The 72,089-nt window shown below is 42.4% G+C and overlaps 1 long non-coding RNA gene across 1 annotated transcript; it reads left to right on the top strand.

Moving 5' to 3' along the window:
• The first annotated feature begins 24,661 nt into the window (after positions 1-24,661).
• Positions 24,662-62,896, top strand: LOC143836865 (uncharacterized). Its single transcript, XR_013230800.1, has 4 exons — positions 24,662-24,783; positions 31,463-31,663; positions 33,951-34,029; positions 61,772-62,896. It is a non-coding gene; the product is annotated as an uncharacterized LOC143836865 (long non-coding RNA).
• The last annotated feature ends 9,193 nt before the right edge of the window (positions 62,897-72,089 follow it).

The raw sequence follows: 72,089 nt of genomic DNA, 5'->3' as shown, positions 1-72,089 counted from the left end.
TCTGAGTCCTGTTCCCTGAAGGAACAGAAAATTACAAGCCCATAAAGGTATAAATGTAAAAGGTTTCCTAACCTGCTTCTCCCTCCTTTTCCTGCAATGAAAGATGGAAACATTAATATGCCAAACTCATCATTATGCAAAGAACATTACCAGGGACAAAAGTTTACAGGACAGTTTTCTTAACTATTTATCCATCCATTGTAGTGGATACGTACAGATGTTAGGTGGTTACAGTCCTTATTAGGCCTGTGCACAGAACTTTTATTTAGTTTCCACTTGTTCCTTTTGTTAAAAAGTTTGTTCAGGTTTTTTATCAAAGACATTTTTATCCCGGCCTTTTTTCCAAGGTGCTCAGACTAGCACTTGTGACATTCTGTGTCAATACAGACTGGTATCCCCATACCAATGTGAGCCTGTGGCCAGTATTATACTATTAATATATATAAGGACTTGTCACTGATGAAAGAACTGAAAACGGAGATTACCTGGATTCCGTTTTGACAGAAGTCCTAAAGAATAAAGGAAAAAGGAAAACTACAAAAATAGGACATTTTTCTTTCTTTTACGGATATATTTATCATATTGCCAGTGGATAGGTCTGTTTCTCTTTGTTTGGTTTAATTATTAGACCGTCCTTCTTATACTCTTGTATGATACAAACAGTTGCTGGCCAAAGCCCATAGTCCAGGTGGGGCACACCTGCACCACTCCACCCCAATCTCAGCCTGCAAGCCTCCATCATCATCTCCACTATCACGGCTCATCTCTAGATTGTAATTATCAACTCTGCAGGCAAAAATGGCCATTTTGGAGGATGGACTCTGAGGCATTGTACCATTATAAGGACCTCCAAACCTCCAGGAATATCTCCAGTCCATGGGTAGCCAACCTCCAAGACGGGCCTGGAGAGCTCCTGGAATTACAGCTCATCTCCAGATTATAAAGATCAGGTTCCCAGGCAAAAATGGCTGCTTTGGAAAGTGGACAGGATTGTTGTGCAGAAGAAACTTTTAATGCCTCCAATGCAGGTTGTTGTGGAGATGTAACATTTGAGGCCTACTGCACATGGTTGTTGTGCAGATGAAACAGGAGGCAAATGAACCTCTGCATTAGCATCCAGTTTTGTCTGCACATCCTTGCATGGCAGACCTCAAATGTTTAGGGAGTTGTGGAGAAGAAACATGCATGGCTTGGCTGCATCTGTCCTCAAGCAGCGAGGCCGGCCACAGCAGTATTTTAAGTGAGAAGGGGCTTTTCTGTGGCCTCCCTGTCAGCCAGCGATTAGGCAGAAAGGGAAAGCTTTCCTCCCTCAAAAGGAACCCATGCCCACAGACTCCTCTGCTTTGCTCCTGGAAACATTTCCCTCCCCTCAGTCAGGGGCTGTTAGAGGCTTCCTTCACAGCAGGCCTGAAGGGAGGAGGAGGAGGGGGGATTGTGGAATCCTGAGCAAGAGCAGCAATTGGCCCTGGGAGAGGAGAGATTCCACCAGGCTAACATTGCAACCCCATTGGGATTTTCAAGGCTAGAGACATTCAGAGGGAGTTTGCCATTGCCTGCCTCTGTATTATAACCCTGGTATTCCTTGGAGGTCTCCTGTCTAAATACTAGCCATGATCTACTCTGCATACCTTCTGAGATCTAATATTAGGCTAACCTAAGCTATCCAAGTCAGGGCAAAGACACTATAGGGAAATGGGAACTGAAAACAAACATCAGTTCACCACCGAAAAAAGGACCAGAAATGGCCTCATCATTTCACTGTAAAATGTATTTGCATAGACTAAGTTCTCAAGTGAATTTCTCAGAAAGGTATTGTTTTAGGTAAATAAAAATGCTTCGTTAAGCACAGAAGTATTTCTTGTGTTCCTCACAACTGAAAGCTGAAACATACTTTAGTTCTCCCCTCCCCCTTATATTTGGACAAGTGAGAATTCACCTGAAAAATGTAAATCCTTTTAGGAAGGAATTTTCCTTTATAGTGTCAGACATACTGTGCATTTATAGTGTGTTCCCTTCAAATATGAAGATGCTCTTAGGGGTAGACTTTATCGTGTTTTATATTTCAATGGCTTTTGATCTCAGTAGGTTTATTGAAAGTTTTTGAACTGCCATTATTCCTGCTGAAAATTTGAGATGAGGCAGCATTGTACCCTACCAAGTAATTTGAAAGAATTACTATATAGGCTTTAAAAATATTTTACAGTGAAGTTCATAAACCCTAATGCTTATATGGAGGGCATGGACAGAGATGACTGAATCCCTTTTGTTCTGTTCCATCAATTTGTTGGGGGGGGGGGTTGTATAGGTGTTTTGTTATACTGGCTTTCACTTTTCTCTTTTCCCATTATTTTTGTATCTCACCTAAAAATACATTTGTTTCTTGGCTATTCAGCATGACATTTCATGCCTGTCTGGCTAAATGAATGCCACATATACTATTCTCAAAAATACTATTTATGTATTCGAATACATATTTTACTTCATCATTCTGTAGGGAAGTGAAAATGTAAAAGGGGAGGGCCCGTGGTGTTATGCTTCAGTAAGAAAGCTAGTGTTAGACTTCAGTAAGAAAGAAAGACCTTTATCAGTGCTGAAAAGGAGAAAGCTTATCTCTCTTTGGTGAAGACCTAAATCTTTCTCAAAACTTGCTAGTTCAAAGCAGTCTTTCATGCAGTTCATCCAGTAAGATCACAGCTAAACTGTCCCTCCCAGGGTTCCTGGGCTGGGCTCACACTCTTTTTCCTATACACCCAAAACATACATCTTCCATACATCGCATGTGCATTAAAATGAGCTCTAGGTCCACCCAGGGCTGTTGATTTTATTATGTTAATAAGCCTAACTATACTTGTGCACAAGCGTCACAATATGTATCCTTCACCTTTACTCCAAAAAACTGGGGCCTTTTCGCACGGGGATCTTTGTTGCAAATTGTTTGCGGAATGAAAAATCGCCATTTAAAATAGTGGAATTCGTCGTTATGCATACCTGCCTTTGTAGTGGAATCAGTTGCGTTTTTTAGCGTTTCCCACAGGCTTCCGGTCTCGGCAGAAATCGCTAGAAAGGAAGCGCTATTGCCAAGCTCGTCCCGCCCCTGGCCATCAAGCAGCCAATGGGCAGCCATTAGCATGCTCCCAAACAGCCCCTTTCCCTTTAAGAAAGGTTTTTTTAAAAAAAACACAGACCCATAGCAACGAATCTAGGTAGATTCGTTGCTACGGAGAGACCCATCCAGCTGCCTAATGTGAGCTGTCGTTTGATTGTATGATCGTTTGCACGCTGCCTCGAGTGATAAAAAAAAAATCCCCCCCCCCTCTCACGGGCCCGATTTTCGGCTGAATTTATGTGTAAAAAATAAAGGGACGTTATTTCAGCAAACGGGCTATTATATGGTTTGTGATTAGTGACTAAAGGTGAAGGACTGAAGCCAGGGAAGCCTCTAAACAGAAAGAGGCTCGCTGGTGCGTTTATCCCCGCTCGCTCGGAGAAAAAAAAATGGCGATCGCTTCGCCGGAAGTTTGGAGGAGAGAGCCAGGGGGAGGGACTTTGAAGAACCAGCAAAAATGGTAACGCACAGGTCTTTAGCGCTACTGTTGCAGATTGGTTGCAGGAGTGTATCGCTATCCGGAGGGTGAATCCACTTTTCTGGATTCCCCTGAAAGCGCTACAACGAAGCGCTTTTTGCGGGTCGGTTTCAGGATTGTTGCAGATTGTCTACGACGTCGTGGGTTATGGCAAATTAGTAGCGTTTCCAATTAGCAACCATTGTGCTATTTTGAAGCCGTGCGAAATGGCCCCTGGTTTTTACAACAAGGGTCTTATTTGTCAAATAGGGTGCCAGGATTCTTAGATTTTATCTAACCTGTTGTTTCTTGAACCCATTTTATTATTGGGGTGAAATGCTTACACTACTAAACAAGAAATTCAGCTCTGACCCTTCAATAGCTCAGTGGTATGTAGAAGGTCCCAAGTTTACACCTGGTTAAAGGATCTGGTCGCAGGTGATACATTGTGAAAGACCCCTGCCTGAGACCCTGGAGAACCACTGCAAGCCTGAATAGACAATAGTGACCGTGGTAGTCTAAGGGCTTGATTCTGTATAAGGTGTGTGCATATGTTAATATGCCAATGGAAGCATAATAGGTCCACTCAACTCTTTCTGATATTTTGTGCTGATTAATAGAGAAATAAAACTTTAGAGAACTTCAAGAGCATCCATACTTAAAGAGTCTATTTGGGTAAGGCTGGCATAGAACTGTCTATACTTTTGATCCCTCGCAGATGAAATGAAATTCTATTTGTACAAAAATGGGGGGGAGAGGAATTACCAGAATATCAGATTTTGAGTGTAATGCTGAGAATTTGAAAGTTTACTTGTAAAAGTTAGCTTTAAAATAACTTAAGCATTTAACAGTGCTATTTCAGGTTAATATTAATGTAACATAAACTGGTATTCCCATTTGCCAAATTTAATTATTTTACAGTTGTTTTTTTTTGCATGCAGATTATCTCAAAAAGTATCCTTAATGGAAAAGATGAGGAAAATAATTCAGAACAATCTAAATTAAAATTACACAGGAAATACGTGATCAGTATATCTGGAACATTTTTATTTTGCCTTTCCTCCAAGCAGCTCATGGCAGGATATGTACTGGTTCTCCATTCCCAATTTTAACATCCAAACAACCCTATGATTGGTCCAAGGAAGTTGGCAGCTCTACATCCACAGGGTATATGGCAAAGGAAACTTGAGTGGAATTTGCATGAAAAGGTTTTCTGAATGCAGAGCACAGCTATTTATTAGAAGATTATTGTGCTTTCACTTAGGATCCAATAAAACTTTATAGTGTGTTTAATCTCCTGTGTCACAGTGCAAGGAGAAAACAAGGTAAAACCAACAGAAATAAATGTAAGCACCCAATAAAAGGAGGGAGGGGGTTGCAACTTTTTGCTTTCTAATGTTTTGGGTTTTGTATATCAAAAGGAAACTGGCCTCCCTTCTTTTCTCTCCTTGGATTCTGTGGAGATATATCTCACAGAGAAGACTGTTTGTTATGGGATCTGACACCCGTGCCAGAATGCCCTAAGAGAAAACAAGTGATTAGAAGAGTGTGAAAATGGTTGTTTATAGCCAAAGAGATGAGGAGCAAGGACTGCTGTTTTTGCTCTCTGGCTCACCAGCGGCAGGACTGACTGTGGCCACTGAAGCCCCTGCAGCTGTGCTTTGTTGAATCACAGTGCTCTTTTGGTAGGTCTTATATACAGGGCAATTCAAGTAGTAATTACATTAAAGTTCTGCAAATACCTTAATTAATATCACTCAAATAAGGGACTTTGGCTGAAATTCAGAATTCCTTTTGCAATCTTGCCACCTCCCAACAATAGGTAAATACAAAGTTCTGAGCAGTCCACACATCCTAGTCAACCCCAGCCAATGCTCAAAGCCTTCTTCTGTACCTCAATCATTTCCCAGTTATAGATGGGGAGAAGGCAAGGAGCATGGAGAGTGCTGTAGCATGGCAAGAGGCTTTCCCACTTATTTTGCCTCTAACTGAGGCAGCTGTGTGTGTGTGTGTGTGTGTGTGAGAGAGAGAGAGAGAGGAAGGCAGTATTTGTGGGTGAGTGGGTGGTTTTGTAGCCTGCTAGAGGGTGCATTGTTGAGTTAAGTATTTTAAGAGCTATTGTTTGTGCCTGATTGAGCAAGGGTGTGCTAGAGGTGGTGAATAACAGAGGGATTACAAACCCCACCCTGTACTGGGCTGTGACCCTGTAAATTAACGGCTCCTCTTTGGTAGAGGCCTGTGGCTCTTTGCTTGTGGATTTGTCTGGGGATGACCCTAACTACTTTATCCTGAAGAGAAAGATTCTAAAGTCAACATGGGTATTCAAGGTCCACATCCAGTCACCTGCAAGGAGCATGCCATGTTCATTTTCCTCCATGAAGACAAGATGGACTACACTTGTCATAAGCGTAAATTGGTAGGAGGAGATTAGAGGAGAAGATTAGGGGCCTGGAAGAGAGGATTAAAACACTGTATACAATCAAGCAAGGAGAGAATTTCATTGATAGGAGCAGTGTAAACCTGCATATGAAGGAGAACAGTCCAAAGGAGAATGGGAGTATTGACCTTCCTATGGAGCCTGTCTTCACTGCTGTTGTTATGGGTAAACTGGAGGATTGTAGATTGGATTTTTGGTTAGTTAGGTAAATAGGGACCTGGTTAGAAAACGACACCCAAAGAGTGATTGTTAATGGTATTTGATCAGAATGGAGGGGGGGTGAGTAGCAAAGGGCCACAGGGCTTGGTACTGGGTCTGGTACTTTTTCAATATATATATCATTGATCTGGATAAGGGGGCAGAGGGATTCCTCATTAAATTTGTGGTAGATACCAAATTGGGAGGAGTTGGAAGCACTCCAGAAGCACAACTGTGTTTCACCCGTGGGACCCATTTGCTGCAGTGGTGTTACCCTGTGCCATATGAGGACCTGGCCAGAATGGGAGTCCAAAGAATCCCAGCCCTGGCATCCCCTGGGTGGCGGGTGGCAGGAGGCATGAAGGGGTGGTGGGTGGGGACAAGAGAGGGGGCCAGGTCAGGCAGATTTTATAAATCCTGCCTAGCTGCATGTGGCCTCTTTCTCTCTCTTACCAACAAGGCATCCCATCCTACCCTCCCTGGTATTATGGTTGTTTGTGGGTTTTTAAAAAGGTTTAGAATGTTGCAACATATCACAGTTTTTGGTTTTGAAGCATAGGGCAGATCTGTTTGTGGGGACAGTCAAGCCTGTGCCAGGGGGTCTTCATAAGAGGCTAGCCCCACTCCTGAAGGTGGGTGGTTTGATGCTGACTCACATTTCTGGGTGGTAGGGGGAGGCTGATGCCCAATGGGTTCCCAGCCACCAGCCACCTCCCATGGGCTCAGCAGGCTATGGGGTCCTGGGGATCCAGCAATGGATCCCGTGGCATTGGTCTGCTAACATAATGTGGCTGCCTTGTTGTCAGCTTCCTGAAAGAGGGCAGGATCCTTTACTCCATGTTACACAGTTCTCTGTTATCAATAAAAGCTGTGGCCAAATTTACGCCAAAAGAAAGTCTTTGCCAGTGTCCTTATTTAGGCGTGGTTAATGCCCCACCCCCTGCAAAGCAAGGTAGAGATTGAGTTCAATGAGATCTGAACATGCTGAAAAAGTGGGCAAATGAGAACTAGATGCAATTTAATAAGGAGAAGTGTAGAGTTCTCCATCTGGGTCACATTATCCTGCTCTCCTCCCATGATGTAGGTTAGGATGACTGATCCATAATCACCAGTGAGCTTTTACAGCAAGATGGTGATTCAAGCCTGGGTCTCCCAGACAATGCTCTGAAGCCCTAATCACTACACCACACTGGCTTTTATATGGTAGCTGCTGTTAAAAAGTGGTAAGCATCAATGTTTATCTGAGTTATGCAAGTTGGGTGATATCATATCATTCAAAGGTTTCATACAGGCCTAGGGTTGCCAATGTCCAAGTAGGACCCAGAGAGCGCTTAGATTTGCAAATGACAGACATCTGCTCCACTGGAGAAAGTGGCTGCTTTGGAGGGTGGATTCTATGCTATTATATCCAGTTGAAGCCTCTCCCTATCCCAAATCTCGCCCTCCTCAGACTATAACACAAGAATTCCAACCAGGGCCCAGTCTGCACACATAGGATAATGCACTTTCAATGTGCTTTGGCAGCTGGATTTTCCTGTGCACAACAGGAAAATCTACTTCTAAAGTGCATTGAAAGTGCATTATCTATTGTGTGCAGAATAGGCCTAGGTCTAGCTCCAATGAACTTGTTCTCAAGGGTCAAAATAGGTCTGGAAACGGCCCTGCAAAATGAGGCAGAATGAAAGAGTAGCTAATTTCTATTTGTGCAATTTAAAAGGGCCTGCTAATGTAAAGGTAAAGGTAAAGGTATCCCCTGTGCAAGCACCGAGTCATGTCTGACCCTTGGGGTGACGCCCTCTAGCGTTTTCATGGCAGACTCAATACGGGGTGGTTTGCCAGTGCCTTCCCCAGTCGTTACCGTTTACCCCCCAGCAAGCTGGGTACTCATTTTACCCACCTCGGAAGGATGGAAGGCTGAGTCAACCTTGAGCCGGCTGCTGGGATTGAACTCCCAGCCTTATGAGCAAAGCTTTCAGACAGCTGCCTTACCACTCTGCGCCACAAGAGGCTCAATGATACCTGCTAATGATACCTGCTAATGATACCTCCCCAAATACTCCCCACCCCACACTGAAACTGTGGCTGAGCTAAATTGCTGCTGTTCAGCAAGTCCTAGACAGTTACTGTGCAATCCTGAACAGACTGTGCCCTTCTAAACCCACTGAAGTCAATTGAGTTAGTAGGCCATAACTCTTCTATGGTTTGCACTGTTAATAGCTGATACAGCAGGCTGAAAAATCGCTTTAAGATAAGAAAGACTGAAGGTTTTTTTTTTTCATAGGAATGAATTGTGCATAGATACTTCGGTGGTGAGATGAGGTATCAGTGATTAGATTAGACTGTCGGACAGTCAGATCTGAAGAACAAAGAGATTCTAGTGCAGAGCAACTTTCCCTTAATTCATATTATGTAATTGAATAGAAATTGGTCCTGTGTAAGCCACAGATGAAAGATCAAAGAGTCTCGGCTAATTAATAGCCTAGATTTGATATGGTCCAACATTTCGCAGATTAAAATAAGGGCATTGCAACACCCCGTTTCTCACACTAAGAATCACTGTTCAAAATTCCAATCCACGTGCTAATGTATAAGGACAACTTGTTTCTCCATTTGCTGCAAATTGTATTCATTTATTCTGCAACGGCCAGGAACTATTCATTATTTTTTGCTAAAGACATTCTTGATAGATGTCCTACAATCTGTTGTCTTAAACTGAAAACATCTCTTGACACCTGCAGTGTCTAAAATGCCAGGCTATGTACCCTATGGTGCCTTAAAAATGACATGTGTGTATTTATATGGTGGAGATGAGATGCAGCCATCCATTCCGCATTTAAAGATTCATCCTCTAGAAACTCTGAAGAGGGAACTAACCCTGAAGAATGACAACTCTAGCAACTCACACTAATGATTTCTTTTAAAGCAAGTCTAAAATATTCCCTAAAGACCAAACAGTGACAGTAATTTATCAGGGAAATAGGGGATGTGCCCAATAAAATAGCATTTGGAAACAGGAAATAAGAAAGATTTTCTAGGCAGATTTTAGTGGTGAAAGATTGCAGGAATCCTCTGCTGGCCATTGCTGATCTTCACTGTGATGTGACTAAAAAGTGCGTATAACATAAAGTAGATGAATAGGAGAGGGCTGAAGTAACATTGGCTTTAGCATTAGATATCTAATTTTGAACTAGGATACAGAGTGTTGCTAAATAGATCCACAAAACAGAGCTAGGGACAAACGGAAAAGATTTCTCTATAACCGGATGGCAGTACCAATAGGGTTGCCAACCTCCAGGTGGGGCCTGGAGATCTCAGATTTACAAATGTTCTCCAGGCTACAGAGATCAGTTCCCTGGAGAAAATAGTTTATCAGAGGATGGTCACTATGGCATCGTATCCTGTTTAAGGTCTCTCAATCCCTGTTCAATCCCTGCTCTTCCCAGCTTCACTCCCAGATATCCAGAAACTTCCCAACATGGAGTTGGCAACCCAAAGCCCCAAGTATGCTGAAAAGTAAGAAATCTTAAAAAAATACATTTGGGAGCTGGAGCTCACTAAATAAGAAAACAAGACTTGTAGCTTTCAGGAAAGATTGCCCATGAGCTCTCAGTTACCATTTTGGAGACTGCTAGGCAGCCACAATATTGCTGAGTCTTCTTAGCTGTGGCCTTGATGGATGATGCCTTGCTGGGGATACATCTGTCAATGACCACCAAAGACTCACTAGACATACCACTCATCCCAGTGAGGAAGCAGTCATGCACAACCGGGCCTGGATGGATCAGAACCTGTGGGATGAAATTAATTCAAAAGAAATTCCATCTAAATATCAGGAAGAAGTTCCTGACAGAGTGGTTTCTCAGTGGAACAGGCTTCCTTGGGAGGTGATAGGTTCTCCATCTTTGGAAATTTTTAAACAGAGGCTAGATAGCCATCTGACGGAGAGGCTGATTCTGTGAAGGTTCATGGGAGTGGTAGGTTACAGTGGATGAGTGATAGGGTTGTGAGTGTCCTGCATAGTGCAGAGGGTTGGACTAGATGACCCAGGAGGTACCTTCCAACTCTATGATTCTGTGATTCTCTGAGATTAGAAGAAGAGTTGGTTCTTATATGCCGCTTTTCCCTACCCGAAGGAGGCTCAAAGCAGCTTACGGTCACCTTCCCATTCCTCATTAGATCATTCTAGACCCTTTCAGTGAGGGTCTTACTTGGTGTAATGACCTCTCAGACAACTTCAGAAAGGAACCCACAGAGTTTTAGAAGGCAACGTAAAGCAGTTATTGACATATATGATTTATTACTAACTGCAGTATGCAGAATTCCAGGTTAAGCTCTGTAACTAGCATGAATCTGAAGCAAGACAAGAGAAACACACCAGTTGTCTGCATATGTCACTGTTAGAATAATATGTTATTGTTGTTGCTTTCCCCCATAATTTACAGGAGCACCAGCCACATGCTGTTTGCTTTATCAACAGAGAAAGGAATGACTTTATGTATACAGTTAAATTTATTTGTATTGAATTATCTGTTATGAGTTATTCTGTCATCTTCCATACAATCATATATTCATCCCCTATCAAATAGTGGCATTTATTGACATTATTATCATGACTTCATTTGAAACTAATCCTGAGAAATTTATCACTTTGGGGTAGATTCTATCTAGTGTGAGAGGAGCTGTGTGACATGCTGGGGAATTTGTTTATTTAGGAATTTTTCATGCCACCTTTCCAAGAATCCACCCAAAGCAGGTTACAAAATGAAAATAATTAAAAAATATATTGAATGATATAAATTAAAATCTAGAGTTCAAAACCTAATCCAGTCAGGGCTGTACTTAAAAAAAAAAGACGAACAGAAATGTTTTGGCCGGGATCTAAAAGAAAACACGTCACCTAGAGTAGCCTTTTCTCTCTGTGTAAAGTCCCATCAAGTTGCAGCTGACTAAGGATAACCCTCTAGGGTAGCTTCCTCAATTTTTTCCCCATTGAGAAACCCAGAAGTGGTGCTATGATGCAGAATATGGTTGGGAAGCATAGCCATGTACATGACCACCCGGGGCCCCTCTCCTTCTCACCCCCTCCAAACCCTACATTGGCCACTTGGGGAGGGGGAGGGATTAGCATGACCGTAGGTGGTCATATAACCTGATAAATGTCTTACAAATTTTATACACACACACACACATTCAGGAAACCCTTGCGCAGGGTCATCAAGAACTGCTTTGGTTGGTGATCTGTAGGTTTTCAGAAAGCAGCAAAAACAGCTAAATTGTGGGAATGCTCCCAGCTACTCATCTATTTCGGGTCTTTTTTGTAGGCCGTTTAAATTTTCAAGAAACTGGGCAAGAAAGTCAGGAAACAGAGCAGTCTGTCCAGGGTCAGGTGCCTTTTCAACAGGGAAAGCCTCCATCCATTGTTCAGTGATCCAGGACTGCTTGAGTACTCCCCCATCCTCCCCTCATCACCTGATCAGGCCCATCAGGAGATTAACCAGGAGGCTGGTTGAGTTGGAGGCTAGCAGCAGAGAAGAGGCAGTCAGTGGACGAAATGGCTGTGGTAAGCCACACAGCAGCAGCAGGGCCATGCCCACAGGCCATGGCAGCAGTACAGCAGCCAGGCTCATCTCAGAGTGGGCGTAGGTGAGGTGTCCCAGCAGGGAAGGAGGGTCTGGAGTCCAGGAATCTCATGGCTTGGATATTACCCATAGCCAGCCTACTTCCTACCGGACACAGCTTTGTGATTCAGTTCATAGCCATCCGTAGGGAGGAGGTCCTGAAGTGGGAAGAGGAAATCACCCTAGATTGAACACTTCTTTTCAATGTCATGACATTGTCTGCAAAAGAGGAGCAGCCCTCATAAATACACAAGACAATCACAAATTTCTCATCTTTGCTGTTTCAACCCTGATCCCGATTTCTGTTTTGCTTCTCTCTAATCATTTTTGAATCACTGATTTTTTATTTTCATATCATGTGCTGTTCCCTCACATCTGTGATCTCCTGTCACATGTACATATTTCCAACATTATTTGTGTAATTAAATCAGCAGAACTCGTTGTGATATATGTCTAAGTGAAAGATCATGTTGAATCCAGCCAACTTTTCCACAGTCTTATTTAATTCCCCTCCTTACTCCAGCCCTCATCCTGTGTGTCTTTTCTCCAAGTGGGTCCCACAACACGCATCATAGTTGTGTTGTTGGTCAAAGCGAGCCTCAGGCTTCCCATCTCACTAGTGGAAAAGCTGGCTGGATCCAGTTCATATATTGTACATATACACACCGTATATGCTTCATAGAAAAACTTCATGATATATGTACACAATAAAGATTAATCTCCAAAACAAGTGGCACAGAACAGCAACTAGAAGCCACTAACAAACAAGTATGTTATCATTATATATGTATTACTAATTTCTATACTGCCCTTCCCTATATGGGCTCAGAGCAGTTCACAACAATAAAACCAGATACAATCTTAACACAGCCTGCGGCGCCCGACTAAATAAAAGGGTAAGGGCTTGGGAGGCGGGATGTGTCCGTGATGAGGAAGGGTGGCGATTGGCCCCTTCCTCTGGACAGACTACTGTAATGATCCCTCTGAGTCCCCTCCAGAACAACTGCGAGCCGCGCGCAGCTGTTGCTCCTTTCCCGGTGGCCTGACGCATCAGGCCGCTGCCCAAGGGAGTCCCCAGCAGTTGCACGGAGCATACGGCACTGGTCAGACCACACCTGGAGTACTGTATGCAGTTCTGGAGGCCTCACTTCAAGAAGGACGTAGATAAAATTGAAAGGGTACAGAGGAGAGCGACGAAGATGATCTGGGGCCAAGGGACCAAGCCCTATGAAGATAGATTGAGGGACTTGGGAATGTTCAGCCTGGAGAAAAGGAGGTTGAGAGAGGACATGATAGCCCTCTTTAAGTATTTGAAAGGTTGTCACTTGGAGGAGGGAAGGATGCTGTTTCCGTTGGCTGCAGAGGAAAGGACATGCAGTAATGGGTTTAAACTTCAAGTACAACGATATGGGCTAGATATCAGGAAAAAATTTTTTCACAGTCAGAGTAGTTCAGCAGTGGAATAGGCTGCCTAAGGAGGTGGTGAGCTCCCCCTCACTGGCAGTCTTCAAGCAAAGGCTGGATACACACTTTTCTTGGATGCTTTAGGATATATATATATATATATATATATATATATATATATATATATATATATATATATATGATTATAAAAAGAAAAGTATCAGGAAACTTTTGCTCATACTGAATGTATATTTATTAACTAATTAATATTTATAAATGGTTTTGCTGCCTTTATGTCCTCAAGGCAACTAACAAGATATTTCATATAAAAGCACAACAAAGCACCTGAAACAAGCTGAAAAGAACACAAGGTTAAAAACACACACCATTCCCTTTTAACTCCAGTTCAAAGGCCTTCTGGAAAAGGTAAGTCATAGTTGTGTATGCAGACCCTGAAACCATGGCAACTGTTAATTATCACAAGAGGGGGTGCAATAAGTGGTGCCAGGGAGAGTCACAAAAAATAGGAATTTGGTTTCCAGTGGAAAAGTCCCCACCTGGCCTATGCCAAATGGAGATGAATGATGGTCCTAAAAATCTGATTGAGGTAGAGAGATAAGAGCTATGTATCTCCCACTAGGAGAAGGATTCCTAACTCTGGATTGGGTAGGGATTTTTTTCATCAAAGTAGGCAGAAAAGCTTAAAAGGTGAAATCTTCCTTTTTTCTTCGTTCAGATACTTTCCCAATATTCTTTGATCTATGCTGGGTTCCAAACTCCTCTGTAAGGGGGCAATAGAGAGCGTTTTTTTTTGGGGGGGGGTATTGTCCATCTGAGTGGTCGTACTGTAACTTAGCTAAACTCATGGGTCTGTTCTTTTCCTTACAGGCCTAACAGCTATTTAACCTTTAGGAATAAAATTTATTTCCTATTTAAGAAAGTAAAATGTGATTCATATCCTACCCACACACTGAGACCAGTCTTACATGCTAAAAACATGCATGCATGGTGGGAGCACAAATAATTGGAAAGCTCTGCCCTCTGTACTTTCTCACAGGCAGGGTTCCCCAAGGTTATGTGATAGGCTGGGTTTTACAACAAAGTCTAGTCATATATAATTGGAATGAAGTATTTTAACAACTTGACTTGATTCAGTTGGTCATTATCAAAAGAAAACAGTTTCAAGGAAATATATTTTAAACTGGTGTATAAGTCTGAAGCTGTCTGCCCATGTGGCTGGGAGTTCAATCCCAGCAGCTGGCTCGAGGTTGACTCAGCCTTCCATCCTTCCGAGGTCGGTGAAATGAGTACCCAGCTTGCTGGGGGCTAAACGGTAATGACTGGGGAAGGCACTGGCAAACCACCCCGTATTGAGTCTGCCAACATGCTTCACTCATTAAATGTTGTTGAATTGATATTAATTAGAAATCTGTGCTCATGAAACTCAGTCCTGTTGCTTCCACCTTTTACAATGTTTCTGCACACTGTATTGAAGCTTATGAGAAGACCAGCAGTAGATGTAGAATTGAATGGCAAAGATCAACAAACTCTTTAATGATCAAAGATTTCAGATTGTCAGCGGCAACAGAAATATAGTAATAAAAAGGTACTTAGCACACTGAGAAGCATTCCTCCTGGTTTCAGCTGTTGCAGATTTTGCTTCCTGAATTAATTTCACCAAAAAAGTAAGTAGCAGTATCCCATTTAGATTAGTGCTACTTTTAAATTTAGTCGTTGACCATTCATGGCTGACAAAATGAACACACTTGGCAGCCTTTCAGACTGAGTAGTCAATACCACTTGCTACAGAGTTGTTAATGCACTTTAACAGCCTTTAAAATGCAAAGCTTGCCTAGTTAAAACATGGTAAATAGTTGATATTCCCAACTGTTCTGTCCAGAGTGGGAATTTAACCTGAGACAGTTTCTCGAAAACAAACAATCATGGTTAGAAAGTTTCTCCAGAAATGATCTTTTTAAAGCATGCAAAATTCTTTAGATCATACCCAAAAGTGATGTGTATGGAAGAAGCATGGGAATAAAAAGTATGCTAGATAAAAGTAATCATCCCCTTTGTAAGTCAACAAAACATTGCTAAAGAGGATTGGAAGTAGACAGGGACTGTCTTGAGTTTTCTCAACTATGGGGAAATCTGAATCTATCCAAGAATGTCAAGAAATCCTTGATAAAATCAGAGTCCAATAGCACCTTTAAGACCAACAAAGATAACTGGACTCTGATTTTATCGTGCTACTTCAGACCAACACGGCTATTCATTTGAAAAAAAATCCTTGCTTTATTATCAGTTTGCGATCCAGATCTCAATTTCCCACTAATAGGAAGGAAGAGTAATTTCTACCAATTCCTTTGTTCTGTTGCCTCTATTTGCCCACCATGCAATTCCCAAGGGTGCCCACCCCCCCCCCAGCAGAATTTTCTGAAGATCAATGGAATGTAGTAAAAGAGGGGAGGCAGTAAAAGAGGGGAGGAAACCAGGTTGGTCTGGCAAGTTCACTTTTGCTCATGGGAGTTCATTCTATCTGAATTCAACCCTATAGATTTGCCACTGGAATAAAACATAAATAATTTCTTGATTTGAAAACTATTGATTGGGGGAGAGAATTTACAGCAGAAATCAGATTCTCGCACACTTCCTTTCAAGTGAGGTTCCAGAGAAATCAACGATAATGAGAAAAGGGAAATAGTTGCTTCCAATAAATAAAAGAATTGTGTTTGTTTCTGTCTCTGTTCCATTACTCATCTCAGCAAGGATCTTGGGGATACAAGTATTTTATTTTAAATAATGGAGAAGCGGATTCAGTGCTTTCCTGAAAATCCTGTTTAATCCATGGATTTGTATCATTTGCTGACTACACTGAGAATTTTGGCTGCATTTAATCCTTCAGCTTCTTAAGATAAATGGTTTATTTAAATATTTAGTTGCACTTTGTCAACATCAGAGACATGGGGGAGAGGGAGGTGATGGATGACAGCAATTATACAGGGTGCATCTCCATTAACACACCGTTTTTGTCCAGGTATGAAGTCTGCCTCTCTAAGGGCCAGCTTAATGATGAAGACTCAAAAGGAATTTTAATGACCACTTTAGAGCTATCACCCTCATTTGTAACTGGATTTTAGAGTGGTTGCAGATGGTAGCTGGTCAGCACTCTGATGTCCTTAAGTAGCGTGTGTGAACCTCTCTGTCCCATTCAACAATATTCATTTGCGATGTCCAGAACCTGATGAAACAGATCTGTTTTCAAAAAGAACTTTTAAAATGAGTTGTTTGCTCTTTTGAATGACATAGGGAACTGCCTAAATTAGGGACAGAATATTGAATACTGTAGAGCCTCTTGTGGCGCAGGGTGGTAAGGCAGCCGACATGCTGTCTGAAGCTCTGACCATGAGGCTGGGAGTTCGATCCCAGCAGCCGGCTCAAGGTTGACTCAGCCTTCCATCCTTCCGAGGTCGGTAAAATGAGTACCCAGCTTGCTGGGGGGTAAACTGTAATGACTGGGGAAGGCACTGGCAAACCACCCCGTATTGAGTCTGCCATGAAAACGCTAGAGGGTGTCACCCCAAGGGTCAGACATGACCCGGTGCTTGCACAGGGGATACCTTTACCTTTACCTTTATTGAATACTGTGGAGTTGCAGCTCTCCCACCAAGCTGCTTCTTGTGGGGGGGGGGCACTCTGGATGGGTATAAATCTCATCCCTTCAACTGAGGTCTTCAAAAAGGAGTTCCATGTGGCAGTGCTTTATGCAGCCATTATTTTTCAGAAATCTGATTTCACTTGGATGGATCCAACCACATGGAACATCTCCATATGAATAACAGCCAGAAATTTCTGGTGCTGATATAAAACATTTCCAAACAAGGTGAGACATTTCTGTGAGAAGAAAATTTCAGACATGATGCCATTCCTCACCAAAAATATGCAGTTCCCCCCTCTCTTACTGATCTTTGTTGGGTATGTTGCTAATGTTTGAACTGAATCTTGGTGGACAGGTGATTCATACAGGCTGTCTGATCTGTAGAGATCGCTAAAATGGTCTTGCATATCAGCAGTTCTCTATGATTGCTGATATGGGATTGGGAGGTGAATTTCTTCCAGACCAGACTGGTCAGGGATTCTGGTTTGGGAAGGGCATCATCTGGGCATGGAGATCCCTTTCAACTCTATGATTCTATGATTTCAGTAACATACCAAATATAGTTGTATTTATTTATATAGAACTGAATTAGCTGGGCTGGGAGAGAATTTACAACAGGGAGAGATCTGCTGGCATCATGAATAAGGTTGTTTTTACTTTCCCTTTCCTGAACTGCCAGGGGAGGATGAACTGGGGTTGCTGTATGAAATGACAATGTTTGTGGGTGAGTGGGTACCCACTCTGCTGGAGAGTGGTCTGTGTTCAGTTCTTTTGTCTGGTTTGCGCTGGATGAAGAGGGTCTGTTTGCCTGGGGTTGCTTGCTGGCCCTGCTGTCTGCTATTGCTGCCAAGAGCCAAGGACTGTGACCTTTTGTACTCTGAGGTTCCTTCTTATGAAAGGTGTGAGCTTTTGGCAAGAGCCAAAGGACTCTTGGCCTTGGGATCATATAATAAACTAAGATGTTTTTACACTCCTATATGTGTTACTGCTTTTGGCCTGAGTAGACATTAGGTCAGGCTTGTAAGCCCCACGTCGCATAAATCACACAAAAGAAATGTTGTAGTATAGAAATGCATCTGGAAGGTGAAGATGAATGCTCAAGGCCCATTTCCAGTCACCAGTAGGGAATGGCCCATGTTTGTTTTCCTCCCTGAAAACAAGATGTACTTCACTTGTCAAAAGGGATGGGCACAAGCCTAGTAAATGTGGTTCAGTTTGTGGTTTGTGGCATGCCTGCTTCATGCACTTTTAGAGGCCAAACAAACTAGTTCAATTTATGAGGTTCACAATCCCTTTGAATGCCCCCCCCCCAGCATAATAGAGACATCCAACTCATGGGAGATTTCTGTCTAACTCTCCTCTACCTACCTTCCAAGACTGATGAGGATTTTACATGTTCTGAGTTACATACCTCCCCCCAAATGGTAGTCCCCCAAAATGCTTTCTGAGAAAATAGCTGACTATGATAGGTGGGCTGTAAAATAAATATTAACAGTTAGTGTGGTGCAGCAGCATAAAAGGCCAATGTGGTTTTGGGATCTATCAGCAGAGGACTAGTATCCAAATCGCTAGATGTCATAGTCCCATTGTACACCACATTAATCAGGCCATACCTTTTTGTGTGTGCAGTTCTGGGGGCTGCACTTCAAAGGTGTGGAGAGAATGGAGCAGGTACAGAGGAGGGCCACAAAGATGATCAAAGGTCTGGAGACCAAGTCCTGTGAAGGCAGGCTGAGGGACTTGGGAATGTTCTTTCTGAAGAAGAGGAGGCTGTGGGGGACATGACTGCTCTCTTTTAAGTATTTGAAAGCCTGCTACTTAGCAAAGCTGTTCTGTTGGCAGCAGAGGATAGAACTTGCAATAATGGATTTAAATTATGCCTGGAAAGATATTGGCTGGATATTCAGCAAAGTAATCAGCTGCCTAGGTTCCTGTCACTGGCAGGTCACTGACAGTCTTCAAGCATTGGCTGGATTAATATTAGTCATATATAAAGTCCAACATCTTTGTAACCTATACTCCTGGAATGTTAAGCATGGACACCAATCAATCCAATTTTAAGGAAAATCAACTTCTTATCTCACTCATGGCACATGGAAGCATATGCAACAATGTGCTGCTCTGAAGCCTGGATCATCCAGTTTATAAAAGCAATCATTGGCTCCAATGAACTATGACTCAACAACTTTGCTTGTAGAACATTGTTCCCATCTTCCTCTGCCTTTCACTCTCTTCCCCACCCCTGAAAAGATGTCCCTGGGTGCCATGGAGCCTTTGAGAACAACCCAGAATGCAGAAAAGGAAGATAATGTAGCTCAGGGGGAAATCTGTATAAATCACAGACCCTTTGTTCCATCAGCAGAAGGTCCCATGGGTTCCATTTTTCACCATTCTTCTTCTTTAGTGATGATCTAAGCAGAAGAGAATTGCAATTGCAAAGTTTTGCTCCAGATAGAATTTGTTGGAAAATTTGCCAGTGGACCTACAATGTAGGTAGTAGAATGGATTAGGGACTCAACAGAGACTGGTAGGTCCATCCTGGGACTGTAAAGTTCATTATCACAGTCACTCCTTGGTTAGATTCTGTAAGGTATTTCTGACTAGATTACTGATGCTGAGTATCTGATGCATTGTTTTCCTTAGGGTTTGTTTACAGGGGACATGGTAGGAACTGGGCAACATTATGCAATGATAAGCATTATACCTTTAAGCAGGCTCACCAAATAAGAAAGAGGGGAAAATTTTGCCGATAGAAACTATTTACAGTAATCTTACGAAATTATTTGTTGGCTGTACATCAGTGTTGCTTTTTGTCACAACAAGGAACACAAAGGGTCCCCTTGGTTACTATAATCAGTTGGCACAGCACCCTAACCTCTCTTCTGTGATTCACCGTCTGCTGCAATGAAACATACAGTGGCCTCCTTAAAAAGTAATTAAAGCCAGACTGCACAATATATCTGCCCAGAGTTGCCATCCATTATTGGGAATGATGGATGCTCTGAATTAATCTTGTCACAGTTACAGCCCAATGTCCAATGGTAGAGAAGTAGCATGATTCAGTAAAGTTACCTCCTGTAAATTGTGTCCATATTTCAGCCAAATAGCAGAAACCCTGTCGTGGTGCACTAATCCCTGCTTTAACTGCTGCAAGGCTAAACTAATCTAATGTTACTGAGAGCTGAGATATTGTGAGGTTCCTGCCAATCTGGCCAATGGCAATAAAAAAAATTGTGTTAGGCAACAGCTGTCAATATGGAGGCCTGTACTGGCAGTTGAAAAGAATATGCTAAGCCCATGTAAAAGATACTTGGGAGACATGTGTGATGGACTCTGGTTTTAAAGTACAGACTGTGAAGGGTTAAAGCCAGCGAACCTTTGAGTGACAGGCTGTTCAAAGGGATTTCATTGGATAAAGTTGGTTGAGAAGAAAGAGTTGGGAACTGACTGCTGAAGAGAATTCAGTTTAACACTGACTGAGGACTGGGGAATAATAGAATCATAGAGTTGGAAAGGACCAGCTGGGTCATCTAGTCCAACCCCCTGCACTATGCAGGACACTCACAACCCTATCGCTCATCCACTCTAACCTGCCATCCCCTTGAATTTTCATAGAATCAGCCTCTCTGTCAGACAGCTATCCAGCCTCTGTTTTAAAATGTCTTAAGATGGAGAACCCACCACCTCCTGAGGAAGCCTGTTCCACTGAGAAACCGCTCTAACTGTCAGGAACTTCTTCCGGATGTTTAGATGGAATTTCTTTTGAATTTCCATCCCATTCATTCTGGTCTGTCCCTCTGGGGCCAGAGAGAACAATTCTGCTCCATCATCCATATGGCACCCTCTTAAATACTTGAAGTTGGCAAGGAAGAGTGGAAGGATTGTAATTTGGTGTCATTCCCTGCCCAGTTGCAAAGGGAGATGTCTCTAAAGAGTGAAGTGGTTCCTGGTTTGTTTAGAGAAGGAGCCTCTTCCCTCTACTGAAATTGGTAGCTCTCAACTCTGGTCATGAGAGCCAGTTTGGTGTAATGATTAAAAGCTACAGACTGTAATCTGAAGAACCTGGTTTGATTCCCCACTCCTCCACAGGGAGCCATCTGGGTGACCTTGGGTCAGTCACAGTTCTCTCAGATCCCTCTCAGCCTCACCTATCTCACAGATTGGTCTATTGAGGGGAGAAGAAGGGAAGGCAGTTGTAAGCTGCTTTGAGACTTCTTTGGGTAGTAAAAAGTGGAGTATAAAAACCAACTCTTCCTCAGCTGATTTGGAGATGAAAATTATCAGGACATCTTTAATGCATCAGGACAATATCTGCTTTGACCACATCTTATTCTGAAACTGTCCATCTAGCCTGGCTGATGTTGCATCTCCAAGGGCAGAGGCAGAGGTTCTGAACTGTTACTGGGATCCACTTAGAGATGCCTGGGAGTTAACATGAAATTGATGCATACAGGTAAGTCCTGAAAAATCTTTAAACTGGATAGAGAAATGGTCAATTTACACTGAGTTAACACTCACAAGTGAATAAATAGAAGAGCCTATCCTGATAGAACAAGTGTAGAACCAGTTTCTTTCACCAGTTTTCAGATTACCTGGATAAAAGTCTTCCAAATGATATAATAAAAATGGGCTCTTAAGTTTACAGTATGTTATTCTACCCAGCATTTTCCACCAGGGTCTGATTTGCATTCAAGAAGGAAGATTTATTTTGTTGGCGATATTCCAGGATGGTATCCTCAGATATTCTGAGGGGAAAGAAAGGGCTGTCAGTCTTTTGGCTCGGCCAGGATGAGAGATAGAGGCTGTGTGGACCAACAGAAGAATATATCTTGGATGGAACAAGTACAAAGTAGATGAAAACTGAAATCTGGTCACCTTGAGCTTGTTCTGGCTATCTCTTGAATACAACAATCATAGATATATAAATATGAAGATTGTATGAAAAAGGATTGTGTTTTATCTTGCTTATTTTTTTTAGTAATGAGAATTTTTGCTTGCTATATTTCCCCCTTTTTGTATCCACTGACTTTAAATTCAAGTTAAGTTGTTCTTTTTATGAAACTGGTGTTAATCTTTCAACCCCATTGGAAACTCTTTTAACAATATAGATTTGAATCACAACTAGGATGGATTCCTTGAGCTGGCCCTTGGGGTAAATTGATGTGTGTCACAGGGGAGATGAGGAAAGGAAAGGTACCTTTAAGGGATGAGAGAAAAAGCCCAATTGCACCTGCGAACCTGTAGCCTAGTATGGCCAGAAGGCCACTGATTAGGTCAAAACTGGTTATTAGGAGCTGGAAGTGCTCAGATTGGAGAAAGTGTTCCCCTAGGCTGGAGAAGATACTAAAAGAGGCATGTGCTGGAACTCCTTCTCTTCTACCCAGGTGGAAGACCAGTACTGAGGGAAGATTTAAGGACGGACATATTAAGGAGATGAAGGTGAGGAGGTGGACACTCTGGGAGGTAACAGCTATAACTAAGATTATTTTGGTGGCACCTGAGAAGGTCAGGGAACCTAGGCAGCTGGGTCCAGAGAGTGAACCTTGAGTGGAACCTTATATGTACAGTGTACTGTAAATAAACCTCTTGATAGATTATTTACTTGGCTTGCTGAGTGAGTACATTGACAGGATGGGATGCTGTCCACTCCCTAGCCTGCTGAAGCTTCAGCTCTGACTTGACCCATGGCATGGGCAAGCCTTGAATAAGACCCAGTGGCTTCATGGTGGTTAAGGAAATGCCTGTCCTTATCAAATTAATGATGTTTCTTGAATGGTTTCTAGTTAGCACAAAGACTAAGATTAGTTAGTATGTAGTTTTTAGTTCACATGAAGATTAACATCTATAGATCCCCACTTCCTCCTGCTGGTGGTAGTGAGAAAAAGTTCTTATTTTTCTTTGGGAAAGGAGAGCAGAATGTGGCAGAGTTCTCACTAAATCCTAGTTACTTAGGATTCTGGAAGCTACCTCAAGGGTCATCAAGTCCAACTCTTTGCACACTGCAGACATTTCACAACTACACCGCCTGCCCTAATTACCTCTGGTATTGCCCAGAGGAAGACAAAAAGCCTCCAGGAACCCTGGACAATCTCACCTGGAAGAAAATTACCTCCTGATCCTAGATTGGTGATAGTCATTATCTATAAGAAAAAGCCACAAATGAGCAGTGGCTCATCATTTCTAGCTACTATCTGTTCCACTGAGGAACCACACTGTCAGGAAGATCTTCCTAATGTTTATCTGAAAACGACTTAAATTTTATTTCAATCCATTTTCTCTAGTCCAACCTTTTGGGGCAACAGAAAACAGCTCCATCCTTTATATGACATCCTTTCAACTTGAAGATGGCTATTATATCACCTGTCAGTGATCTTCTCTTTGGGATAAGCATGCCCAGCTCCTTCAACCTTTCCTCATAGGACTTGGCCTACAGACCCCTCACCATCTTCATAGCCCTCCTTTGGACCTTTTCCAACTTGTCAACATCATTCTTACAATGTGGCGCCCCAAACTGAATGCAATACTCCCAAGTGCAGTCTAACAAGAACAGAGTACAAACTATATACTACCCTTATGCCTTTCCTAGACTGCAACTCCCTTCCCTTCTCATGTGATCTTTTTTGTGTGTGTGTGTGCAAAATTTCACTTTTCCTGCAATAAACCGGCTGGATTCAAACTTTGTTCTTGTGCTTCAGACCAACATGGCTACCAACCTGAACCATTTTCATGTTCAGCATCTCTTGCTAGCCTAAGTGCTTACTGCTGTTTATATTCCAAAGGGTGACTTTTTAAATGCTCAGATCTTTAGAAAGCTGTTTATGGAGCCACCCTGGCTTATTTAGATTCCTCCTGTTTTCTCTTCTCATTGGAATCAGATGGAATTAATTCAAAAGAAATTCCGTCTAAACATCTGGAAGAAGTTCCTGACAGTTAGAGCGGTTTCTCAGTGGAACAGGCTTCATTGGGAGGTGGTGGGTTCTCCATCTTTGGAAATTTTTAAACAGAGGCTAGATAGCCATCTGACAGAGAGGCTGATTCTGTGAAGGCTCAAGGGGATGGCAGGTTAGAGTGGATGAGTGATAGGGTTGTGAGTGTCCTGCATAGTGCAGTGGGTTGGACTAGATGACCCAGCTGGTCCCTTCCAACTCTATGATTCTATGAATCATTTTGATTGTGCTTTCAATCACTCACTTTTAAGAAACTCCCACCTCTGTTGAACTTCCTTCCCCAAGAGTATGACATTCACTGCCATGAGCTATTCTGGGAGGGCAGTATACAAAATCAAGAAATAATAAGACTATTTTTGACCATGGGATTTTACCCAGCATAATTTAGCATGTATGGGACTCATTCACAGGATTTTGTAGTCTGAGTTAGCCTGATTGTGCTAATGTAGGTCAGTACTATTCTCAATGCATGCTCTTGGGAAGTGTGGATTGGCCCCTCCCAGCTGCAGTCACTTAGTAGAACCAAATGCTGCATATCATAGCACGTACAAGACCTAGGATTCAACTGTCCATATGCATTCCTGCAAGATACATAAAAATTCACGTGGCTATATGGGCTATGCAGTAATAGTTTGGCATGAAATACCATCATTCATCACTGATTATATCAAATCAAATTCCATTTTTTCCTCTGTAACTCCAAACTGTTTCTCACTTAGCTTAATTTCCAGATTGCATTTCTGAGTCATTTCTGGGTGCTGCATGTGAGGATGATAAGTTGCCCCATTAATGATTACTCGTTTGATTACAGGATCCAATTGTCATCATAGTGGGAAGGGAAGGCAATCAAGGTGTGGAGAGAGGGAACCTGCTAGTACTTCCCAATGGCCCTTGATTAAAGAGGAAGCTCTTACCTACCCAAACCAGGAGAAAAAGAAACAGCAAGGCTGTTAAGAAGGTATGTGTTAATGTGATTTTGAAATGGTTGCTTTTCCTTAATTCACATAGTTTCTGTTGTATTCTGTGCCCTTGAAAAAGGATTGACCATAGGAGCCAGTGTTACCGGGTTTTGCTACGTGTGAAGCTGTTGTTAGACATTAGCTTAATTTCTGTTATAAGTTATAATAAAGGTTTTGTTGGTTGAAGAGAGTGAGCCTCCATTCTTCAGATATAACAGTTTCATCATGGAAAAGATACTATATTGTAGGTACTGATGGTCAAACTTAAAATCAAGAACATGTTGGGAGGGGCATTCCCTCACCTTTCTTTCCTTCTTCTCTCTCCCTATCTCTGTATCTCTCACTCATTCTTCATCCTGCCACTGCTTCTTTTACTGTCTCCCCCATGACTGTCACTCTCTCTGCCCCTTATCTCATTACTCGCTCTTGCTCTTTCTGTCCCCTAGCCCAATCTTCTCTCTCTCTCTCTCTTTCTCTCTGCCCCCTCCACCTCATCAATCTTTCTCAAACTCTCTATCTGCCCCCATCAGTTTCTTTCTCTCTCTTTCTGTCCCTGTATTCCATTAATGTCTCTCTTTCTGCCTCACCCGCCCCAGAATTCTCTTCCTCTGTCTGCCGCTCCCTCTCCCACTGAATTTCCCTTGCCTGTGACCACCCTCAACAGCTTGTCCAGAGTTGCTCTGATCAGGCAAGCTGAGCAGCTTGGAATAGGCTGCTGAGCTTCCTTGCCCTCCCTTACCAGTTCATCCTGCCTGGAGTTTCTCTGGGCAGGCCAGCTAAGCTCGCACAGAGCTGCTCTCGGTGGGCCAGCCAACCTTTCCTTCCCTCCCTTGCCGGCTCACCTGGAGTAGCTTGGGATGGGCTGAGGAACCTCCCTACCCTTCCTCACCAGTTCATCTCACCTGGAGTTTCTCTGGCCAGGCCAGCTGAGCTTCCCTCCTTTAGCAGTTTACCCAGAGCAGCTCTAGGCAGGCCTGCCAAGTTCCCTCTCCCATGGCTCTCTGCAGCTTGCCTGGAGCAGCTTCAGCTCTCTGAGGCCTCCCCCAACCACATCCCAGCTCTCAGGAGATTGCCTGGCATGGCTTCATGTGGGAGACTGGTTAGGCCCTAACTAGGGTATTTAGCAGGGTTAGTGAAGGTTTGTGTAGGATGTTCAAACATCCTGACATATCTGAGTGCTGAGAAAGATATCCAGGTAAGCTAGTCTTGCTAACTGGGAAGTGGGCCATCATCTCAACACTCATGTTATCTGGCATATGGGGTTGTGTTGTCCAATGCAGTCTCCCAATACATGGTTCAATACATGACTGTGTGGAGACCTATTGTTCCAAGTTTGGAGACAGGTTGGGATTGTTCAGATACTGGCATCCTTCTTTTGAGATGTCTCTTCAGGAACCCATAATAAATCACTGAGGGGATTTTAAGGAACCCGCACTATATAGTTTGGGATATGCAAATAGGTGTGCAATTTACCTGTTCGTTACAAACCCCAATCACCCAGTTGTTAGGTCTTGTGGCTTCATTCGGAGGTATGGGGTAAAAACATTTTTACTTTCCTTTGACTGTGTGAATGGTATTAGTACTACAAAATATTAAAATCTTTGAGCCATGTTACCATACATTTAATTAGTCAGCCAGCCAAAGTTTTATTGTTTAACTAATTAAGTAATTATAAGACTTCATTATCACTGCAAGTACATTACAAACTGAGTATTAAACAAGATCGTTCCCAGGGTAAAACAAACAAAGTTTATGTCACTCCTCCATATGTTTAAGATTGCATCTTAAAATATGTTTACTGTCTGCAGCATTTCTTGTTTTAAATGCTGTTCTGTGTGGCACAATTTCTCATTCTAAATGTAAAATATTTTTTTTGGTTAGGCTGAAAGTTTCTTTTTGTTTTTTTTGGTTTTATTTGTTTTCTATATAGAAAGAGTATACAGAAAAGAAAAAAGTGAACAAAACAAGTACAAAACGCAGAATTGTTGCCTTAGTGTTCTAATACATTTGTTAACCATCTACTTAAATAGTCTGTATAGTAACACCAGAATTCTTTGAATTCCTCTATAGGTCTAATTATTCATCAGACAGGTCAGTTTTGCTATTTTATCTCCCTCCATTTATCCAGCCAGTCTGTCACTTTTTGGAGTATCCTGTAATTTCCAGTGTTTTGCTGGCACAACTTCAGCTGTTGTAATTGCATGGAAGAAAAAGTCGCCAGCTTTTCGAGGAATATTTTCTGGCATTTCATGTATATATGGAATATATATTTCATATATTCAGGCCACAATGGAAATTTGATATTCAGCTTTATTTCTAGTATATTATGATTTTTCCCCAAAATGCCTGAATCTTTTTCCAAGTCCACCACATATGATAAAAGGAGCTGACCTTGTCATTACATTTCCGACATTTAACATCATATTCTTTAGACATCATATTCTTTGACCCAGTAATATAGGTGTTATATACCATCTGTAAAACATTTTATACCAATTTTCTCTCAATGATTGAATTTTGTACATTTTACAGTTTTGCTCCAGAGCAGTTCCCATTTATCTAATGAAATAATATGTTTGAAATTTTGCATCCATTTAAGCATACAATTTTAACTTGTTCAGTCTTATATTTCAACAATAGTTTGTATATTTGTCCCTGTAGGTCTACACTTGGAATAATATTTTTTTCAAATTCAAAGCCAAACCAGAGTCCGTTTGCATTTGAAATTCAGACTTAAACCTGACTGTAACCTAGTGGTATTCAAACCACCTGATCTCAATTCCCTCTTAAGAGTATCACAACTTTTTAATTTCCCTGTAACTGTCAACAAATCTTTATATTTAAGACATCCCATTCTTGTCTGTTGGGATTTATCAAAATATGCCTCAATTGGGGATTTCAAAAAAAATGTATTAGAGAGTCTCTGTCCATACTTTTTCCAAATATTAATTAAAGTCATAGCCCAAAAATGTAGATCTGCTTTTTTCTTGGACTTAACCATGGGCCATAAAAGATCATGTAGACCTTTTTCTAACCCAAATTTCTCAAATCCCCCCCCCCCTATTCCTCTGTGCCTGGATGACTCTACCTCCCACCCACCGCTGCCCACTCATTCATGCCCCAACTCCCAGTTAGCCTGCTTCCATGCTACTGCTACCCCTCCCCCCCCTGCACCCACCACCATCTCATGTTGCCCATTCACCCTCCTCCATGTCACCCTTCCCTCCACCCATCCCACGTTTCCCTTCCCCTACCTAACTCTGCAGCCCCTCACCCCATTCAACCCAATTATATTTTGCCATGTAATGAGTCAGACATTTCACAGACCTCAGAGTCCACGGTGCCACTGGACCAGAGCAGGGAATGCTCCTCCCACAATCTGACCACATTGTGACAAAGAATGTCATCTACTGTTAGATCCTCCTGTGATTGATGCACAAAACAGCCATGCCACACTTCCCACAGGTCAGTCATCTTCCACACTCTACTAAGCCTGAGGAGTACACATCCTTGCCACACATCTCTCCACTCACACACCCTCATTCCCAGGCACACCACCACAACCCTCACAACAAACCCCTGCAGCCACATGTCCTTCCAGACTGGACACCTCTCCACTTACTTTTTCCACCCCCATGCTCTAGTGCCCATTGTATTCTTGGATACAATGGGTTTTGCCCCTTGTAGTAACGTAAAACACAATACATGAAAACATATAAAAATCACCATAAAAACCATCATGCCGTGTAGGCAATTCCAAACATAAGGTATGGTATCCGTGAATGATCATTTTAGTGTTTTAAACTATAGGATGTGATTAACATGTATCCCATCAGATGTCACATTCCTTAGTAAAACCAAATAATAACAACTTCCTCAACAGTACTGTGCTCTATGCATGGCTGGAAGTGCCACTGCTTTGACTACATGCTTTCTCTTTCCTGGTGGTGTTGGTCAGCCTGAGTAGCCAGGAGTGGGAGAGGGCATTTTTGAGCAAATAGAGTTACAGTGCACATGTAAGTCAGCAGTGAAGGCATGCAGGCAGTGAGCCTTGCAAGAAACTCTGAGCTCTGGCAGATACACCATCTCAGGTTATGCTGGTGCCAGTCCAGCCCTTACCCACAGTAAGAGCAGGGTGTATGCAAGGTTTTTTGAAGAGAAGAAGGGGGAAGAGTGAAGTTAATAGATCCAGAATTTGTCAGCACAAATCATAATTTGAATGATCACCTGCAAGCTAAATAACAGCTTCACAAAGTAATTGTGTTTAAAATAAACAAAGACTGAACTAGGCTAGGTCTTTTCTGTACCTTTCATTAACAAATATGATACAGTGTTTGTATTATACAAGTAAACACAGAGACATGTAAACCTTGCTATACTTTGAGAAACATCTGGTTATGCCTCTGTCTTATAGAATTTGGAAAGATGGCATCATTCCGGAGTTAACTAACAATAGTGAAAGCTATTTACAGCTGTTCAGTGATCAAACTGTGATAAAGCTTTCAAGGTAACACATTGGGAGTATAGTGGCAGGACAAATGCTTGACTTTTAGGCTTTCTTAGACTAGGAAAAATTAGGACAGTTTTTTTTTTTCTGTATGGCTTTTGGCGACTCGATGAAAGAAGAGAAAGAGAAGATTAAAAATGTATTAGTTTTAAGTGGCAATTGGAATTCATTGCAATCCAAAGAAATTAAGTATGCATAAATCCCTCTGAATCAGTATCACCTGCTGAGTTTAACTGTATATTAAGTGCTATTAAGAATTAGGTTGCCTGATTCTCAGGGGAACAGCACCCATGTAAGAAGAACCAATGTAAAAAGCTTCCCAAGTCATACTGCTATGAATTGGTGCCTTAAATATAAATAATCACAGTATTATTTGAGAGAATATCCTTGAATCAGCTGCATGTTCTGCATTCAAACTCTTAAGTATGTATTCAAATTACCACCCTCTTCTGAATAATAATTTAAACAAACCCTTTTTTAGACAGTCATCCCAACAGAGGTATGTAACTTACATAACGTTATGTGCCCCCAAGACTGATATTTCCAGTAGGGCTAATCTAAAACTCTGCCATTTTTTATTCTGGCTTCAGCACAAATAAATTATAGGTGGGCTTGTCAGAGAGAACATTTTAGGAGGCAGGACTTGTGCTGCAGTGGCAAATTGAAAGCACTTTCTTTTCTTAGTACTGCCTTGGTAAGTAAGCTTCTGTTGTTTAGGAACTACAGAAGATGAAGGACATAGATCCTGATGTTTTAGAGAAGAAGCAGAAAGAAGGTACAGTAGATGGGAGGTTGAATCTAGGATAGATTCCGCACGAGGAATATGCCCCCAGGACAGCCTCTCGTTGCTCGGGGTTTTTAGTGCTGCTTCCACATGACAAATCACAGCAACCCGGAGCTCTCAAGTGGCTGGCTGAAGATTTCCCCAGATTTGCTCCTTAATGAAGGAAATTGCAAAATCAAAATTTGCTATTCTTGTTGCATTTTCAATCAGGGAGCAACCAGGGGCAAGCCTGTGTGGAGGAAGAAACACGTGACAGTCTTGGTAGCATTCTTGCACCTTGCCCTTGCATACACCCTGCACTTGCCTCCCCTTGCACCCACTTTCCCCTCTTCTTTTCCGGATCAAGAATGTTTTAAAAAAATTATGTGGCCCACTTTGCTGCAGGACCACGAAGCAACATACCCTATATAAAAATAAAATGGTCTCCTCATTGTTCCCTCTAATTTTGGGATCGGGCAGCCAAAACATATTCCTGTTTGTGATTTCTGGCGGTGGGATATGAATGGGGAAAGGGGGGCATATGATGAAGCAGCCCTCTCCCAATCAGTTTGGCATCCATGCTCTTTGTTTTAAAACTTTATGTGAACAAACAGTCACTCATCAGGCTTCATTTACCATGGCCAGCCTGTCACAAATCTACCCAAACATAAAGAGAGACCATTACACCAAGAATCCCAAAAAGAGATCTAAGGAGGGAATGCTTTATTGTGGTATGATCCCGTGGCAATCCAGAAGTGTTTTTTTTTTTTTTTTAATGTCCTGGTGTTGTGATGTATCCCCATAGCAATGCAGAAATGCACTTTTTAAAAAATGAATTTTGGGGCTCAGGGGGGGGGATGGACATTTGAGTCTCCAAAACAACCAGTGTGCAGAGATTGTTGGCTTGTGGTGATTGACAAGCCGAGGAGCGAGAGGGGGAGATGTTTGGGTTGTTCTCTCTTGCTACCTCATTGGGAGGCAAAAAGCCATGATGAGGCAGTGGGAAAACTTGAGAGGGGTCTTTTGTCAGAAATCTTGCAAACACACAGCTTCCAACCGCTCATTTGCAAGCAGGAGGCAACACTAGTTTTATGCCTCTGTGTGGAATTGGTCTTCTAGTATTTGAACTGGGTGTCATATTTAAGCCAAGGTGTGTAAGTTACAGCTTTCTGTTTGGTCCATGGAGCTTAGGGAACCATGCAATATTTGTAGGGCAGGTTACAGATATATGTAGGGTGGTGGACTAACAAAGAGATAACTCTTGCTTATATATAGTGCTTGACAAGTTCCTGAACCATATTATCCAATAACTGTAGGTTCTTATGATAATTATCATAGCTGAAATGATGGCAGAAAATAGTAATTCTCTGTTGTTTGTTCCACCGTTACTACAACTGTGAATGTGCAGGTGGTGCAGGTGCATGAACTCATCCCGTGTCACATGTCTGATCAGTGGACAATAAAGTAAGAAGAATAGATGAGAGTAATTATTGGTGATTACACTCTCATGGGAAAGAAAAATGTGCAGTCTTCATGCAAGAATCAAATCAATGAGCTTTCTGAAATGCCAAGCTCGTATATTAACACAGGAGAATCTGATATGTTGAAGGTTTGTGATTATCATTTTAAAGTTCCACCTTCCAGGAGCCTCAGCTGGTTAGGCAGGGTATCAATTAGGGACTTTATTAGTATAGTGGTGGGGGAAAGGAAAGCAAGGAAATAACCAAGTCACAGATATCACTAAAATAAACCTGCTTCATAGTTGTTTTCATCAAGCCTACTGGATGGTTTCTTCAAGCCTATAATCCCCTCATAATGTCAGTAGAACTCTGAGTCCAAGTATTGCCCTCTCTGAGGATTAGAAGAAGAAGAAGAGTTGGTTCTTATATGCCGCTTTTCCCTACCCAAAGGAGGCTCAAAGCGGCTTATAGTCGCCCAGCCATTCCTCTCCCCACAACAAACACCCTGTGGGGTGAGTGAGGCTGAGAGAGCTCTGATATCACTGCTTGGTCGGAACAGTTTTATCAGTGCTGTGGCGAGCTGAAGGTCACCCAGTTGGTTGCATGTGGGGGAGCGCAGAATCGAACCTGGCATGCCAGATTAGAAGTCCGCACTCCTAACCACTACACCAAACTGGCTCTCAGTATTAGAATACTGAGTGATCCCAGTTTCCCTAAGCACATTCATCTCCTTGGGGTAGCTACTTTGAACTTCTCTAGGATAATGCCAGACTCTAAGGGGGCAAAGCAGGCATCACAACAGTGTAATGGTCTCTTGGTCAATCTGCACAAACCTATGCAATTCAGCATCTTCAAGGTAATTTCAGCTAAAGGGAAATTTCAGCGTTCTAGCTCTGCTCGTATACTTTTGGAGAATACAAAAAGAGCTCAGTGTAATGAGACTGATGATAAATGAGGTTGATCATGCTAAAGTACTGTAGAATTTTCATTAGAGAATGAGATCTTTTCTCCATGGTTTCTGAAACACCTTGCAACTAGGAATACATTCTTTATATAAATTCATTTGGTGTGATTCTTTTGGCCAAAAATTGTAAATCCCACCAAATAATAAACAGATGCAAGGAAAAATTTCCTAAACGCTATAAAACGTATGTTTATCTCTGAATTGTTAAAAAGAAAGCTAAACATAATCTGGAATTAAATGTGAGTAATGACGGTCTTTGTCGAATGCTTAAATTCAAATTCTCCTCTTTTTGGCAACACTGGTTATAAATTTTGACATCTATTATTTGCTCAGCTGAGATAGTAATTGAAGGCAGACTTCAGCTTGGACTAGTTTGATTGGCTTGACTGGATGGCTTAAAATCAAACTAATTAAAGTCAGAAGACGAGTGTTATTAAAATTCAGGGGAAGTCTATGTAGCCACACAAAAACAGCCACAAATGTGAATGGCTCCAGCTATACAGTGAAAGCCAAAATGTCCCCTGAAGGCCTCTTACGCCCATGAACATTTTGTAGTCTATTGTAGAGACTGGGTGTGGATTCACCATTTCAGTTACAATGACATTTCCTGGAGGTAGATTGATAAATACTGGCAGTGAGGTCCAGGCAGAGCTGAGCCTCAGCAATTTGGTTCAGTCACGATTATTGTGCTGACTGTAGGGTTGTCAGGTACCCCTTGGCCACTGGACAGGCATGGAAGATTGGGTTGCTAGATCCAGGATGGGAAAACTCCTGGAGATTTGGGAATGCCTTGGGAAGACAGGGACTTCAGTGGAATAGAGCAGCGGTCCCCAAACTTTTTATCCCCGGGGACCGGTCAACGCTTGACAATTTTACTGAGGCCCGGAAGGGGGGGGTACTCTTTTGCCAAGGGACATCGTTGCCACCACCTGAGCCCCCGCTCCACTTGCTTTCCCGCCGGTGCCCCTGACTTCCCACCGTCCGCTGGGGGGGTGCTGCCAGCAGCAGCTGTGCAGTGCCATGCTGAGGGGGAGCCCCAGCCGTGGTGGCCGCTGGAGAACACCAAAGGTGAGCCGGCAGCAGAGTGGCAGGGCAGCCCCCAAGGCAGCAGCCAAGGAGGAGGAGGAGGAAGAGCCGCGGCCCGGTACCGACTGATCCACAGACCGGTCCTGGTCCCCGGACTGGGGGTTGGGGACCACTGGAATAGAGTACCATCAAGTCCACCCTCCAAAGCATACATTTTCTTCAGAGGAACAGATCTCTGTAGTCTGGGGGTAAGCTGTAATTCTGGGGGACTGGAGGCTGGCATCCCTAAGTCAGCTCAGCCATTACCTTCTCTCACATAGATACTAGTCTGTGGCACAAAGCACTGGGGTAGGTAACCCACAAGTAGAATGGCCCCTGTGATGCTTGCTTGTACTACCACAGGGACCATCCAGTTCGGCTTGCTATAGGGCTGTTTTTATTTTCAGTCCATTCCTGAAGGAAATCTTCAAAGAAATGCTGGCACACAAAGAAAGGCAGAACCTGCAGTGGCTACCCTGTCCTTAAGTAAGTACCATCTCAGGTCAGTATCTCGGTCATCACTAGGGAGAAAGGGAGGGTATACATGAAATAAATAAAACAATAACAATACATCTGATTAGGGCTTTTGGCCTCATTTCCTTCATATTACTATCCCTCCTTTCTAAAGAAAGCTTATTTCCTGCCAGCATTCTGCCTTGAACCTAACCTAGCTGGAGATGGTGCATTCCCTTCCTCCCTCAGCTATCCTTCAACTGAAGTTTGTGCTGGCAAAGTTTAAAATATGCAAAGGAATGGCACACCGACTGCTTAAAGAATAGTTTTTGTGGTGAAGAGAAACAATTTATAAAGAGAGAAGAGAGAGATTGTTCTAACTGACTAACTGACTAACCTTGTTCTTCAGTCAATCGTGGAGGAAGTGTGCTCAAACGAGCAGGAAGTCTCCAACTGAGCCAATCAAGGCACAGGAAGAGATTATTTTGGGGGGGGGGGGAGACCAGGAAGTTCCTAATCCAAATATGCTGACTACATACCTCCTTCAGTGTTCCCATAGGATATTCTTCATATCCTGTTGAATCATGAATATCATAGATCTCACATATTCCAGCAGTCTGAACCAGAGCTCTTTTCTAGTATTTCAGTAAGAGCTCATACTCAAGACAAGCACTTGAATCACTTAGAACTTCCCATTTCCTCCAGTCCTCCTTCCTTCCTTCAATCTACTGCATATTTACTAGGAAGTAAATCCCATTGTTTTCAGGTGCATCCACTGGGTTGCCACTGCCATGGATGAATGCAGATGGGGGATGAAATTTAAGAAAGATTGCCCAGTGTGGCAGTTCCAAGTCTGGGAAAAGCTTATCCTGCTGGATTAAGCATAGTTTCATAGCCATGACTGAAAACATGGCACCTCTTGATATGCTAGCGCTTTGCTTTGGCTGAGCAGGTTCTGGCAGGCTATTGCTGCCAGAACCCAAGACCCAGATGGGTTAAGACATTTTTGCACACATGGGATGGAGACCTGAACAGAAGCTGCCCTTCTGTGATGTTGTATGTCTTGCTTCCCTTCCAGCAACACAGTCTCCTCTTTTTCCTACCTCCCTGGTCTGGACTGCATACCACTGATCCTATTTCATATCCACCCCTGACCTTCCTGAAGCAGAACTAGGCTGAATATATGAAGGAAAGGACTGCAGGGGGACAGGCCGAAGACTGACCCACTTCACATTGATGGGATTTACCAAGACTGAGATTCTATACTGCAACACTTGAGTTTATGCCCAGTTAGCTTATGTTGTTCCAATACTTGGAGCATTTCCACCTTTTTTGAACACAGACTTCATGATCTTAGGGACCTGTTAGATTTAGTCCATCAGCTTTGCTGGCAGGTTGACTGAGCCTTCTAACCAAAGGGGTTTCTCTATGTATAATGAGTAACTCTGCTGAGATAAGGGCTGCAATATCAGCACACATTTTGCCATGCCTGTGGAGACACATTTGGCTTCTGCGCATGAATAGCTGACATCCATTGCTGAGGTTCAATTCTTTTTTTTACAAAAGTAAAAAAGCTCAGAAGGGAAATGCTTTTGACATGAGGAAGAGTGCTCTTGTTGTGTCCTGCTCTGCTCTGAAGCCTTCCAGAAAGGAACTCAGAGGTAGGAATTAATCTAATGTCAGTGATTTTGGTGCATTGTCAGTATGAACATTCAACTGTCAGCGCTTGCATGAAAGACAATACTAGATTATGTCATTTTTGTCTTTCCAAGCCTTAAAGTAAATACCCTGGGGCTTTGTTGTAAGAGGGATTAAAGACTTCGCTTTTTTATTTATTTCTAGGGTGGTATGAACACCGTCCATTTGTAACTCTGCAAATGGAATAACACCATCACTCAAATGCTTTAAAAGGGGGGGGGGGTAACTTTCATTTTGTCACGTTGAAGCACAGGGAAATTTGTGCTTCATTGTTTCCCTTTTACAATGGGGGTCTATAGTCACAACTTCTGGATATAATGCCTGCTGAGCCGTTCAAGCTTGCAAGTCCAGAAATGGAGCATGGAATGAACAGCCCTCCATGGAAATATATGTCGGCAGTTTGACTAGTAATAGAATTCCGAATGAGCCTCTCATAAAAGCCTTGAAGGATAGGGTTAATGGGGGATGACAGAACATGAACAAAGGCAACAGGAGAGCTCTTGTAGGACCATTTCCTGACCTCTGGGGACCACTGCACTGGCATGGAAAGCTACTACTGCATTTGTCTCAGCTATGCACTTGCTTGTGTTGTTACCAGAACAGGTTGGAAAGTAAACATGCAGAAGCAGCTCAGACATGTACAGATAACTTATGCTCAGTTAACATATGGATGGTCTCCAAGACTACAAAAAGGAACCTCTCTTTCAGATTCTTCAACATATCTTTAGTCCAGTTCTTTTTGTGCCCAGTTCTGGGTACCTCAGTTCAAGATTGACAAGCTGGAATGTATTCAGAGAAGTGTGACTAGTGACATGGAAGAGTGACATGGAATCCATGCCACACAAAGAGAGGTTGAGAGGGTTGGGTATGATATGAGAGCTGTTTTTAATTATGAAAAGGGTAGACATGTTGAAGGGGCGGGGGCAACTGGTTTACTGCAACTTTAGAGACAAGATCTAGGAGCAATAAGTTCAAACTACAGGAGGTTCCACTTAAATATTAGAAAGCATTTTCTGCCAGTGAGGGCTGTATGTAGATGGAATATGTTGCCTCAGAGGGTGGTGAAGTCACCTTAATTGGAAGTTTTTAGGAGGAGATTGTAAGAGCATCTGTAAGGAGTGTCTGTTTTTAAGTCCCCAAGAAGGTGGTCTCTTCCAGCTCTGTGTGATTCTGACTTATTGAGAAAGGTTTTATTTCTGTAGCTGAGCAAAGACTAAATATGCCCAAAGTAGAAATAACAGTAAAGACTTCAGAAGAAAATGAGTAGAAAGGTTCTGGATTGCATGCAGTTGGACCGATGAATCCTTTTGGTAGAGTTGCAGAGACTCAGTAGTGAAGGGGTTAATGCAACCTTATTGGCATACTTTTTATTCTTTTTTTCTAAAGCAGAGGATGGATCTCTCCCTCTCTGTGTTTAACAGATTAAAACAATCTTTATTGCTTCATTTAACTAAAGCATTTTTTCCAGACAAGTTCCCTTGCTCAAATGTTCTTTCTAATTACCATTTTCCTTTTACAATATGTTGTGTCACACTGTTAGGGAGGATACACAGAGTGAGCGAGAGCACCAGGGTTGCAAAGGAAATATGCCCTGGCTATTAGAAAGTTCACTGAAGCGCTGACTTTTATATCATCATGTAGGGACGGGTGAAACCATCCAGAAAAACGACCCCCAGCTGGGCTCCTAGATGGGCTGGAAAAAGCTTTGACTCTCAACTGTTTTTAAAGATTTCTCCATCAGTTGCAACAGTGCGTGCGTTCACTAATTTTGTCATTCAAACAGTCGGGGTCCTTACATTGGAGATTTGTTGATATATGAAAGAATATTTTTTCTTGTTGATCCCTCTTTGGTCATGTGGTTTCATATCCTCATAATCACTGTTGGATCTATCACAGGGCTTACAAAGACATTTTCTGGATGAGGAGGAAGGAATGGATAGCTCAGTTCTATATGTTTCCTCTTGGAAGTAAGACCAGCTGCCTTCAGTGGGGCTTACCCCCATGTCAGGATCTGTAGACCTTCAGCCTTATATGATGCTTTAATTCATATCAGTCTGTTGAATCATTCCCAGCTGTTAGTTTTACTATTTAGCAATTTCATCTTCTTAAGGCAACAACATCTGTGCTGGTCCTTTAAACAATGCAGCTCAGAGGAAGAGTTTAGAAGCAATGGGAGTTCAAAGGATGGCAAATGAAAAATTGGTCCTGGGCCTGGCATGTCTTCAGAGAGGAACAGCATGGTGCCCACTCTTGCGCAATGCAGTAAGAGCTGAAATGAAAGCTGGGCTGTTTTTGTCACAGTCACCTTCCTCAGGGAGGCAAAATTCAGCTGTGAGGGCTATAGACTGCCTAGGGAGGGACAATAGATGGGGAAAGTAAGTTATTTACCCCTTAGTTGTCACAATGGATGCTATTTAAGGATGACAGTTGAACGTTTCTGAACACGTCGGACTATTACTCAAGAGCACCTGTCTTTGTGGTAATTGTCAGGTAAAAACTAACCATCTCAACAATTCTTCCCTAAAAAAAACCTGTTTAAATTAAATCTTGAATTAAATCTTCACAGCTGAACAGTGAACTTAGTTGTGAATATTTCTTCTACCATATGCACACACAGGTATCTTTTCCCTCTGCCACTCTAGAAACCAGTAGCCCCTTGAAAATGGCTAATGCGCTTCCTCTAACCAAGAGAATGAGAGATCTGTAATACGGTTGTGGAAGCTTTAGTAGGATATCTGACAGAGGTGCACTGTTGCTAGCTCAGTTCTAGCACTGGTCAGGATAGACCGGGAGACCAAACTGGCCCTGAAAAAGCCCCCCCCCCCGATACCCTGTCCTTTCGTCCTTCTATGCCGTTGGAGAAAGATATGGCTAGACAGAAGGGAGACACTATTTTGCTCCTCCTTGCTGGTTGCAGTATGCTCTGACTGGCATAGGCTGAAGACAAGCTACCACGTTTCATTGAACCAGATGCCAGCACACAGCAAAACAGGTGTCACCATAGCTGCGCTCTTCCTGGATTGCCCAACTGCACCTGGACTAGTAAAGTCCAATTTGAGTTCTACCATGTGCCTCCTTGCTAATGGTACAGGGGTATGAGGGAATCAGATCAGTAACCCATGGGATTGTTTCTTGGAAATGGCCAATTCACCCCCAGGCTCCTGTGAAATATCAGGGAGGACAACTGGGAAAAGCTGCAAAGCAGGACTGTTCATGACAAATTCAAATGGGAATAAGAGGAATAAATGGCATTGTCATCCATCCATCGTTGTGAAGTTTCTGCCTCAGAGCTCCAAACAGTGTTTCTTTTTAATGATCTTTTTTTTTTAATTTAAAAAACAAAACAAAAGAACAATGTTAAAGGGACACAGAGAAAGAGGGGGCAAATCGGAGAAGAGAAGAAGAGCTGGTTTTTTATACCCCACTTTTCACTCCCCAAAGGAGTTCCAAAATGGTTTACAATCGCCTTTCCCTTCCTCTCCCCACAACAGACACCCTGTGAGGTAAGTTGGGATGAGAGAGCCCTGAAAGAACTGTGACTGGCCCAAGGCCACCCAGCTGGCTGCATGTGGAGGAGCAGTGGGAAATCAAATTCAGTTCTCCAGATTAGAAACCACCTCTTTTAACCACTATAGCATGCTGACTCTATATATCTATATAAAACGTGGCCATAACTCACCTGGTGGCTGCCATTGAAGCAGCGGTAAGGTACTCCGTAGCAGAGTGTCAGGGGCGGGGAAAGATGGGCATGTGCACTCCAACGCCAGGGAGAAGAGGCGAGGCCTCGTGAATTGGGCATGGCCTCTTCTCCCGCAGTGGCCAAGCAATGAGTTTCCCTCCCACCCACCCTTTGTTACGTTTTGTTGCCAGCACTCTGTGGTTTTGGAAGGTGGAGTCTTTCTTGATGTATGGTTGCTTGCTAATGGAAAGGGAAGGCCCCAGGACTGCACCGGTAGAACCAGATGAAAGGGGTGGGCTAAGGGAGGTATTCCCTGGATTCTTTCTACTGGGGAGAATGCCCAGTGGCAAGGGGACCCATAGACCTGGCTAGGGACCAGGACGGGATTCCCAGGGTGCCTCTGAAGCAGGGAATCTGAGTCAGATGTCCCAAATATTGAGGTATGGGCTCCATCTCCCCTTGCCAGCCAACACACTGGCTGTTAATAAAGTTATGGCCTGTTTGCAAAAAATATACGGTGTGAGAGACTTATTCCTAGCCCGCATGACCGCCTGCAAGTCAGTCAGATATCATATATGTACCATATATCTCATGATATATATATTATCAAAAATCATTAACTATTAAATATAGAAGAGGAAGGTTTCTCCTCAACATATACTTCATCATAATCCCCAAAACATTTTCTGAAAAATATGGTGTTTCTTATTTCAGACATTTTAAATTTCAACTAACAGTGTTTCTTGTAGCATTGGATACAAAGGCTGTAGCCAAGCTTCAGGGCCTTGTTCCATCCTGATTTCTGTTTCTTTTCATAGAGATCACAGAGACCTTTAGTCAAAAGTAGCTGTTTTGTAAAAAAGCAAATTCAAGTGCATGGATGACATTTCCCCCAGTAAATTCCATTGCTATAGCAGTTTTAGCAATGTCTTTGGATCTGTTTGACATTTTGCTTGTGGTCTTGCGGACACATCTAGGCAAAGTCGACCAATGTGCTGAAATGTTCACAAATGCTGTTTAATAATTTTTGCCAAGCTATTCCCACCCCCACCCCCTTCCTCTTTTCCTTGTAAGCTTGTCACCTTAGGATGACAAGCTAGAATGAAAGAAGTCTGAAGGCTTCAGAAATGGGTTTTGTGTATTTCTTCAAAAAACTTGGCAGCAGTTTGATTCACTGAATACATTCGGGGGGGGGGGGGGCTCATAATAACTGAATTTTCCATTTTGGTTGCTTATGCTTACCAACAGATGTTTTCCCTAGCACTATTATATTTTGTCATTATTTTGAGTTTTCGTACACATACTGAAAACAAAATCTAAAATGCTTTAACCTTCTCTGCATTAACTGTATTCCTTTCCCCCAATTGTGTGTCTTTTCTTAGCAGAACAGTTCTTGGTTCATAGTGTGCATGCATGAGGTACATATATGCAGTGTTGACAGCGCAGAACTGGGATGTAGGACAGCACCAGGAGGGCATTGGCCGAGGAATCCCAAATACAGAGTATGTGATCAAGGAAGAACAGAATCTAATGGAAAGCCCTGCTTTCTTTCTCAGACTTGGACTCTGAATAGTCCGCCTCAGAGGCAGCTGGAGCTCCCAGGGTCTGTCTTGAACTGGCCTCTGAAACCAATCTTATTCTCTCCACTGTATCCAGCCTCTATATATTTAAAGGCCACTGTGGTGAATGTACATTGCTACCTCCTTTGAGAGGCCTGGATCCACCTTCAGACTTTGCAGGACATTATCAAAGTTTCTTACTCTACTGATTACACCCTCAGTGATTTCCCCTGACCCTGTAGAATCTGCCTTGTCTCTGTGGAGTTCAGCCTCAAACAAGACAATGAAACATGACTGTGTCCTATTTCTCCTTTGAAGCGTCATGACATAAATTAAACCAATCATCCTCAGAATTTCTGTCCCATTCCCATGCCAAATGCTACCTTATGGAGCTACAGGGCATATGGAGCTATAGAGTAACATTCTCCAAGGTGCAGGCATTATCTAATCCTGCTCATAAAGGGTGGCTTCCCAATACCTGATGGGCTGCTTACGTGGATGAACACTATTGCTACAGATAGAACATCCATATTCATCTACGGTATTATGCGTCTCAGTTGCAGTAAATAATTTCACATCACTAGCTGCTTGTCATGAAGTATTGAGTAATCAAATGGTGTGCATAGATGTGTGTATCATATAGCTCAATGATACACCCTCAGTGGATTGGGAACCACATGAGGTTCTTAAAATGACACCTGTTCTAAGTAGTAGTGGGCACAAATCTGTTCACAACCTTAAATTCATCATTAATTTGGCCAGTTCATGCCCTTGAACCCAGGTTCAGAGGAGGCCCCCTTGAACATTTCCTTTGTCCGATTGAGTTTGGGCTAGTTAAACTTAGCCACTGTGCAAGGCAGTCCACCACTCAGCTGTTAGTCTTAAATGGTTCTGAGCCATTAAATGGTTCTGAGCTGGCTTTGGGGAAACTACCCATTTCCCTCCTCTCCCCCCCCCCCCCTTTCCAAGGGGAGGAGAGCAAAACTAGCTACTAAAATGGCTGCCAAGCCTGCCCTCCATTTCAGACTGACAGCAGACAAGTGCACATGCCCCGCTGTAAGACTTAAATGGCTGTGGGCCTTTTCAGGAATCAGTGTGACTTCCTCCCAAGTGCAAAAACATCTTTAGCTGAGTCCAGCAGGAAAGTAGACTGCTTTCCATAAACATTCCATGAAAGGGGGAACAAAAGCCTTCAATATAATTTTACCACATTCTCCCATCCAACACTTACCGAAGTCTGTCACCAGACCAGAAGTAATAAATATATGTACTGATGGGAGTCTGTAGATGAGCAAAATATGGCTATTTTGTGTGACATTTAAGTCTGGGGAAGGGGAAACCAAGGCATTTCCTTTTGTTGCCATTACAGGAGTGATGTTTATGCTTTATTTAACATTCCTTTTTCTGTAGGCCAATGTAACAAAAAATAATTAAATGTATGCCTCGAAAGCAGCGCTGTGGAGAGTTCTTAAATGCTCTCATTTCTTTTATGGCTACTTTTGCATATGTTTTTGGAAAATGCTTTGATTCAGCAGAGCCATCGTAAATAAGCAGCAATTATATTTCCTGAAAGAGCCTCTTGTGGCGCAGAGTGGTAAGGCAGCAGACATGCAGTTTGAAGCTCTGACCATGAGGCTGGGAGTTCAATCCCAGCAGCCGGCTCAAGGTTGACTCAGCCTTCCATCATTCCGAGGTTGGTAAAATGAGTACTCAGCTTGCTGGGGGGTAAACGGTAATGATTGGGGAAGGCACTGGCAAACCACCCTGTATTGAATCTGCCATGAAAACGCTAGAGGGCGTCACCCCAAGGGTCAGACATGACCCGGTGCTTGCACAGGGGATAACTTTACCTTTACCTTATTTTTCCTGAACTGTCTCATAGTTTCCTTCTCATCAGAAAATGTATTGCCTATCTACATAGAGACATATAGAAGCCTTTTACGACCTTTTCACTGTGGAAGAGCCCCTGAAATAATTTTTCAGCCTTTGAGGAGCCCTGGAAGTAAAGTCAGCTGGCCACACCTCCCTGCCATGCCCCCCCCCTCCCCTGCAAAGTGACATGTCACTTGTGTTAACAGGCAGGCTTGAGTAGGACTGGGGAGGAGTCAGGAGGCAGTTTAAGGCAGGGGTAAGCGTGCAAGCTCTCCCCCCTCCCAGATTCAGAAACCACAAAAGAACTCACTCATGCTCTGGAGGGGGGATGGGGAAGCAATGAAAGTGGCCAATTCCCTAGCTTGTGGCTAAGTCCTGCAGGGTGGGCTCAGGGCAGAAGCTGCCACTGGCATGACTCCAGTGGTCACGAGGGTGAGGGGAGGCTAGCCTCCTTTACTGCTCTAGCTGGTTTTGGGGCAACTGCTGTCTTTTTTTTTTTTTTTTTTTAATAAGATTTTTATTTTTGTTTTCCAAGATTAAATATAATAAAGTACAGGCAATCTACATTGTTAATACAGAAAAAGAAAGGTTATGCTCTTCATTTGATACATTTAGTCCCCCGTTTCAATCCCCTTTTGTAATATTTAAAGATAATACAATGCAAATAATCTACATTATTGATACAGAAAGAAAAAGATTATGTTCTTCGTTTGATACACTTGATACCCCGTTTCAATCCCCTTTTAACTTATTTTCTTGGGTAGATCAGATAAGAGCCCCATTGTTCTTGAAAAGCCTCTTCTCTTCATTTAAATTATAAGACTCCACATGGCTACAATATTATAGACTTTTACCCAAAGCTTATAAAGTTTTTCACCTTTCCACCACATTTAAAAAGAGAAGTTTCAACATTTGTTTGCATAGTTTTTAACACTTTTAACAATCATAAACAATTTGTACTTAACGTGGTCTCAGAGCCATCCTCATTTCCACTAGGGAAAAGAAAACAAAAGAATAAAAGCCTACTTAATTGTATGGAAAAAGAAATATATATATATGTATAGGTTGTTAAGGTTGTAAGCTATATAAGTGTACAGTATTAAATACAAAAAATGATTAGATAGAGTCTTCATTAGTTTGTAAAATAAGGTCTTCGTTAGTTACATTTACACCTCCTCAGTTAGCTGCCTCCTGTTAGTTATGCTTTAAGTTTAAGCTGAGAGTCACTACAGAGATATGTTAATTCAAATTCAGCTTGCCTATATGGCTACTGAAGAAAGCAGGAGGAGGCTTAAGGGGGTCTCATATCGAGGCCTGCCGCATCTTGTTGTTCCCACTGACCCATGTTCGAGTGGAGTTGTAGTCTTTCCCTCGGTGTATACATCGGTGAATCTTGAAACAGTTGTACCTCCTGGGCTCCAATATCAGTACAGTTTTTTTTCCAAGAAGCTCCTTTCAGTCGATTACTTTCACAGCAGATCCATATATCTTTTGATTGGTTCTTGTATACTGTTGTTTTGGAGTGGCTGTATGTCTTCTTGGGTAGGGAGTCCTTATCTAGGCTGCAAAGCTCCGGCATCCCCTTTTCCATCTCCATAGTTTCCAATTTCTCTTCTACTGGTAATTTTCCACCTTGTTTAGAGCTATCATCAGCCACTGTTATTGATTCATCATTCCTGTTGGAGACTTCTTCCTTGCCGCCCTTGAGCTCCTTGAGCATATCTTCACCTTGTTTAGAGCTGTCATCAGCCACTGTTATTGATTTATCATTCCTGTTAGAGACTTCTTCCTTACCACCCTTGAACTCCTTGAGCATATCTTTAAGCAAGCCATCTATATGTGCTTTCAGGTCTTCTGTCTGTAGTTCCAGTAGATAAGCAAATCTCTTTAGCATGGACATTTTGTAGGCAATTTTGCATATAACCAGTAGAGGTCCTACGGTGTCCAAACGAAGAGCAACAGTCTGTTTTGGTATTACAGTAATGTCTCACCAGCTGTCGTCCGTCGCTTTAATGACCTGTTGAAGCTTTTCCGAGCCAGTTCTCGTTCTGGCAAGCAGCTCTCGCGAGATTCTTGTATCTATTTTTTCAATCTCCGATTTATAAGCAGTGGCGAGGGGATATTCTGGCTACCTTAACTCCTTTCTTTACCTTCTCTCACATATCTTTCTGTATCTCTAGCTTGCTTAAGTTAAAGAAAGCAGCTTTGCACGCCAAGAGTTTGTTCCAGAAGAGAAGGTGCCGAGGGAAACCCCCACTCACTGTTTGTAGGCTTGATCTGATGTCTGCCAGTTGTTTTCACTCCGGAGTTGTAATGAGTCAAAAGTCTTGCAAGGAGGAATCCAATTAGCTTTGAAGATTAGAGTAAGAGCTGTGTAGATTGCAGAGTTGTAAGGAAAGATGAAAGTTTTAAAATGGCGAACGGCACTTACTGGACCCTGTGCACACTGAGCTTGCGTTCCAGGGAATATTAATTTCCCTGCGGAACAGAGAGGCCCCAGAGATTCACAAGGAATTCCTGAGTTGATGGTGGGTGGATTTGCGTATCCAAAACCCGATTCTGTCAATCACAGCAGCGATTGACCCTCAGTGGAACAGGAGCTCGAAGTATTCAAGCTATCTAAGTGCCATAGCTCCGCCCTCTGGGGCAACTGCTGTCTTGATGGGTGGCACACCTACAAGTGGAAAGGAATGGTTCCCCTTTCATGGCTCTACAAAGATTGCAGTGCTACTGCTATTGCAAAACACTTGGTATACCCAACAGCAGTAAGGGACAGGTGGTCAAAGCCCCCCCCCCAGCATTGGTCCCTTTCCTTTCCTGGCTCCTCTACCTGCACTGACAGCTACCATCCCCTATAGCAGTGGTCCCCAACCTTTTTGTCACCGGGGACCGGTCAACGCTTGACAATTTTACTGAGGCCCGGGGGGAGTAGTCTTTTGCTGAGGGACGTTGCTGCCGCATGAGCCCCTGCTCCACTTACTTTCCCGCTGGCGCCCCTGACTTCCCGTCACCTGCTGAGGGGCACTGCCAGCAGCAGCTGCACAGTGCCACACCGTGGGGGAGCCCCAGCCATGGCGTCCGCTGGTGAGCACCAAAGGTGAGCCATCGGCAGAGTGGCAGGGCAGCCCCTGTTGCAGCAGCCGGGGAGGAGGACAAGGAGGAGCTGCGGCCCGGTACCGGTCTTAGGACCGGGGGTTGGGGATCACTGCCCTATAGAACAGCTGCTGGCAGAAAGTGGTGATGAAGTATGCTGCAAGTCGACGGGTGGCACACAGAAAGGGCCCATGACTAAGACCACTCCTGAGCTGGTAGATCAGGACCACAATGATCTGTTTGAAATGTGTGGTCAAACAGTCAGTCCCTCCTGTTCAACAGTCTCAAAAAAAAATTATATTCTGAAATTATATATAAATGCAGGGTACTATCATCTCTGGAAGAATCTACAACTTTTTACATCAATGACTACCTGATTCTTGTCTAAAACTGACTGTAATATGAATCCGTACGTATTAATAATGGGTCAACATTTCTGAAGGAACGGCAGAACGTGTCAGGATTTGAGTCTCAGAAACACACCTAATTGAAACCATCCTTGTCATTTCCTCATCAGGTATGACTGAAACGTCAGGCCGTGCTTGACAGCTCCAGGTGGAAGATTATTCTGCAGTTTAATCATTCCCTGACAGCATCAGTTACTCCTTCATCTGCTTCTATTAACCTTTCCTTCCACATGTTAGGAACTCTGAGTGAGTGTGTGTATGAGGCTTATGTCAAAGAGATTGCTATACCACAGATTCAGTAGCCGATATAGAATTCAATACCCACATATTTTTAAAGAGAAGAAAAAGAAATCTATCACTTATGCAGATGTTCAAAATATTTTGGCAATACAAGATTAAATTGTGATGGAGAATAATTACCGGATTTGGAAGTGTGACAGGTGGTACTTTCTGTGCTTACACAAGGAATGAAATTGCCTGTCCCTTGTCCTATGAGTTAGCACTGCCCTGTATTTTCTACTCTTCCAGAATTACTGTTTAAGGATATGGACAAGCCTGTGTTTGGAAAACCCTGTGTCCATTTTATTTTGTTTTCTTTTTAGAGAAATGAACCCATAATACTTCACTGATTTTTCTGTTGCTTTAATATAAATGATGTCACATAAAAATGAATATAAATAGGTGGCATATGTGAGCATTATTGCTATAAAAGTCAATCCCTAGCCTCTGTTTTCCAGTGTAGGACTCTTGAGGACTCAATTGAACTGTCCAGTCTACTCTACCCCAATTCTACAGATATATCTAAAGCTTCATCTATGTGACTGGGATGTTTAGAAGATGTGTTCTGCTGACTAGATTGAACAAAATCTTCTCCCAACTTCGTGTATCTCAGAAGTTGCATATATTAGTCCAGCCCAGAGCTTTTCAGTGTTCTTAGAAGGATTTTAGGATTCTCTTCAGGATGGCAAAGTACAACACCCAACAAAGACCTGGAGAAACTCCTACTTACAACTGTGCTTAAACGGGCCTACTGGCAACATAGACCGATTATGCACGGGGCGGAAAGGCTGGGCTCGTGGCAACAGGTCAGTGGGCCCAGTCCCTGATTACGCATGATGTCACTGCCATCCCAGCCACCTGCCAGCCCTGGCCCAACTCTGGGCTTCTGATGACCCGCAGAAAGGGAACACAGATACTTCCGTGTTCCCTGTGTTGCTGCGACCGTCATCCGTGGTCCTGCTGGTCCAGCCCCGTGCATAATAGAAGAGTTGGACCTTTGGGCCTAGCTCCTCCCCCAACCTATGGTGCCCCTGCAGGGACATCAAATTCCCTGGTCAGATAAACAAATCACAGCTTTTAAAATATCTTACTTTTACAAATACCTTTTCCTTCTTCCCCCCTCAACAGACACTCTTGACATAGGTGGGGCTGAGAGAGCTCTGAAAGAAATGCTGTACACAAACAGCCCTAAGAGAATTGATGAGCCCAAGGTCACCCAGCTAGCTGCTTGCAGAGGAGAGGGGGATCAAACCCACTGCTGACTTGTGGCAACCCCAACAAGGGACTTTCAAGGCAAGTGAGAAGCAGAAGTAGTTTGCCATTGCCTTTCTCTGGAGCCTTCCTCTAAGGTCTCCCATCCAAGTACTAACCAGGACTGACCCTGTTTAGCTGCTAAGATTAAATGAGATTGGGCTGTACCATGTGGCTTCCCCTCTCCTCGTTGTAGTGGATAGCTTGATGAAAATGTCAACTTAGTGTGTGGAAGTACTAGAACAAACCAACTCTACACTCTGGATTATTGGGAAATGGATTGAAGAACAGAACATTGTACATAGTTCCAGGTTCCATATCACCATATGAATTTTGCATTTCTGGAAAATGTTTAGAAGTGAATAACCAAAATGAGTAAGAGGCTGGATTAATTTTCCTAAAATATATGTAAAGGTAAAGGTATCCCCTGTACAAGCACCGAGTCATGTCTGACTCCTGGGGTGACGCCCTCTAGCGTTTTCATGGCAGACTCAATACGGGGTGGTTTGCCGCTGCCTTCCCCAGTCATTACCGTTTACCCCTCAGCAAGATGGGTACTCATTTTACCGACCTCGGAAGGATGGAAGGCTGAGTCAACCTTGAGCCGGCTGCTGGGATTGAACTCCCAGCCTCATGGGCAGAGCTTTCAGACTGCATGACTGCTGCCTTACCACTCTGCGCCACAAGAGGCTCTTAAGATATATATATATATATATATATATATATATATATATATATATATATATATATATATATATATATACATACATACATACATATGTGTGTGTATATGTAAATATATACACATACATACACATATATACGTATACATACACACACACACACATATACACATATACATATACATACACACAGCCTACACACAATTTGTGATAGCTTTAATCATGACACAATGATGATTACAAATTCTACATGCCTACAGTTATCTGTTGGTCAATATCCAATAACTTTGATCTGGACCATTTTCATTAGCATCTCGGACAATCACTGTACCTGGATATAACATCGCTGCTCAATATTCTTTATATCTATTGATATCAACCAAACCATCTCTGACCTACTTCAAGGTTATACTGCTCTGGAGTTACTTTATTTGTTGCTTGCTGAAATCAGTTATTCCCTGCTTTTGGCTTGCAGAAGAGCTTGCAATAGTATGGCTACCCAGGACCTGCAACAGCTTCTCAGTATCTTTAGCTAGATTGATCAAACCCCCTTCCCATGAATATGAGCTTTTACAAGGGTTAATCTCACCTCATGTCTGAGGGGGCTGCTGAGCTGAAGGTGGAGAAGAGAAACTGGAGAAACCTTATCAATACAGTGTCTGTACTAGGAAGTCCTGATAATTATTTGGGTGGGGAAATAACGTGGACTATCAGAGCCAGAACATTTCCCAGCACTTGCTACATTCCCATAAGCTTTATCTTATGATGTACTTACTGTTTAATGTGAAATATATTCCACAAGCATGATCTAGCAAATCCCAGGAGATTTACAAAGGACGTGATTGTGTTGATGCTCCAGTTGGCATAAGACTGGTCTCAGTGTGCCTTTAAAACCATTAGAATAAATCTAAACCCTTTACAGTACATTAAGTTGAAACAAAAGACTTTGCTTTACGAAAGTAACCCATCTCATGTAATCTACTGGAGCATGGAAAGTAATTCAGTTGGTTGCTCTGTCCTTAGCCTTCCTCAGCCTTTTATTTATGTATGCGTTTGCTCTTCTTTGTGTGGAATCAGTGATATTTTAGACTATAAGGAGGTCATATGGTTTAGGTCTCATCTCAAGCCATCTGTCTCAAATATCTATCTGAAAATAAAAAACTTCCTTATAATCAGACCGTAATCTCCCTAGTTCAATGCTATATCTGACTACTGGCAGGTCTCAAACAGAGGTCTTTTCTAGCAAATTATACTAAATCTAGACTAGACTAGATTTTTGTTTGGATTTGAAAATTCACGAGTGAATAAAACACACACACACACTAATATATAACATATATACAATAGATTTGCAACAAAATGCTTTCATGCATATGCATTTTTCTGAGAAATGTCACAATGCATACCTAAGTGTTCTGTTCACAGATGATGACATCTACACAACATGAAAGTATAACTGTGCCTGATGATTTAATTGGATAATTTATTCCATATTATAATCCTGGATTATTTTGTCACATTTTACTCTCTATAAAGCAAATATAAAGCAGTTCCTCAGGGCCTCTGCTGTCTTCAGTGGAAGGGACAATTCTACCATTTACCAGTTCAAGCACATTTGCAAATCTACATGTAGATCAAGGGATAAACTGGGAATGTCGCCAGGGTAACTCATATGTGGATCCAAAATGCATTGTAAATCCACAATAAAATCAGAGTCCAGTAGCACCTTTAAAACCAACAAAGATTTATTCAAGGCGTTGGTCTTAAAGGTGTTACTGGACTTTGATTTTATTGTGCTACTTCAGACCAACAGAGCTATCCATTTGAATCTAGCATTGTAAATCCAATTTGCTTCCTGCAGATGAAAGAAAGGGGAGGGGCAATCCCGCTTAACCCCCCCTGGCTTTATACACCCAAATGGCTTGTTGACCTTGAGAATCTTGTGACTCTTAATGGCCCATTATGCATGGCCGCCGAAACGGCGATTTCGGGTCACATGGAAAACGCGGAAAGGGAAGAAGCGAAGCAAACCGCTTATGCACGGGACAGGGCGCAATGGTGGCAAAACCCAGAGTAACCGATTATGCACGCGCCGACCCCAGCGCCGCTTCTGGTTGCGCCCTGGTCACCCAGAAGCTGTGCTTTCTTCCGCGTTTCAGTAACGCGGCATTTTTGGCGGCATGCACCGAATCTGCGGCCGGTTGCAGCCGATGTCGTGTGTTATTGGTGATTTTAGTCGCCGCCATTCCACCCCAAATGCGCGCTATCCCCCCTGTGCATAATGGGCCATTATCAGCTTTTCAAGGATTAGTGAGAAAGAAAAGGACTAAGTTGCTTATGCTGGTGGAAAACTGGTAGTATATATTGATAGAAACCATTCTTGCAGTTTCAGGTTCAGATGACTATTTCTTTATACTCTTTCAACTTTCCCATGTCTGCTCAGGATACAAAGAACCATCATGAAGCCCTGGACAAAGATTCCACCTGGGCAGCCCCATAGAACCCATGAGAGCACCCTTTTACTACTGAGATAGACCATGGACAAACACTAACTCCCCTTTCTTCTATTCATGATATTACCAAGGGTTTGCTGCTATTTTTTATTATTAAATATTAAGATGCTAATCAGGAGAGGGATGAGGAAAAGAGACCAAGACTGATAAATAAATGGGAGAAGAAGAAGAAGATGATGAAGAAGACCACAAAGACAAAGACAATGATGATTATATTTCTATACTGCTTCTTCCCATATGGGCTTGAGGTGGTTCACAGCAATAAAACCGCATATATAGTCACAATACGTGAATGAAATTCAGTTAAAAAACACAGTTAAACCACCATTCCCATCCCTCTCACCTTCTTAACTCCCCCCACTGACTGTCCCAGACTGTATATGACAAAATGAAGGAGGAGAAACATCTGGAAAAGAGGGAGAGAAATTAAGAATTAATTTTTTTTCCTGCAGTTCACCATTAGGACTACCCCAAGATATGATTGAGCAGAGCAAACTAGAGAGTTGGGTGGAAGGAAAGGGAGAGAGAAATAAACTACTGGAAACAACAACTTTGTTAGGCAGTTACAGTAGCAACCATGGGCTGTGTTGGCTGGTCTTCATTGCTCCATTGCTGGCTTGTATGATGGGTTTTGCAAGATATGTAAGTATTTGCCTCCTTGTATGGAATTTTGCAGAAATGTGTGTTCAGCAGAGAGTAAACCTCTGCTCTTTTCTCTGCCCTGCCTGTCTTCCCCGCACACCTAAAGGTTGGAAGGCAAAACTGCATTAGATAAAATAAAATAAATTGAAATACATTCTGAATGCAGCAGGTGTCCTCCAGATGACTTGGGTCCTAGGAATTGTGTGTGTCCCCCAACAGTCCTGCTTTTGCTCCTTTTCCATAGCTAAGGATGATCTTGAATTTTCTTGCTCGTAGTTTTAGTCCCCAAATCCCTATGTGAGCTTCATTTGTTACTTGTGTAAACTGAACCTGTCAGTTGTTATGTTTGCATTATTTTCTGATGGTTCATGCTGATTTATTCTCTTGTAAAACCTGCACATCCTAAGAACATAAGAGTTCTGCTGGATCAGGCCAATAGTTCATCTAGTCCAGCATCCTGTCTCACACAGTGGCCAACCAGCTCTATTGGAAGGCCAACAACTGGGCATAGAGACTGAGACCCTGCCCTGAAGTTGTCTCCTGGCACTGGGATTCAGAGGCTGATTACTTCTGAATGTGGAAGTTCACCATGATTAGTAGTCATTGATAGAGTTATCCTCAGGGTTCTTTGTACAGCAGTAAGTCAACATTATCTATATCTGTGTCTATCCAATGTGTGTTTAAACATACTCACAGACCTCTAGTACAGCTAGATGACATGAACTGCATGTTCAAAATATATGCAAAATACCCAAATGGTATTTTGGGCTGTATCAAACAGAGTATCATGTTCAGATCACAGGAGGTGATGGTACCGCTTTGCTCTGGTTTGGCCTCTTACTGAAACTGAACTGAACTGTGTTCAGTTTTGGGCATCACAGTTGAAGAGGGTTGTAGACAAACTGGAGCGTGTCCAGAGGAGGGCAACAAAGATGGTGAGGGGTTTGGAGACCAAGACATATGAGGAAAGGTTGGGGGAGCTTGGTCTGTTTATCCTGGAGAGAAGATGACTGAGAGGGGATTTAATAACCATCTTCAAGTATTGAAAAGGGTGCCATATAGGAGAAGGCGGAGCCATGGCACTTGGATAGCTCGAATACTTCGAGCTCCTGTTCCACTGAGGGTCAATCGCTGCTGTGATTGACAGAATCGGGTTTTGGGTACGCTAACCCACCCACAATTTTCTCAGAAATTCCTTGTGAAACTCTGGGGCCTCTCTGTTCCGCAGGGAAATTAATCTCCCACTGGAACGTAAGCTCAGTGTGCACAGGGTCCAGCAAGCGCCGTCCGCCATTTTAATATCCTTTCCTCCTTTTCCTCCTTTTTCAACTCTGCAATCTACAAAGCTTATTTTAATCTACAAAGCTAATTGGATACCTCCCAGCAAGACCTTCGACTCACCACAACTCCGGAGTGAAAACATCTGGCAGACATCAGATCGAGCCTACAAACAGTGAGTGGGGTTTCCCCCGGCACCCTCTTCCCTGGAATGAACTCTCGGCGTGGAGAGTTGCTTTCGCTAATCCAAACAAGCTAGAGTGACAGGATTTATTACAACTGAGGGGGTGGACACTGCCAAATTCCAAGATATTGAGTCATTAATCAACGCAGAGATGCAAGTGCTCTTCCGCTTCTCCGTCTCTACTTTTTCCCTCATTTCTGGCTCTGCTTGATGCCACCTCATTATGAGGCAGGCTAATTTTCTTTTCTAAGCAGAAGAAGGACTTAAATTAACTCAAACTAATAAGTAACAGCTCTTATTGCATCTGTTTTTGTCTTCGGAGATAAGAGAGATTAGAGCCGTGGAATCTCACGAGAACTAAGCTTCAGAGACATTGCTTTAATATCAAAACAGACTGTTGCTTTCGTTAGGACTCTGTAGGACCTCTACTGGTTATTTGCAAAATTGCAAATATATTTTGGAAACAACATATACATAATTGATTAAGTCTAACAAAATTTCAAGCCTGGAACATGTTTTCGCTTAAAAAATTTGCATATCTTCTAGAGAAACAAACACAAGACCTGAAAGAATCTATAAATGGCTCACTTAAAAATATGCTCATGGTGTTTAAAGGCATTAAGGAAGAAGTTTCTAACAGGAATGATGAACCAATAGTAGTGGCTGATGATAGCTCTAAACAAGGTGGAAAATTACCAGCAGAAGAGGAATCTGAAATTATGGAGATGGAAAAGGGGATGTCAGAGTCTTGCAGCTCAGATAAGGACACCCTACCTGAGAAGATATATAGCCACTCCAAAGCAACAGTACACAAGAATCAATTAAAAGACATATGGTTCTGTGGTGAAAGCAATCGATTGAAAGGAGCTTCATGGAAAAAGCATAATTAAAAGGAGACACCTAATGGAATGGGCTTACATTATAGTGTGGGGTTTTAGATTTCCTATGATAGCTGAATTTGAATTATCTAACATATCTCGGTAGTGACTTTCAGCCTAAACTTAAAGCATAACTAAAAGGAGGTTCCTAACTGAGGAGGTGTAAATGTAACTAACGAAGAATTTATTCTACTAATTAATGAAGACTCCATTTTATTATTTCTGGTATTAACAATGTACACTTATATAACTTAATAACCTTAGCAACCCATAAACATATATTTGTTTCTCTTCTTTCCGTACAACTAAGCAGGCTTGTTTTTTATTCCTTTTTCCCTTTCCCTAGTGGAAATGTGGAGGGCTCTAGGACCACGTTAAGTATAAACTGTTCATGATTGTTAAAACTATCAGAAACTATGCAAACAAATGCTGAAATGATGGTAACAAAGTAGACTTCTCTTTTTAAATGTGGTGCAAACGTGAAAAAGTCTATAAAAAGTCTATAAGCTTTGGGTAAAAGTCCATAATACTGTAGCCAGTCTTATAATCTTAAATGAAGAGAAGAGGGTTTTTAAGATTGAAACGGGGAACCAAAATGTTTTTCCACAGTGCTTCCCAACCCACATACAGAGCTTCTTCTTCTATGCGACGACGGCAGCAAGACTAGAATTGGCCAAGAAATGGAAAACGCAAGAACTACCCTCGACAGAAGACTGGCTGAATAAACTAGCTGATTTTGCCAAGATGGCCAAACTGACACTAATAGTTAACGGAAGAATAGAAGAGGCCTTTCAAGAACAATGGGGCCCTTACCTGAACTATTTACAAAGGGGATTAAAATGGGGAACCAAGTGTATCAAATGAAGAGCATAACTCTCCTTTTCTGTATTAACATTGTAGATTGCATGTATCTCACTGTCTTCAACTCTGGAAAATAAAATAAAAACTCTCTATAAAAAAAAAAAAGAAAAGAAAAGGGTGCCATATAGAGCAGTGGTCCCCAACCTTTTTATCACCGGGGACCACTCAACGCCGGGGACCACTCAACGCCTTTTACTGAGGCCCGGTGGGGGGGGGGGTAGTTTACTCTTCTACTCTCAACCACTGCCCTAGCGCTCTCTGATTGCTATGGTAATGTTTAAACATCCCTTCAAAGTAAGATACAGACACACCACAACAATGAACATAAGGAACATTTTATTTTCATGGAAATTTTAACTCATGACAATGACAAATCAATGGGAACCCTGAGCTTGTTTCTCTGCAACGAGATAGTCCCATCTGGGAGTGATGGGAGACAATGACACCCGAAGTGTGCTGTAAAGGGCCGGTGGGGATGAAGTAAAGGGCCGGGGGGGGGGGGGAAAGAGGCGTCTTTCGGGGCCCACCTCCAATTGGTCGAAGGACCACATGTGGTCCACGGCCCACAGATTGGGGATCGCTGATACAGAGAAGGTCAAGAAGCAACAGTGAGAACTGAACATGGAATCACTGACTGGTTCAAAATTGAGAAAGGAGTTCGGCAAGGCTGTATACTGTCGCCTTGCCTATTTAACTTGTATGCAGAGCACATCATGAGAAATGCGGGATTAGAGGAGTCACAAATTGGGATCAAGATTGCAGGGAGAAATATCAACAACCTCAGATATGCAGATGATACCACTCTAATGGCAGAAAGTGAAGAGGAACTAAAGAGCCTGTTGATGCGGGTGAAGGAGGAGAGTGCAAAGGTTGGCTTGAAACTCAACATCAAGAAAACAAAGATTATGGCATCCGGCCCTCTCAATTCCTGGCATATAGATGGGGAAGAAATGGAGATAGTGACAGATTTTATTTTCCTGGGTTCTAAGATCACTGCAGATGGGGACTGCAGCAAAGAAATTAAAAGACGCTTGCTCCTGGGGAGGAAAGCTATGGCAAATCTAGACAGCATCCTAAAAAGCAGAGACATCACCCTGCCAACAAAAGTGCGTTTAGTCAAGGCTATGGTCTTCCCAGTTGCAATGTATGGCTGCGAAAGTTGGACCATAAGGAAGGCCGAGCGTCAAAGAATTGAGGCTTTTGAACTCTGGTGCTGGAGAAGACTCTTGCGAGTCCCTTGGACTGCAAGGCGAACAAACCGGTCAGTCCTAGAGGAGATCAACCCTGACTGCTCTTTAGAAGGCCAGATCCTGAAGATGAAACTCAAATACTTTGGCCACCTCATGAGAAGGAAGGACTCCCTGGAGAAGAGCCTAATGCTGGGAGCGATCGAGGGCAAAAGAAGAAGGGGACGACAGAGAATGAGGTGGCTGGATGGAGTCACTGAAGCAGTAGGTGCAAACTTAAATGGACTCCGGGGAATGGTAGAGGACAGGAAGGCCTGGAGGATCATTGTCCATGGGGTCGCGATGGGTCGGACACGACTTCGCACATAACAACAACAAATACAGAGGATGGAGTAGAGTTGCTCTCTTTTGCCCCAGAGGGACAGATCAGATCCAGTGGGATGAAATTAATTCAAAAGAAATTCCAGAAGAACTGGAACAGCCAGAGTAGTTTCTCAGTGGAACAGGCTTCCTTGGGAAGTGATGGGTTCTCCATCTTTGGAAATTCTTAAACAGAGGCTGGCTAGCCATCTGATGGAGAGGCTGATTCTGTGAAGGTTTAAGGGGGTGGCAAGTTACAGTGGATGAGCGAGAGGGTTATGAGTGTCCTGCACAGTGCTGGGGGTTGGACTAGATGGCCCAGGAGGTCCCTTTCAACTCTATGATTCTATGAAAAGGGGTATATTCTCTCATTGCTAACCTCTTTCTGCTTCATCTCATTTGTCCCCTTGTAACTGCTAACACCTCCTTAGGGAGGTTGGCCACACAGTTTAAAGCTCATAGAAAGAGAGAGTCAAAGAAGGCCTTTTTGACAGCTCTCTTATTTATATGCTTCTCTCCTTCTTAAGTCTCTTCTGCTTCTCTTGATTTACGAATGCTCTGCATCCCATAAATCTCAGCAAAGAGCAGTAGAGATAACATTTGAGTTTTGGCCTCCCACTTATTTATACTGAACTAGAAGATACGAAGAAAGTGTCACAGGTCCTGAACCTTATTTGGAGCAAGAGACTGTGGACAATTGATTCTTCCCTTATTGCTGCTTGTTTTCCCCAGAGGCTGAGGCATGGATTTGTGACTTTGGTCCACCTCGATTATTGACTGGCCTTCACTTTAATGAGTGCTTGGAGGGCAATTCAGTATTACTTTGCAGCCTAAAGGGCACAACTGCAGGGGAGATTTAAGTCTTCACAGCTTCCTTTTCAGCTGACAAGTTGGCTGTAACATTTAATCTTTCTATGACATTAAATAGGAAGCCTTAAAGAAAGCAAAGTTTGTTTTGTGGCCTGTGTAAACTCTTGAAACTGTCAGTCTCTGTTTTCATTTTCAGGACCTTCTTTGGGATCTTTGACTTCCTTTTCAGTAAGAATTAATCAATCCAGTCTGCATGAGGAAGCAGCTTTTATGCTACAAGATTATACAGATGTGACCTGGATGAGTATCTTATCCACATTGTAAAGTTCATCTCATACCCCCTGAACTGACAGGATATCCCCATTTAGAGCTACCAGTTTTTGGCGAATATTAGAAGCAGTAGGTGCAAATTTAAATGGGCTCCAGGGAATGGTAGAGGATAGGAAGGCCTGGAGGTTCATTGTCCATGGGGTTGCGATGGGTTGGACACGACTTCGCACCTAACAACAACAACAAAAGCTGTCATTGGGGTTGAATTGACATATCATGGGATATTGTTCTGTCATTTTGTTCTAGCCATCGTGCACAGCTGGATTGACCCATGGGAAAAACATAGTTCTGAATCAAGTTGGGTAATATGTTTGACTATTATTTCCTATGGAAGGAAATGACAGGTATCTGGAACAGCTCTTTTTTCACCAAATGACACCAAGATTTCCACAAAACTAATTCTCCCTCTTAACTGAATGCTCCTCTAGTGTCAATAAAGGTAAAGGTAAAGGTATCCCCTGTGCAAGCACCGAGTCATGTCTGACCCTTGGGGTGACGCCCTCTAGCGTTTTCATGGCAGACTCAATACGGGGTGGTTTGCCAGTGCCTTCCCCAGTCATTACCGTTTACCCCCCAGCAAGCTGGGTACTCATTTTACCGACCTCGGAAGGATGGAAGGCTGAGTCAACCTTGAGCCGGCTGCTGGGATTGAACCCCCAGCCTCATGGGCAAAGCTTTCAGACAGCTGCCTTACCACTCTGTGCCACAAGAGGCTAGTGTCAATAGACTTTGACAAAGAGGTACAATTTTATGGCCTTCTGATGAAGGCACCATAGACATCTGATGTTCCCTGTAGAAGGGAAGTGGTGAGTCTTCCAGAGCAGCTATGGTGTGTTGTGCCATCAAGTCACTTCCAATTTATGATTCATGTCCTCTCAAGAAGAAGAGTTGGTTCTTACATGCCACTTTTCTCTACCTGAGGGAGTCCCAAAGCGGCTTACAATCGCCTTCCCTTTCATCTCCCCACAACAGATACCCTGTGAGGCAGGTGAGGCTGAGAGAGTCCTGATATCACTGCTTGATCAGAACAGCTTTATCAGTGCTGTGGCAAGCCCAAGGTCATCCAGCTGGCTGCATGCGGGGGAGCGCAGAATCAAACCCGGCTTGCCAGATTAGAAGTCTGCACTCCTAACCACTACACCAAACTGGCTATATTAGCTGTAATAGAGTATTAGCTGTAACACTCTGATTTCACAGATTCGTTAACTGATGTTTCTGCACTGTGGCTTGGCACAGCTATCGTTGAAATGTAGTTGATGGTGGGAGGGGAACCTGAGCTTTGATAGGTGGGATTGCTTCACTATAGAGTTGCTATAGAGTGGGCATGTGCATTGATGAGAACACAGGAGTCAGGTGTAACATGCACACTTCATTTTGTTAACTTGGTAAGCATCACATTTAATACCTTTCCACTCTGCTTGATAGATGACACAATTGATCAGGAATGAGGAGTGCTTAGTGCTTAATGTTTACAAAGTTTGTATGCTAAGAGTCTCAGACATAGAAGCAGTAACAAGACAAGCGTTAACATTTTTAATACAATGTTAATACAACGATACTGTTATAGAAATATAGAGTTGGAAGGGACTCTTGAGGGGCTTCTAATTCATATTCCTGGACAATTCAGGAAATGCACAGCTATCCACCCCTTCCCTCAGTGACCCCTTCCCTATGTCCATAGGAAGGTGAAAAATCTCCAAGACCCTGTTCTGTAATGTAGTGATTGGCATTACCCTGGGGATATAAGAAAGGCTACAAGAGCTAAGCAATGATTCATCCCTTCCTGCCCTCCATCTCATGATCTGAATTCATAGTGACTCACAGAATCAGAATTGCTGTCAGACGGCCATCTAGCCTCTGCTTACGTCTCTAGAGAGCCCATTCCACTGAAGAACTGTTCTGTCACAAAGTTCTTCCTAATGTTTAGCCATTACACATCCATACACTCAACTTGATCTTTGGTGCTGGGGTAGAGGTGGAGTGGATGATGGTTGACCGGGTCCCATTGTCTGACCACAATGCCCTGAAGGCCCAGCTCAGGATACCACCCCCTCCCTGTGTGGGTGGCATATTTTAGCCCACCCATGGAGATTTATGGATCCTATTGGATTCCCGAATGCTCTGTGGGATTTGAGGCCTCCTGGTGACTCGCTGGTGGTGTTAGTGAAAGACTGGCAGTCCCACTTATCTGCCACCATTAACAAGATCGCTCCCAAGTGTCCTCTCCATCCTCACCTCAAACTGGCCCTCTAATACACTTGGGAGGTAAGGAAGAAGAAGAGAAAAGTGAGACAGCTAGAGTGAGTGTGGCAGAAAACTCATGATGAAGTGGCAAGAACATCCTATCAAATGCTTATGAGGGCATATGAAATGGTGGTTAGGGTGGCTAAATGAGAGTTTAATATAGAGAGGAAACAAGAAGCCCGTTGGTTACCAAGGGAGAATGTGTTTGATGGAAGCACAGGTCGCAGGAGTAGCACACATGGCATTTTACCATATTCTCCCCTCGCTCCTTGGCTTGTCAGTGCAAACCTCCAGTCCCATCACAGTGGTTGTTTCATGGACTCAAATGTCCTTCTCCCCAAGCCCCAAAATTAATTTTAAAAACAGCATTTCTGCGTTGCTATGCAGTAACAACACAACACAAGAGCATTGTGTTTAAACATTAACACCTTAGCGTTGCTTTGGAGAAACACCACAGCAATAAAGATTCCCCCCCTTTGGGATTTTTGGTTTTTTGGTCTCTATTTACATTTGGGTAGATTTGTGAGAGGCTGGACATAGTAACTGGACCATGATGAGTGATTTTGTGTGAACAGTAAGGCTTAAGAATGAGGAGTACAGACACCTAGCTGATCGGGAGAGAGTTCCTTCATCACACACACAGAACTTTCCCTGTTAAAATGCCAGAAAGCACAAACAGGGATGTCTCTTGGCTGCCTGATCCCAAAACAGATGAGGACAATGAACGGAACATTATATTTTAACTTGGGGAATGTAGCTTTGTGGTCCCGCACCAATGCGGATTGAGCCATTAAAAAATGGATAGGGGAGAGCAGATGTGAGGGTGGGACAATGCTAATTAGACTGTTGCAAGTTTCTCCTTTCACATGGGCTTGGCCCTGGTTGTTCCCTGATGTGAAGCGCAATAAGGTTAACAAATCCTGTTTTGCCGTTTTCCCTCATCATGAGGCAAATCTGGTCAAAACTCACGCCAGCCCCTGGACAGCTTCAGGTTGCTAATGATGTCATGTGGAAGTAGCACTAAAATCCACCAGCAACTAGAGGCTGTCCGGGGACAAATTCCTCATGCTGAAATGTTCCTACATTTTCCAACTTATTTAGAAACTGACACAGGCATTGCCCCGATCTCCCTCTCTGGTTTAATTGTGGCACTACCATGTAGCAAACAACTTTATACTGGCAATTTTGTATTGTGTAGTATTATTATATCTTTAGGTATGTATTTTAAATGATAAACTGTAAGTAGGATTTTATTGTAATTTTATAAAATAGGATTGCATATTTTTAACGCTGTTATAACCCGACCTAATCTTCAAGGGAAGGGCATGCTAAAAATGCAAACATACATAAATAAATACTCTGTAGTAGCTAAAATCAAAGTCAAAACTTGAACCTTAGAAAAAAGAGATTGCTGAATTTTTAAATCACAACATTCTTTTAAAAGTCTTGAGATAATAAATAACGGTTTTAAATAGATCCATTATCTTTTATATCTGCTACTAGAAGCAATGTTTCCTCATGCTATTATGTATATATTTATGCTTTATGTTGTGGCATTCTGCAAGTATGAACAATTGATATTGTGTGGGTATGTTAACAAGCTGTTTCTTTAAAACAATTAGTTATGCTGCTTCTATGGCAACCATTGCCTTGGAGCAAATTCTGGTGCCCAGTTGTACTGCCCATCCTCTGGACTGGGTCCAATATCTTTCATTTCATTCTTTTCCACACTATCAGGCTGTGTCTTCATTATAAGCTTATTCTATCACAGAAGGTCAGAAGTGAAATACATGGTTTCCAGGCTTCCCTTCACAAGAGTTATGGCTGGCTGGTTCTGTTGTCCCTAGGAAAGTGAGCACTGAAAACATAATGAGAATTTGCTGTATCTAGTTATTTCATTGTAAACATGACTCCTCTTAACATCTATTTCTTCCCCCACCCTTTTCTCTCCTTCTTTGTGTCAGCAGCGCGGAAGCAATGATAGGTCAGCTTCCAAGCCTTCATTCGGCAGGAGTGTGTGCTGCCTGAATTCTGTGGAACCAAGAATCTGGAATAATTATCTGAAACTTTGACTCTGAGAGATGAAGCTTTACTAAGTGGAGTCACATTTTAATAAACCTGGAACCAAAGTAAGAGAAGAGGAGGCAAGAGGTGGAGGAAAAGAGAAACTGAAAGTAAATTCCCACTGTTCATTAACGGGCAGACTCTCTTTGACATGCAGGTCTTAGCGAATGTTCTTGTTGAAAGTTTAGAGGTGGAGGCAGCTCACCTAATGGGATCTCGGGAGAGGCATCCTCTCACCCATGGATAACCGGCAGAAGAGACAAAGCTGTCAGTTTGCTCTGATTTACTTCTTCATTTTCTAAGGAAGGGAGTTAAAGCTTCACACATCTCCTAGCAAAGCTGGCAATTGGCTCCGGGCAGCTCTGCTCCATTTGACCAGGAAAAAGGGCAAAGCGTGAGGGCTTAAAAGACATGGGACAGCATAATCAAAAAAGATACTTTCTGATGTTCATCCAGAAATGTGCTGCAGCATGACAAAGCCAAGGAATCTCTCAGGCTGGAGGACTGTTTTCACATAATACGACCCTAACTATTGTTAAAATCCCTAAAGAGCAATGTTTCAGTATTGTCCCACATGACATTTTAACTTGCCTGTTGTACACAGAACCAAGGGCCAAATTTCTTGCTAATTTACTCAATGGTCCAAATGGTCAACCTGATCATGAAAAATTAAGTATTTTGTTATCAGATGCTAATTATTTAGTTATCAACAGAATGTTATTGTTTGCCCTTACAGCCAAGAAAATAAGGGCTAAAGATGTTCTAAAGAGAGCAAAAATCTAGAATAATCATAGGTGGACATAATATAATCTGGAAATGTTTTCATTTGTATTATTTGGATTTGAAATGTTTTTAAAAATTTTAATCTATTTTGTAATGGCCTACAGCTACATGTAAATCAGTTTGACTGAACTATTGTTGAGCTGAACCTGTTTCACCAGATGTGCGCAGTAGGTCTTCACGTATCTGTGTCTGTCTGTGGAGGACACACTACATGCATCTGACAGAATGAACTCTTCCTCTACATATGCAAGATTATGAAGAAAAAAGTTGTAAACAGCAGGGTGAAGGGTTCAGAAAAGTACAGGGTGAACTGTAATGATTTAGAGTTCCAATGTAATGCAGAAAAGCATAGAAAGAATTCACAAGAGCAGTATATAAATATGTTTGCATCTGTTGACTATAAAAATTGCAAAAATGCCACTAAAATACTGTGGAATGCCACAAAAGACACAAATTAATTCAGAACACAGGCAACAAAAATGGACAAACAAGAAGTCTCAGCTACAATCTATTAAAACTCAAAGAAATTTAAAAGGGCCTTGTCACAACCAGGACTGTTTCTGCATTAGGAGACATACCTTGCTTTAGCTTCACTTTGGATTTGCTTTGGATGCTGTGAGTTGACTCTAGGCTTTCCTCTCCTCAGTTCCTAGGCTGTAATTTGTGATATACTTTCTGTATCTGAGTCCAACGTAGGCAGCCTCCCTCATGCTTTGATCCCCTCCCCTTTTCAAAACCCCCCACTCACAAATGGTACCTGCTTGCACATTTCTTTCATTGACCAATTATGCATGGGATAGAATGGCAGGGCTGGTAGTGGCAGGGCTGCAGAGCTAATTCCTGATTGTGCCTGATGTTGCCACTATCCTGGGCACTGCCCAGCCCTGGCACAACTCAGGCCCTCAAACATCATATGCCCCTGTCAACTCCTTGGAGCTGTGGAACTGGCCGGGTTTTTCCCCCACCCTCAGCTTGTTGGGAGAGCCGCACGCCACTCCTGGCCATTGTGCGGTGGGGGCCCCATTCCCCCTGAGCAGAATTAGATTCCACCTTGACAGATAAAATTGCTGTAACCAGGAATGTCTAAAATGTCTGGTAAGTCAGAGATCAATTCAGGACTGCACCTGGAAAGAAATATTTTAATTTGGAAACAGACAGAATTGTCAGCCCTTTAAAAATGCAAATCCGAACAATATTGCTAGTGCAGAAATCATCCAGGAGAGGGCCAGGCACCTCAATCTCTATGCTTGAGACAACTTTATTTTTGTGAGGGAGACAGGAATGGTTACTGGTCTAAACATCTTCCTCTAAAAGAAAATTCCCTTTCTCCCTGCTGGTGAGCTTTATTTAAATTCTCAAGGGCTTTATTGTATTTGTCCCACCAGTGCCTTGATGTTATAAGGAAAAGCAGCACCAGCCTAAGGGATTAAGATGTTCTCCCTCACAACCAATATGATGTATTTTTACCTCAGTAAACTACCACATGCAAGAGGCATTGCAATGTTTAACAAATAAGTAAATAAAATTTATTAAACTCTGTGAGAGACAAGATAAGTGAGTCAGAACTAGATTATGGATATAGCACTGGATAGATATTCAAATACAATTACTTAAATATATAGAGAAAGATTGTGTGGTTTTGGAGGGAACAGCAGCCTAGAAATTAAATAAATATATAAATAATAAATAGTTGTACAATGAGGGGAATCCAGTTTTCAGTTGACCCAGTAAAGAATATACCACTCTTTTTGAATGGGTGTAGTGGTGATTTCTTTCTCCCTACACACGCACAGGAGGCTCATATGCTTTTCTCATGAGTAGACTATAGGTAAGCAACAGTGTACCCAACTCCCTTTTCTCTCAAACTCCACAATTCTGACAGAATCTACAGGGAAATCTTCATCCTTGAAGTTTCTAATTTGCCTTCTGGCTTGAGGTTCCATTATTTCCTGACTGAAATTTTCTTAAAGGCAACATGTTGAGATCCCTTATCTCAAAAAGATAATTTTCTAGTCTTTCCTGAATTCTTTATTGGTACTCTCAGAACACAAGACTAAGGAAACCTTCTATCCCCAGAAGACACAAGACCAAGGAAAACTTCTATCCTGTCCTTGACTAGATTTAGGATAATTCCTCGGGATAATTTCTTAGCCAGTCCCTCTATGTTCTTGTGCTGCCTATGTTCGCTTTACAACATGGTTTGCAAGACCGCAAACCAATTCAGTTTGTGAATGAACCTACTGGTAGGTTCATTGTTCAGTCACAGACCACAAACCAACATCAACCACATTCTCCCGGTTTGTGCCCATCCTTGGAGATCAATTCCTCTGAAGAAAATGGATACTTTAGAGGGTGGACTCTATGGCATTGGATCCCACTGTGGTCCCTGTCCTCCTTTGGTTTTCCCACCAAATTTCCAGGAGTTTCCCAACCTGGATCTGGCAGCCCTACTTGGGAAACAGCAGCTGGATGGAACAGTGATTTAAGGAGGCGTGTTCATAGTGGGGGTGAATGCCTCTCCCATAGTATTTTATTTTCCACTTGAAAATCAAAGTGGAATGTGAAAAATATTTGACACAGTTAAAAAACCCCTACCTGAACTAAGTATGCATTTTACATATTTTGCATTCTGGGCAACAACCACACCTCTGCCATTTAATTAGAATCTCGCCTGCGTAAGAATAATATTAAAAACTGACTGGCTTTGCAAAGTGCTTTGCAATCTCTGTATGACTTCTTATTAGGCATCATTATTTATTACTTCACCACCACGGCCACCACCATCCTAATTCTCATTTCTCACCATTTGTTTCCTGCATATTAGTCACTTAGAGAATTCCAATAGACTCAATGCATCTACAATAGAACTTAATTAGGGATAGTGTCTCTATAGAATTAAATAAGAGCATGCAAACAAGAGGGTATGATAAAAATTATAGAAAGGCTCTATATGCTGAATAAATCAAAGCACTGAGTAGTAAAGCCATTAAGAGAAAGAGAGACGGGAAAGGGAGGGAGAGGAATTAAGGACTGTAGTCAAGGGAGAAAAGATTGGTTGTAAGATGAGAAATGAAAAGTTATGAAGCCGGGAGGGGTAGCAGAACTGAAGAGCAGGAAGAACTCTTTAGTTAAATGGTATTTCTAATTAATCCCCAGATGATATCAAGGAATTGATTATATAATATTTTTTGTTACTCCCTGTCTTCTAAATCCATTTTTCCTGTGACACAAAATTACATTCTCAGCATTCAAATAGTAAGATATTTGGCATTTTTAAAAAGCTCTTAAAATACCTGACTTCCCCCTAGAAGTTTCCAGAAATACTTTGATATGGTTCTTTGAAAGGTACATAGGTTTCTACAGGATGGGTGCTCCTGATATTGTGCAGGCACGAGGCCTACATTGTCTTAAAATGTTCACCCATGGTACTTAGGATTTCTCTGCTATAGCTCTTCTGCTACCACCCCTATCATTTCAGCTTGGATATGTGTGGACAGCTAAGGTGTTAGAAGCCGAGCTGATTGAAGTCCATATTATAAAACTTTATTTTCTTTTACTTTTTCTCATTATTTTAATGCAGGTGTGTACTCTCTTTATCCCTAACTAGGGTTGTCAGTTGTGGGTTGGGAAATACCTGGAGATTTGAGGGGTACAATCTGGAGCAGGGTTCCTTAACCAGGGTTTCGTGAAACCCTCGGCTTTTTTGATGGCCCTGAAAGTGTTCCATGAATGAGTGGGAGTTAATTAATGTTAAAAATGTGTTAAATATTTATTAGGTGATATGACCATATATGGTCATGTTGACCTACCCACTCCTCCCAAAATGGCTAATGATGGGTCTGGAGGGATCGGAAGGGCCCTGGGTAGGCATGTACATGGCTATGCTTCCTGACCATATCCTGCACAATCACACAAATTCTGGGGTTTCTCAAAGCCTGAAGAATGTTTCAGGAGTTTCTCAATGGTACAAAGACTGAGAAAGGCTGATCTAGGGAGAGTGGTGTTTGAGGAGGGGACAGACATCAGGAGGAGATAATGTCATAGAATCCACCCTCTAAAGCAGGCATTTTCTCCTAGGAAATTAACCCTGGTCATCTGGAGTTCAATTATAATAGCAAGGGATATCCAGGTACCACCTGGAGATTGACAGTCCTACCCACCACCACCAGTGTTACCCACCCATTAATACATGCTGGTTGTATTATAATATACTAATATAGTTATTATGGCATGGATACTGTGGAAAATCTGTACTCTGACTTAAGAGTTTTCCTGAAAGAAGAAAGCAAAAATGATAAACATTGTTGAAAGTGAAGGACTTCATGCTGTCTCTTAGTCTCAGACTTCAGAAGGGGGCTGTAAGACAGTCAGAGAGATAGACATGGACACTGACAGCCTTTCTCTCTACTGCTCTGCAGCTATTCCTTTGATGTGTAGATTGCTACTCTCAGGGAAACTTCCTTCCTTCCACCTTTGACACCTTCTCTCCACACGTTGACAGATCTATCTATCTTGGCTCCATGCCTTTTCAGAGCAAGATATACTTCCCTGCATCTCCGTCCATCCTAGACTAGATTAGAATCCTGTCTTTCTTCTGTCCTATGTAGAATGGAATTCCTATGTAGAATGGAATTCCTATTAGATTGCAAAAATAAAGTGTCTGTTTTTTTTTATTCTTTGTTCACCTGGCCTCAACTCGGGCCAGGGCCTTTTCGGTCCTGGCTCCAACCTGGTGGAATGAACTTCCGGAAGAGCTGAGGGTCCTGTCCGAATTGTCAACTTTCTGCAGGGCCTGCAAGACAGAGCTCTTCCATCAGGCATTTGGTTGAGGCCTGGATAGACCCCCGGTGTTTCCATCAAGGATCCCTTCCCAAAGTCTATCAAATTCAACTAGAGTCTATTAGACCTGCACTCACTCACTCACTCCTAATGGAAGAAGACTTGGCCTCTGTCTGAACTGTCTGAACGAGGTGGGATGGGATAGATCAGGGGTAGTCAAACTGCGGCCCTCCAGATGTCCATGGACTACAATTCCCATGAGCTCCTGCCAGCAAACTCTGGCAGGGGGCTCCTGGGAATTGTAGTCCATGGACATCTGGAGGGCCGCAGTTTGACTACCCCTGGGATAGATTATTGGTGTTTTTGACCATTTGCTTGTTTTATTGTAAATTAGGGTTTTATTGGGTTTTATTGTATTTTAATGTTTTATTCTGTGAACCACCATGGGTTCCTAGGAAATGTGGCAGTATATAAACTGAAATAAATAAATAAATAAATAAATAACACAATGGAATAATAATTCCATTAGTAGAAATATTCTGTAGGATCCAACCAAATATTATTTTCTGAATTATATCTGAAAGTTGTTGATATTTTCCAACAATAATAAAACTGTTGTATTGCCCTCTGCAGTTTTGGGAGATATAAGAAAATTTCATATTTGCAGAAACATACGTTGAAATTGAATCAATAGAACACATGTTTTTTAGTTATCCCTCTATAGCAAGATTTGTATGGAAACTATTAGCTCAATGTTGGAAAGGTTCCTTAGCTCAGTGGTCCCCAACCTTTTTATCACCGGGGACCACTCAACGCCTTTCACTGAGGCCCGGTGGGGGGGTAGTTTACTCCTTTACTCTCAACCACTGCCCTAGCACTCTCTGATCACTATTATTATTATTATTATTATTATTATTATTATTATTATTATTATTATTATTATTATTATTATTATTATTATTATTATTATTATTATTTCAATTCATTTCCCGCCACTCCCAAATGGTTCATGGCGGGTTACAGTGTCTTAAAACCCCATTAAAACTCCCATTAAAAGACTTTAAAATGTCACAGCATGGTGGCACAATACTAAGATCCCCTTCTTACCCCCCTTCCTAAAAAGGGGGGGTGGAGGAGAAGGAGGCCAATGATGTTCAAGAAGAAGCCCTGGGGAGAGCAGTTGATGTACCACAGCAGCCCCAGCCTCAACCATAGACCTGGCGGAAGAGCTCCGCCTTGCAGGCCCTGCGGAACGTTGAAAGGTCCTGCAGGGCCCACAGCTCTCCCAGGAGCTCATTCCACCAGGTGGGGGCCAGGACCGAAAAGGCCCTGGCCCTGGTCGAGGCTAGGCGTGCTTCCCTAGGGCTATGGTAATGTTTAGACATCCCTTCAAAATAAGATACAGACACGCCACAACAATGAAGTCTGTTGTAAAGGGCTGGGGGGGATGAAGTAAAGGGCCGGGGGGGGAAGGCATCCTTCGGGGCCCACCTCCAATTAGTTGAAGGACCACATGTGGTCCGTGGCCCACAGGTTGGGGATCGCTACCCTAGCTGATCAGTTAAAATTAGGTTTGAATTTATGTTGTCAGACAAAAACCACTAAATGGCATGTCTAGTAGCTAGATTTTGTACGCAGGTCTAGAAAATTTGCATACAGTAACTGAGATTGAGATAGGATGGGATTTCAAATTTTGAATCTCAAACATAATTTTTCAAAAAATTATATTGTAAAGACAAATTTGATGAAGCAAATTTGTCATATATTAAAGTTATAGGTTGCTATGATTGTGATTGTATTGCAATTGCAGTTGTATTAGCTGAGGACCATTATAATAATATATAATAATAACAGAATATTTTTTCTGCTAAACGTTGATTGTGGGTGCCAAGAATATGTATTAATGAATGTGAATTGATATTTCCTCATAAAGTAAATCTATTTCCCTGTCTTTGTTAGTACCTTTCCAGATATGGCTACACCAGTTCTCAAGCAGTTTATGGCCCATCAGCTTTGTATGTCTTGCCAAGTCTATCCTTCTAGAAAAGATTTATCCCCAGCACTAATGACACAGGAGGTGAGTCACCACATAGCAGAGCAAATCTTCACAGATGTTTTGTATTTTAATTTTTACTTATTTGATGTATTTATTAGATTAGATGTCTTACTCTCCACTCTCATAAAACATCTCATGGCGAGTTACAGAAAATAAAACCCCACATCATTAAAAACATTAAATCATTGAATAACAAGCTATGGCAATGAAAAATGTAAGAACCCATCCTGTGTCCACCCTCCCCATCACCCCAACCCTCTTCCCCTCTCTCAGCAGCTCAAGGCATAGATTTTCAGATTTACTAAACTCTCTGAGGTTCCAGATCCATTGTTGCTGCTGGATAAGTGAAGATAATGACTATGTTGATGCTTTTAGGAGTAAATACACTACCTATCCTGTTCCGGTCAATTCTGCTTAAAAATCCTTCTAAAAGTTCCGGTGAATACCTTGGATGTGTAATAGCAATTCTAGGATATTCTGATTAGGCATTTCCCATTAGATTTGCTTATTTGAAAACAACAACTTAATGATCACGTTGGCTGGTATGACCATTGCTTTATAAGATAACATTCACACTAGTGGCCATTATCACAGTCTGGCATGATGTTTTGGGTTCTCTGATCTAATCCTGATTCAATCCCACTGCTTTTTTAATTGAAGAATAATCCATCATGCCCTGATTGTGAGCACATTAGATGTTGACAAATGGGCTATTTGCTGTAGTAATAACAGACTGATTGATGACCGAGGTTGGAGAATTATAGCCAGCAGGTTTTTGGCTTGTAAGTAAGAGGGTTACGCAGGATGTCATTGTTGCTGCAGACCAGATTTTTAGAGGCTAACATTTCTAATCTAATGCTGTGGGAGGATGAGAAAAACAGGAATCAATCACTTTTCCAAGGGAAGTTATTGAGAAATAATATGTGATAAGAAATATCCTCTACAGTGGTATATGGCCATCTTCAAGATGCTGTGAAAAAAGCCCCCAGAGTCTTTGAGTTATTTTATTAGCCAAAGTTAAAACTGAGCTAATATATTATGTATTTTTCTATCTGTACACACACATGTTTTATTACTATAACCACAAAAAATAGTTAAAAATAACATAATTTGAAAAAAGATGAAAGAATGTATAGAATCATAGAATCATAGAGTTGGAAGGGGCCATCTAGCCCAACCCCCTGCTCAACGCAGGATCAGCCCAAAGCATCCTAAAGCATCCAAGAAAAGTGTGTATCCAACCTTTGCTTGGAGACTGCCAGTGAGGGGGAGCTCACCACCTCCTTAGGCAGCCTATTCTACTGCTGAACTACTCTGACTGTGACATTTTTTTCCTGATATATAGCCTATATCGTTGTACTTGTAGTTTAAACCCATTACTGCATGTCCTTTCCTCTGCAGCCAGTATAAACATTTTAAAACTAAAAAAGTGCATCATGGGAACTGAAAAAAACAAAGACCCATTGAAACAAAATGACCTTATTGTACAATCCTAAATAGAGTTAAATGTAAAGGTAAAAGTATCCCCTGTGCAAGCACCGGGTCATGTCTGACCCTTGAGGTGACGCCCTCTAGCGGTTTCTTGGCAGACTCAATATGGAGTGGTTTGCCAGTGCCTTCCCCAGTCATTACCGTTTATCCCCCAGCAAGCTGGGTACTCGTTTTACCGACCTCGGAAGGATGGAAGGCTGAGTCAACCTTGAGCCGGCTGCTGGGATTGAACTCCCAGCCTCATGGGCAGATCTTTCAGACTGCATATCTGCTGCCTTACCACTCTGCGCCACAAGAGGAAGTAAATAGAGTTACTTCCTTCTAAATCTACTGAAGTCAATGGGCTAAGAAGGGGACAACTCTGTTTATAATTGCACTATTAGTCTGTTTTCAGGATGCTAATAAGCTGTTGCCTCTGCAGGCTTCATAATGGAAAGCGGCCCATAATCAAACTGCTGCTCCTGAAACTGTCCTGCCCCAAGTTGGATGCCAATTCACTTAAGTTAAGGGGAGCAAAGCTTTAGCATAATATCTTAATGGTCATGGAAGCTCTCATACAGGAGACAATGCTTTCTATTATATCCTATTCTTAGTCTGCTCATGATTTTTAAGGTCAACATCAATACTTTGAAATTATCTCAGGAACTAATTAGCAACCAGTGAACCTTTCTTGACACAGAGACAACATGACCCTATCAGCAAGCACCAGTTAATAAAGATTCTGGACTAACTGTAATTTCTAAGCTATCTTCAAGGGCTACTTCATGTAAAGTGCATCACAACATTCTCATAATACTTGCAACCCAGAAGACCTTCTTGGTCTTGCCACCCAAACTATGGAAACCTCTCCCCAGAGATACTTGCTTGTCCCTTTTAGTTGCCATCTTCACCAGAGGGTGAAAACTTCTTTCCTGCCCTCCTTCTGGCCCCATGCTATAATTGTAGTCTTTATATTTTAGTATGTATATTTTTGTTTTCAAGATTTTTAAAAATTATGAATGGTTTTAACCTGTTGGATGCCCTAATGGCTCTGATATTGTAGAAATGTAGGTTATAAATGTTATCAAGAAATGGGATTTTGCTAATGTGTGCATGATGGTAGTAACAAAGCT

The sequence above is a fragment of the Paroedura picta genome, chromosome 4, assembly GCF_049243985.1.
Source record: "Paroedura picta isolate Pp20150507F chromosome 4, Ppicta_v3.0, whole genome shotgun sequence".
Lineage (NCBI taxonomy): Eukaryota > Metazoa > Chordata > Lepidosauria > Squamata > Gekkonidae > Paroedura > Paroedura picta.
Note: the sequence above shows the minus strand (reverse complement) of the source record. Positions and strands in the feature narration are given on the sequence as shown.